Raw genomic sequence first — 72,089 nt, 5'->3', positions numbered from 1 at the left:
TATTGCGACCTTTAAACACGGAGCGGTCACGTGCACTTGGAAGCGGAGCGGGCGATGCTCTCTCGGCCAGTGTGCCGCTTCAATGCCGGCACCAGTGAGAGGTCATGTCCACTCTGGCCGGGCATGAATGCGGCACTGATCGTTTCGGGCGAGAAGCACGCGCGGGTGATGAAGAGGGTTCGGGTTGGTCAGGAGCGGGCGCGGCAGCGGTCTGGATGCCCGCAAACAAGAGATGTTGTACGTTAATATTGTTGCTTATATAATTAACAACGTAAATAATGTGCCAGTTGGACAAATATGATTGGAGATGGAGATGGAGATGGAATTTTACGTAAACACGGATATGCATGTCTGTGTCTTTTTGTTTCTTTTTTTGTGGGAACAAACTTGTATTACTCACGTAGCCAGGCTACACTCAGAATTACAAAGTTCGACAATGCCATCAGGGCCTGAACCTAGCCAAACAGCGATACGACCACTAGTCCTACCATAATGAGCTAAAGTATGACTCACAATGTTGTTGTTTCGTCGAACATGAGCAATACAAGTATTTCGGAGTGCCATGAGCGATCTAATCTCACGCACCAAAAAACCAAACCAAGATCTATCAAGATCTTCATTCCTAATCCTCACCATATTTGTAGCTTCAAGGCAGTCGGTCTCGATATTGATATTTGGAGCTTAGACTCCCCATGTACTTTATTATATTAATATAATTTACCGTAGAAATACGGTGTGTGGGTAAAAAAAAGATTACTCCACAGCAATGCAAGCGACAAACCCTCTTTGATGGCCAACAATTCTGCTTCCAGTGCGTTCGCGCAATAACACAAGCTTCTACATGAAGAGAAAATTATAGCACCCCCATGATCCCTTAGTATCATGCATGTACCAGCAGTTCCGTTCTCTGGCAAGAAAGAACCATCCATATTCAGTTTTACCCAGCCATCCTCAGATGCATGTCTATGTCTATGTGTGTGTGTGTGTGACGACTCTCGTGACGTGGAAGCAGGGGGCGTGTTTTTGATTGAGTTTTCTTTCTTGGTACGTTAAAAAGTTGTCCGCCAATTTTCGTTTCTTTTTTCCAGGAACGCACGTATTCTATTTAAACCCACTGCTATGGAGAGATTTTTTTACTCCATTGTATATATAGCCTCTTGTTTGACAGGGTTTCTCGCGTCTCACTCTCTCACCCTCTCTGTATCAAAACAAGATGACAGTGTCTACTCTATCTCCCTCCTTACCGGTGGTCACAGATCCGGCCGAATCCCGTCCATTGCGGGAGGTGAGGAGGTGCAGCGTTGACGTTGTCGCTGTCGGCGATGGAGGAAGCCGATGTGCACCGTCCTCTCGGAGTCGGCACTCGCACGGACGAAGGTCCTCCGCGCCCTTGTTTGCTGCCGTCGTGTGGGCAGATCCCGCCCACCCACCTAAGAGACATCTCGCCCACCTGAGGTATAACTTATTGTACTAGTCCAGCGCCCCAGGTCGCTGCATGTGGGTTTTCTTCTATGCGACTACTCCCCAGCTCCCCATGTATAGTTGTTAGGGTTCGTCGGCTGGTCCAACATCACCTACTATTATAGAGGAAATGCCACTCGAAAAGTTGTCTTGATTTATGCCTCGGTGGAGGTATACATGTTGTTTCAACAAAAAGTACATGGTGGTTGTGCGGTCATTGTCCATATGCTCCTATTGCTGCTGCTAATCTAATACTATCACTGGTTAAATGAAGAAATGTTTTTTTCTCGGGTATCCTGGTTTAGTTCCCATCAAGATAATCATGATGCTTCTGTTTGTTGGTGTACTTTTCATTAATTCTTATTGACAATTGAGATGGCATTGTTAATTTTGTACCACTGCCAAAACAAAGTAACAACACTATATCCTTTTTTATATTTTTGCAAACAGTGATGCGTATCTCCATATCCGGGCATGTCTTCCTCAATTTTAGTGAAACTGCACAAAATTGGATGGCCATTGTTGTTCTGCCTCACAGTCCTCTGCCATGTGGTTCTTCCTTCCTCGAGCTTGATTAATGAGAAGAAACAGACCACAGTGAGGATTTGTCGAACTTCATAGGTTCCTCACCCAAACTTGATGCCAAATGGATGATGCATCACCACGATGACCTATCGATGCTCATGGTTGCGCCTCATGGTTGCGTCGGCTGGTGAAGCTGATCGATTTTCCACGAAAAAAAGGTGTCTTCCATCAGTGCTCTTTGCTTGTTACCCACAAAGATGATATCCTTCATCAGTTAACCTTGGTTGCGTTGGAGACGCAGTCGTGTTTCACGTTGGTGCAATTTTATCACACAATTGGCTATGAACCAAATGTTTCCACGAAGAAGGATCAACATTGGTACTATGAGAATAAGTTTTGTATTGATTTCTAAGCCTTCTCACAACTTTGTCTTTAGCTCCCCTGTAATTTTATTTGCCCAGTTATTAACTTTGATTAAAAATGGTGTGGACTAAAAACCCGGATGGACGTAGTAGCCCTCCATTTTTATTTACTCTGCATATTAGATTTGACTGAAGTCAAACTTTGTAAAGCTTGAACAAGTTTAGGCCGAACACAACAAGCCATAATCATTGAGAGAGGGAAAACTGTACATACTCTCAAACCTTTCCGATAATTGAAATTAAAATTCTTTATTTGTACACACTCTCACACGTTTCCAATAATTTTGCACATGTGTGGTTGTTCACTTAAGGGGGTAGTGTACCGCACGTGAAGGACAAAAAGTGCGACCAGGACGCGTGGACCGTTAGTTCATCGGAAGTAGTAGTTTTCTTCACTGGTATGTTAAGGGGATGTTTGATTTGTGACTATGGTTATCACATGTTGCCACACCTAAGGTTAGGCAACTTTGACCAACTTAGGAGGGTGTTTGGTTCAAGCCTTACCTTAGGAAATATACTTTTTGACACACTAGGGCCCCACATGACATACACTCAAAAAGTGTGGCAAGATTCCCTTAGGCTTGCCAACTTGTGTCTCTCATTTTGAAGAACTAACCTTAGGCAAGTGTGGCAAAATTTGTGTGGCAAAATGTGGCATTCCTAGGCCTAGAGCCAAACAGCCCCTAAATAAAGAGTTTCGTTTTGTACTTACACAATTTAAAATGATTGTTATGGAGAGAATAAGAAAACCACTCTGCTATGTATTAGTAGTATACACGAGTACTATATGGACGCAACTTCATTGACTTAGTGCACCTGCCTTTGGGTGTATGACAGGTGGGCCCAAAATGTGGCTGGCCCACCTGTCATACAGCCAAAGGCAGGTGCAGTTAAGGCATCGGAGCTCAGTCCGTAATATAGTATATATGTAGTACACTATATAGGCCCAGTTCTTTTGCCAGAATCTGGGGATTCTCCCAGAATCCGACCCCCTACCAGCCTTCTCCCAGAATATTTGAGCCCCATTTGTTTTACAATCCTATCTAATTAGACCGTAACTAGATAGGATTATAAAACAAATGAGGCTCAAAGATTCTCGGAGAAGCTGGGTAGGGGTCGGATTCTGGGAGAATCCCCAGATTCTGGCAAAAGAACTGGGCCATAAGCTGGAGCATCAGCGCTTGTTCGCTAGGGTTTGCACTCTCCACACTCTCGCCGCACTACATATATATACACGCTGGAGGCTCAGCGTTCCTTTGCTAGGGTTTGCTATATTCACAGTCTCTCACCCTCTTCACCAGATCTAAGCAAGACTATGTTGTGTCCTCTGTCTCTCTCATCCCCCCCTCACAGCTGGCGAATGAGGCATCCATATCTCATCGCACCGGGAAGGGGAGGAGGTGCAGTGTTCACTCTATCGCCTTCGGCGAGGGAGGCAATCCACTGCTGGCTGTGCTTTTCTCTTTCACCCAGCGCCTGTGCGGGAGGGCCACCTACCCCTTCTTCCTCGCTATCGTACATAGTATGGGAAGATCCAGCCTCTCGCCGCACGCCTTGCCACATCCCGACGACCCTAAGGTATAAGTTTCTTTGAAACCGTCATTGCTCTAGCTTCATGCAAATCTTTTTTGATTCTATATTCGAATCTAGGTATTGGTTCAAAGAGGAAAGAAGGGTGCGGTGGGGTGGAGCATGAATCTAGGACGTGGTTCAATGAGGAAAGGAGAGAGGGAAAGTAGTTAGACTATTTATCCAGCCGCTTTGTTGGTCGAAAAGGGAAAAAGGGGGGTAACCCAGTACACCCATCTGTAAGGAACCGATCACTTTGTTGAAAAGGGAAAGAAACTGGGGGGGTCGGGTAGTTTGTGCAGGACTAGATTTGATGCCCTCGCATAGGAAAAAGTTTCAAAGAGAACAAATATGGGACCAACGTAGATATGTTGCTTGGCTACATACTCTGCATCACCCATTTATACGTGTAGACGCACATGGTGCCAACATGTCCCATGTCCCATGTCATGTCCCATACAACTACTTTGCTGTTGTTAATCTAAGAATGCTGCTAGAAAATTGAAGCAATGCCACTGTTAAAAGTAAATTACATTCTTAAAGAATGTTGTTTTAAGAGAATGTCTCTGTTAATATGAATCAATGCAACCATTTTAGAAATGCTACTATGCTACTTTGTTTTCCATCAAGATAAGTTAGATGCATCTTTTTGTCGTTGTTTGTTTCATCCTCCTTTATTGGCCAGTAATTGTTTCCTTTTTTGCCTCTGTTAAAACAGGGATATCTATTCAACGTGTTGCCTAGCAAACTTAAACGTCACACCGACAACTTTGCTTGATTTTAGTGCAACTGCACAAAATGAGATTGGATTTCCTATTCGGGTTGGCAGATTCGTAGGTGATCTTGTGTGCGTCATGACAGGTTGGTACTTGCCTTCATCCACATGATCGTGCAGTGTGTTTTGAGATGTTGTGCTACTTGTATTGGTACTATTTTAAATAAATGTTGAATTGAAGCTATTGTATTGCTCTCTTTTACCATTAAGTAGTGAAAAAAAATGGTACCAACCCAGACATGATGCGTGTTGCTTTGTTATAACAAATGATCGGTCACTCCTCGTCAACCTTGTTCTTAATGGTATTGCTAGGTTTTTAAAAACAACCTTGAATAAGACCAACATTATGGACTACTACTCGCTGAAGTACTTCGCTTTCAAGTAGACAGACAGAGAGCACTTTTTTCATTGAGAATAAGTCCTTCCCTTTTGTGTGAATTCCCCAGTGGCGAATTAACAACTTGTGGGGCTCAAGTCGCTTCCTAAGATGCATTTCACACCTGACTCAACTCCCACGCCTAAAATGTCTCCAGGTAAACGTTTTTCTGCTTGTCTAGTAATTTGGTGAATCTACGGCCACTAATGCCATTCAGAGACTCTTGGCCATTTCGGCTTTCGCACCATATGATCCCTGCTCATCTGCCCACAACAAAACGGATTTTTTTATTTTCAATTGCGTGGGCGATAATAGCTCCTCCGCATCCCAAGCGCGCTGCCCACTCTGCATCACCCCCTTTATAAGTAGATGGAAGCACATGGTGTTGTTGCGCCCACTCTCCCCTGAAACTGTTTATGCTTTTTCTTAATCTAATGCTGATGGTAAAATTGAGCAATGCCACTCTCTGAATTAACTACTAAACTGTTTTAAGAGAATTTCTCTGTTAATATGAATCAATGCAACCATTTAGAAATGCTACTATCATATATTGTGTTTTCCATCAAAATAAGGTAGATGCTTCTTTTTGTGGCCGTGCTACCTCTTGAGCATGCGTTGGTTTTTCCCTTGAAGAGGAAAGGGTGATGCAGCAAAGTAGCGTAAGTATTTCCCTCAGTTTTGAGAACCAAGGTATCAATCTAGTAGGAGGCTCCTCAAAAGTCCGACGCACCTACACAAACAAACAAGAACCTCGCAACCAACGCGATAAAGGGGTTGTCAATCCCTTCACGGTAACTTGCTAAAGTGAGATCTGATAGAGATAATATGATAAGATAAATATTTTTGGTATTTTTATGATATAGATTGGAAAGTAAAAGATGCAAATAAAAGTAGATGTAAAACTTATATGATAAAATATAGGCCCAGGGGCCATAGGTTTCACTAGTGGCTTCTCTCAAGATAGCATAATTATTACGGTGGGTGAACAAATTACTGTCAAGCAATTGATAGAAAAGTGCATAGTTATGAGAATATCTAGGCATGATCATGTATATAGGCATCACGTCCGCAACAAGTAGATCGACTCCTGCCTGCATCTACTACTATTACTCCACACATCGACCGACTCCTGCCTGCATCTAGAGTATTAAGTTCATAAGAACAGAGTAACACATTACGCAAGATGACATGATGTAGAGGGATAAACTCATGCAATTGATATAAACCCCATCTTTTTATCCTCGATGGAAACAATACAATACGTGTTGTTTCCCCTACTATCACTGGGATCGAGCACCGCAAGATTGAACCCAAAGCTAAGCACTTCTCCCATGGCAAGAAAGATCAATCTAGTAGGCCAAACCAAACTGATAATTCTAAGAGACTTGCAAAGATAAACAATCATACATAAAAGAATTCAGAGGAGATTCAAATATTTCTCATAGATAAACTTGATCATAAACCCACAATTCATCGGATCTCGACAAACACACCGCAAAAAGAGTTACATCAAATAGATCTCCAAGAAGAGAAGGAGAACTTTGTATTGAGATTCAAAGAGAGAGAAGAAGCCATCTAGCTAATAACTATGGACCCGAAGGTCTGTGGTAAACTACTCACAACTCATCGGAGAGGCCTTGGTGGTGATAGAGAGGCCCTCCGTGGTCGATTCCCCCTCTGGCGGAGCGCCGACAAAGGCTCCAAGATGGGATCTCGCGGATACAGAAGGTTGTGGCGGTGGAAATAATTTCTCGTGGTGCTCTTGGATATTTTCGGGGTACGTAGATATATATATGCGAAGGAAGTCGGTTAGGGGAGCCATGAGGGGCCCACGAGGTAGGGTGGCGCGCCCACCCTTACTGGGTGCGCTGGCCACTCTCGTGGCCGCCTCGGCTGCTTCTTGACGTCCACTCCAAGTCTCCTGGATTGCGTTTGTTCCAAAAAGATCGCTCCCGAAGGTTTCCTTCCATTTGGACTCCATTTGATATTCCTTTCCTTTGATATACTGAAATAGGCAAAAAAACAGCAATTCGGTCTGGGCCTCCGGTTAGTATGTTAGTCCCAAAAATGATATAAAAGTGTAAAGTAAAGCCCATAAATATCCAAAATAGGTAATATAATAGCATGGAACAATCAAAAATTATAGATACGTTGGAGACGTATCAGCATCCCCAAGCTTAATTCCTGCACGTCCTCGAGTAGGTAAATGATAAAAACAGAATTTTTGATGTGGAATGCTACCTAGCATAATTCTCAATGTAATTCTCTTTATTGTGGCATGATTGTTCAGATCCAAATGATTCAAGATAAAAGCTTATAAAACATAAAAATAGTAATACTTCAAAGCATACTAGCAAATAATCATGTCCTATCAAAATAGCATAGCCAAAGAAATCTCATCCCTACAAAATCATATAGTTAGGCCATGCTTCATCTCTATTACACAAAATACTCCCCTTATGCATAACCCCGATGACGATACGAGCAATTGGTTCATACTTTTTAACGTGCTTTAGCCTTTTCAATTCTTACGCAATACATGAGTGCAAGCCATGGACATAGCAATATGTGTGGTATATGGTGGTGGTTATGAAGACAAAGAGGGAGAAGATAGTCTCACATCAACTAGGCGTATCAACAGGCTATGGAGATGCCCATTAATAGATACCAATGTGAGTGAGTAGGGATTGCCATGCAACAGATGCACTAGAGCTATAAATATATGAAATCTCAACAAAAGAAACTAAGTGGGTGTGCATCCAACTTGCTTGCTCACGAAGACCTAGGGCATTTTGAGGAAGCCCATCATTGGAATATACAAGCCAAGTTCTATAATGAAAAATTCCCACTAGTATATGAAAGCGACAACATAAGAGACTCTCTATCATGAAGATCATGGTGCTACTTTGAAGAACAAGTGTGGTAAAAGAGATAGTAGCATTGTCCCTTCTCTCTTTTTCTCTCATTTTTTTTTATTTTGGTGGGCTTCTTTGGCCTATTTTTTTCATGGGCTTCTTTGGCCTCTTTTATTTTTATAAAATCCGAAGTCTCATCCCGACTTGTGGGGGAATCATAGTCTTCATCATCCTTTCCTCACTTGGGACAATGCTCTAATAATGAAGATCATCACACTTTTATTGCTTTAGAACTCAAGAATTACAACTCAATACTTAGAACAAAATATGACTCTATGTGGATGCCTCTAGCGGTGTATCGGGATATGCAATGAATCAAGAGTGACATGTATGGAAGAATTATGAAGGTAGCCTATGAAAATGACAACATAGGAGACTCTCTATCATGAAGATCATGGTGCTATTTTGAAGAACAAGTGTGGAAAAAGAGATAGTAGCATTGTTCCTTCTCTCTTTTTCTCTCATTTTATTTTTATTTATTTTTTTTCTTTTTTTTCTTTTTTTCTTCTCTTTGGCCTCTTTTTTTTTCTTTTTGGCCTTTCTCAATTTTTTCTTTTCTCATTTTTTTTCTTTTTGTAAATTCCGAAGTCTCATACCGACTTGTGGGGGAATCATAGCCTTCATCATCCTTTCCTCACTAGGACAATGCTCTAATAATGAATATCATCATAGTTTTATGGATTTACAACTCAAGAATTACAACTCAAAGCTAGAACAAGATATGACTCTATGTGAATGCCTCCGGCGGTGTACCGGGATATGCAATGAATCAAGAGCGACATGTATGAAAATTATGAAGGTGGCCTTTGCCACAAATACGATGTCAACTACATGATCATGCAAAGAGCAATATGACAATGATGGAGCGTGTCATAATAAACGGAATGGTGGAAAGTTGCATGGCAATATATCTCGGAATGGCTATGGAAATGCCATAATAGGTAGGTATGGTGGCTGTTTTGAGGAAGGTAAATAATGGGTTCATAATACCAGCGAAAGTTGCGCGGCATAATAGAGGCTAGCAAAGTGGAAGGGTAAGTGTGCGTATATCCATGGACTCACATTAGTCATAAAGAACTCATATACTTATTGCAAAAATTTATTAGCCCTCAAAGCAAAGTACTACTATGCATGCCCCGAGAGGGATAGATTGGTAGGAGAAGAACATCGCTCGTCCCCAACTGCCACTCATAAGGAAAGCACTCAAAGAGCACCCCATGGAACAAATTTGTCACACAACTTTTACCATACATGCATGCTACGGGACTTGCCAACTTCAACACAAGTATTTCTCAATTTCATAATTACCCGACTAGCATGACTCTAACATTATTACCTTTATATCTCAAAAAATTATCAAGCATCAAATTGATCATAGTTTTTAATGCACTTTCTATGATAGTTTTTATTATACCCAACTTGGATGCTCATCATTCTAGGACCAAATTTATAACCATAGCAAATACCATGCTGTTCTAAAAGACTCTCAAAATAATATAAGTGAAGCATGAGAGATCAACAATTTCTTCAAAATAAAGCCACCGCCATGCTCTAAAAAATATAAGTGAAGCACAAAGAGCAAAACTATCTAGCTCAAAAGATATAAGTGAAGCACATAGAGTATTCTAGTAAATTCTAGATCATGTGGGTTACTCCCAAGAGGTGTGTACAGCAAGGATGATTGTGGTAAACTAAAAAGCAAAGACTCATATCATACAATACGCTCCAAGCAAAACACATATCATGTGGTAAATAAAAATATAGCTCCAAGTAAAGTTACCGATAAACGAAGACGAAAGAGGGGATGCCTTCCGGGGCATCCCCAAGCTTAGGCTTTTGGTTGTCCTTGAATATCTTGGGGTTCCATGGGCATCCCCAAGCTTAGGCTTTTGCCACTCCTTATTCCATAGTCCATCAAATCTTTACCCAAAACTTGAAAACTTCACAACACAAAACTCAACAGGAAATCTTATAAGCTCCGTTAGTGCAAGAAAGAAAAACCACCACATAAGGTACTGTAATGAACTCATTCTTTATTTATATTGGTGTTAAACCTACTGTATTCCAACTTCTCTATGGTTCATACCCCCTGATACTAGCCATAGATGCATCAAAATAAGCAAACAACACACGAAAAACAGAATCTGTCAAAAACAGAACAGTCTGTAGAAATCTGTAACTTTCGAATACTTATGAAACTCAAAAGCTCCTACAAAAATAGGACGTCCTAGGTAATTTGTCTATTGATCTACAGCAAAAAGAATCAACACAAAATCACGTTTCTGTGATTTACTGAATTGTTTCTCGTGCACGCAAAGTTTCTGTTTTTCAGCAGAATGAAATTAACTTTCACCCAAGGTTATCCTATAGGTTCTACTTAGCACAAACACTAATTAAAACATGAAAACACATTTAACCAGAGACTAAATAAATTATTTATTACTAAACAGAACAAAAATCAAGGAACAAAAATAAAATTGGGTTGCCTCCCAACAAGCACTATCGTTTAACGCCCCTAGCTAGGCATAAAAGCGAGAATAGATCTAAGTGTTGCCATATTTGGCATTCAATTTATAAGTGGCTCGCATAATAGATTCATAAGGTAATTTAACTTTCTTTCTAGGGAAGTGTTCCATGCCTTTCCTCAACAGAAATTGGAATCTAATATTCCCTTCCTTCATATCAATAATTGCACCAATCATTCTAAGAAAAGGCCTACCAAGAATAATAGGACACAATAGATTGCAATCAATATCAAGAACGATAAAATCTACGGGCACATAATTCCTATTTGCAACAATAAGAACATCATTAATCCTTCCCATAGGTTTCTTAATGGTGGAATCCGCAAGGTGCAAATTTAAAGAGCAATCATCAAATTCATGGAAGCCTAGCACATCACATAAAGTTTTCGGAATCGTGGAAACACTAGCACCAAAATCACAAAGCATAGCATTCATGATCTTTTATTTTAATTTTTATTGTAGGTTCCCACTCATCATAAAGTTTTCTAGGTATAGAAACTTCCAAATTAAGTTTTTCCTCATAAGATTGCATCAAGGCATCAACGATATGTTTAGTAAAAGCTTTATTTTGGCTATATGCATGTGGAGAATCCAACACAGATTGCAACAAGGAAATACAATCTATTAAAGAGCAATTATCATAATTAAATTCCTTGAAATCCAAAGTGGTGGGTTCATTACTATGTAAAGTTTTAATTTCTCCAATCCCACTTTTACCAATTTTAGCATCAAGATCAAAATACTCCAAATCATCAAAATGCTTCTTAACTAAAGTTGATTTACTTCCAATCCCATCATTTTCAAGATTCATACTGCAAAACAAGGATTTTATAGGGGACACATCAATAACTTTTAGATCTTCATCATTATTTTCTCCTAACCCTTCTGGTTTGGCAGCCATCTTATTAACTAAGGTGGCTTGCTTATCAGAAATTTGGGCTAAGGATTTTTCGATATGGGCAATTTGAGCATTTAAACCATGAAATTACATAGATAAATCATCAAGCTCTTTATTCATGAAACCCGGAAAATTCTTTTGCTCTTTAAGCTCATTTCTAAAGAAATTATTATGCTCAAATTGTAAAGTCATAAAGCTTCTAATATTTGATTCAATCTCCTCTAACCTTTTAAGGTGAAGATCAAGGTTCCTAGGCAAAGCCATAAGGGCAAACGAACAAACAATAGACAAGAGAAATGGGAAAGAGAGGGCGAATAAAATGGCAAAGGTGAAGTGGGGGAGAGGAAAACGAGAGGCAAATGGCAAATAATGTAATGCGAGAGAGATGAGTTTGTGATGGGTACTTGGTATGTCTTGACTTGAGCGAAGACCTCCCCGGCAACAGCGCTAGAAATCCTTCTTGCTACCTCTTGAGCATGCGTTGGTTTTTCCCTTGAAGAGGAAAGGGTGATGCAGCAAAGTAGCGTAAGTATTTCCCTCAGTTTTGAGAACCAAGGTATCAATCCAGTAGGAGGCTCCTCAAAAGTCCCACGCACCTACACAAACAAACAAGAACCTCGCAACCAACGCGATAAAGGGGTTGCCAATCCCTTCACGGTAACTTGCGGAAGTGAGATCTGATAGAGATAATATAATAAGATAAATATTTTTGGTATTTTTATGATATAGATTGGAAAGTAAAAGATGCAAATAAAAGTAGATTGAAAACTTATAAGATAAAAGATAGACCCGGGGGCCATAGGTTTCACTAGTGGCTTCTCTCAAGATAGCATAATTATTACGGTGGGTGAACAAATTACTGTCGAGCAATTGATAGAAAAGTGCATAGTTGTGAGATTATCTAGGCATGATCATGTATATAGGCATCACATCTGCAACAAGTAGACGGACTCATGCCTGCATCTACTACTATTACTCCACACATCGACTGACTCCTGCTTGCATCTAGAGTATTAAGTTCATAAGAACAGAGTAACGCATTAAGCAAGATGACATGATGTAGAGGGATAAACTCATGCAATATGATATAAACCCCATCTTTTTATCCTCGATGGCAACAATACAATATGTGTCGTTTCCCCTACTGTCACTGGGATCGAGCACCGCAAGATTGAACCCAAAGCTAAGCACTTCTCCCATGGCAAGAAAGATCAATCTAGTAGGCCAAACCAAACTAATAATTCGAAGAGACTTGCAAAGATAACCAATCATACATAAACGAATTCAGAGGAGATTCAAATATTTCTCATAGATAAACTTGATCATAAGCCCACAATTCATCGGATCTCAACAAACACACCGCAAAAAGAGTTACATCGAATAGATCTCCAAGAAGAGGAAGGAGAACTTTGTATTGAGATTCAAAGAGAGAGAAGAAGCCATCTAGCTAATAACTATGGACCCGAAGGTCTGTGGTAAACTACTCACAACTCATCGGAGAGGCCTTGGTTGTGATGGAGAGCCCCTCCATGGTCGATTCCCCCTCCGGTGGAGCGCCGGCGAAAGCTCCGAGATGGGATCTCACGGATACAGAAGGTTGCGGCGGTGGAAATAATTTCTCGTGGTGCTCCTGGATGTTTTTGGGGTACGTAGATATATATAAGCGAAGGAAGTCGGTCAGGGGAGCCATGAGGGGCCCACGAGGTAGGGGGCACGCCCACCCTTACTAGTCGTGCGGGCCACCCTCGTGGCCGCCTCGGCTACTTCTTGACGTCCACTCCAAGTCTACTGGATTGCGTTTGTTCCAAAAAGATCGCTCCCGAAGGTTTCCTTCCATTTGGACTCCGTTTGATATTCCTTTCCTTCGATATACTGAAATAGGCAAAAAAACAACAATTCGGGCTAGGCCTCCAGTTAGTAGGTTGGTCCCAAAAATGATATAAAAGTGTAAAGTAAAGCCCATAAACATCCAAAACAGGTAATATAATAGCATGGAACAATAAAAAATTATAGATACGTTGGAGACGTATCAGGCTGCATGTTTCATCCTCCTTTATTGGCAGTAATTGTTTCCTTTTTTCCCTCTGTTAAGTCAGGGATATCTATTCAACTTGTTGCTATAGCAAACTTCAGTGTCACACCGGCGACTTTGCTTGATTTTAGTGCAACTGCACAAAACGAGATTGGATTTCCTATTCGTGTTGGCAGATTCAGATGTGCTCTTGTGTGCGTCATGAGAGGTTGGTACTTGCTTTCATCCACATGATCGTGCAGTGTGTTTTGAGATGTTGTGCTACTTGTATTGGTACTGTTTTAAATAAATGTTGAATTGAAGCTATTGTATTGCTGTCTTTTTCCATTAAGTAGTGAACAAAAATGGGACCAACCAAGACATGATGTGTGTTGCTTTGTTACAACAAACTCTGCATCACCCCCTTTATAAGTAGATGGAAGCACATGTTGTTGTTGCGCCCACTCTCCCCTGGAACTGTTTATGCTTTATGTTAATCTAATGCCGCTGGTAAAATTAAGCAATGCCACTCTTAGAATTAACTGCTGAATCTTAGTTCAAAACTGCAACACTTGTTAGGGATTGGCGGGATTACCATTTTTGTGGCCGCATGTATCATCCTCCTTTTTTAGCCAGTAATTGATTCCTTTTTTGCCTCTGTTAAAACAGGGATATCTATTCAACTTTTCTATTACGACATTTTGCTTCGCTACGCGGAACACTTATGTTTTAGGAGTGTTTTGTGCAGTTCAACTTGAATGTCACACTAGCGACTTTGCTTAATTTTGGTGGAACTGCACAAAAGGAGATCATATATTTTCATATGTCTTGGGATTTCTTTTAGCTCCTCCTCGCAAGTTGTTTTAAATCTTGGTCAAGAAAGGTCAGTATTGACTTTCATCCACATGATGATGCAGTGTGCTTTGAGATGTTGTGCTACTTGTATTGGTTCTATTTTCGAGAAATGCTAAATTGAAGCTATTGAACTGCTGTCTTTTAGAATTAAGTGGGCAAAAATTGTTCCAACCCAGACATGATGCTTGTTTATTTGTTACAACAAAACTCTGCATCACCCCCTTTATAAGTAGATGGAAGCACATGTTGTTGTTACGCCCACTCCCCCCTCGAACTGTTTATGCTTTTTCTTAATCTAATGTCGTTGATAAAATTAAGCAATGCCATAAGATATAGAAAAGTATCATTTGTTAATCTAATGTATTAGTTAATATGAATGAATCCCACTGATTGACAATTGCTACTCTCCTGCTTTGTTTCCCATTAAGATAAGGTAGATCAGTAGATGTTTTTCTTCTGGGAGTACAAGTCATCAACCGTTATTTCTCAGTAATTGTTTCCCTTATACCTATTGTTGCCTACAGGGATATCAAAATTAAAGCCCAATTTTATTCCGACTTTGATTTTAGTTGAACTGCCCAAAAGGAGCCAATGAGTCTAAGGCAAAATGCTGCATTAGTGGCTCCAGTTGGTCTTACCACTTTGCAGAAAGAAGCAATCACTGTTTGCGCTACATTACACAAGGAATGATCGAGAAGCTTTACAGAGTATTAGTAGACGTTGGTGACATGACTAGTCTGCAGAGAGCATAGGAAACTCTACAACACATGGAGTGCACTGGGCAAAAAGTGCCCAAACAAGTACAAGAAGCCAGGATAGGACTCCAAATCTGTCAATGTCATTCTAAGCAACAATGATGGCGCATCTGCGTATGGTAATCTATTTACCGTACTTTTAGTTTATTAGTCCACCGATTGATGGGTTGAGAATGGGGCCAATATTCATGTGTGTGCTGATGTGTCTTTGTTTTCTGGCAGCATATAAATATAAAATCCATAGGGATGCTCAGCTTGATTTTAGTGGAACTGCACAAAATGTTCAGATGGTTCGTGTCCTCCATAATACTTCATCATGCACAATACATCTAATGGTTCTCTAATCATTCGTCGTCACCTTGAGCCACCGGACTATCAGATGACAAACTGATGAAAAACCCTGCCCGTTCCACAATCATAGGCATTACATATTTTGAATGGGAAAAGCTTGTCAAAGTTTAATCATTGATGTTAGCAAGAAGACATTAGTTTAATATGTTGGAATTGGAAAACCTTCTCAATTTTTGCTCTTTGATGTTAGCCAGAAGACATCCATTTGATATTTTTGAGTGGGACGCCCTTTGCTGTGAGCAAGATCGATCGTTTTTTCCTATTCTTGTCTTCAGTTCGGAAGTAAATATTTACTCTGCTGAGATGCATAGTCACATGAATGTTAACTTATGTAAGGTATTTTAAGAGTTTGTTCTGAATGTTTTCTATGTAATTCCAGGCCTTGTGAGTTTGATTGCAAAGTTGAGCTTGGAATGTTGTGGCATGCGGCATCACGAGCTGTTCACCGTTTCTCCTGATAATAATGCTTCATATTGTTTTGCATGTTGATCTAATGCTCGTGATTTTCATGTTAAGAAGATCATCATCTTCTGTTGTTTCTATGCTTAAGAAGTTCATTATCTTATGTTTCATTCATAGCCTATACGACAACTCGGGTAGGTTAGAGGTGAAACCATATGATCTTTTAACAAACTCATCATCTTAGGCCGTGATTGGATCGTCGTTTTCCAACCAAAACCGCTTGTAAAACTGACGCTTGTAAATAAAAGCAGATGGTCTCGGGCGAAGCGCATGGTTGGTCGATTTTGACTAGTAGAATATACACTGGTCTCTCAAATTACACGCGTAACCCGCCGGTTTTACTTACAGACCTCGGGCCCTCGGTTTCATTATGCCTGTATTTTATGCGTTGTTTCTGATGACGAGTAAATTGCACTTGTATCTTAATACAATTGTGAAATAAACCAGAGCTCCCAAGCGCGTGTTGGCACAGGCCCGACCAGCAACAGTAACTTTGGCAAGTCTAGATTCTCCAATAAGTAACTTTGGTGATTGCAACAGTAGCTTTGGTGTATTGGCGTGATTCTCGGAAAGCAGTCGAAGGATCATGTCGAACACAGGCAGGGAGATCATGACGGCGGCAGCGGGAGCACCGATGTCGATGGTGGGGGTGTCGCAATTCCTTTGTCTGGATCGAGAGGACTACGCACTATGGGTGATGAACATGGAGGTCGCGATGGAGGGAGCTGAGTACTGGGAAGCTGTCGACCCCGGCGGTGCCGAGTACGCAAAGGGCGCGGCAAAGTACCGGAAGGATCGTCAGGCATTAACGGCGATCTACTCCGCCATGCCGAAGGATGTGCTACAACACCTCGTCGGAAAGAACTCGGCGAAGGAGGCATGGGAGACCATCAATATCCTGCACCAGGGTCATGACCGTGTCAAGGAAGCACACCTCCAGTCCCTGATGAGAAGCTACGAGTGCCTGAAGATGGAGGAAAGTGAGACGGTTGATCAGTTTGCCTCCCGTCTCAAGACCCTCATCAACGGCATACGCATCTATGGTTCAACCCTAGAAGAAGTTGCGATCGTCCGACGATTTTTGCGTGACGCGCCGGCACGCTACATCTAGATCGTCACGTCGATTGAGCAATGTCTCGACCTGAAAACCCTCACGGTTGAGGATCTCGTCGAAAGGTTCAAGGCCCATGACGAGAGAATTCGTCTCAGTTTCGGCGACACGGAGGCGAGTGAGCACCTGATGCTGACAATGGCGCAATGGATCGCCCTGTCGAAAGAAAAGCAAGGAGGATCCACGAGCAGTGGCAAGAAGAAGGGGAAGCAGCGCTTGGCGAGAAAGAACTTCGCCGACTCGGACGACGAGGATGCGCCTGCACCACCGAGGAGTAAGTTTGACATCAGAAAAGTGAAGTGTCATAAGTGTGGCCTCCTCGGTCACTTCAAGGCTAACTGCGAGAAAGCACCGAAGAAACAGGCGCTCATGGCCGAGGAAGGAGACGATGGGGATATGATGCTGATGTGCGAGCTAGTGGACGAAGAAGATCCAGATGATCTTGGTCAGCTGGACACATGTCCGGTGAGTGCATCCGCGCCAGTAAACCCGGGCGATGTCGTGGCGCCAGAAGACCAGGACACAAGGCGTGATGGTGTGGTCGCGCTAGAAGCGGGCGAAGACGTGACACCAGAAGATCATGGCACAAGGCATGATGGTGTGGTCACGCCAGTAAATACAGGCGAGCTTGTGGAGCTAGAAGACCACGACACATGGCATGATTATGTGCTCGTGCTAGAAGACGGTGAAGAGGTGTCGCTAGAAGAACACAACGCGAGTCATGATGAAGTGGTCATCGCAGAAGAATGCAACATGCGGCAAGCTACACTCGGGCCAGACAAGCATGACACATACACGGTGTCAAGTGGTGCAATGAACAGCATGAATGCCGCATGCGGCAAGTGCGTGCCAGGAGTGCCAGGAGACCAAGACACGAGTGGTGATGCATCAGCTTCAGCCAGTCCATGTGTAAAGAAAGTCGTGGGTGCCGCATACAAGAAGGTGGCCGACGAGGGGCTATGCATGTACGTAGGCAGCAGGGGTGACGGGGCCGCTTTACGGCCTTGTGCTGCTACACATTGTCCAGAAGGAGCTGGGCAGTACATGCTGCATGCAGCAGCTCCACCGTGGAACTCACCACTACGTGGAGGCCTAGTGGAAGTTCTAGATGATGGGAACAATGCAGAAAAAGGTGACGGACAGCGGCGATGCAGTCCAGCAAACAGCAGGCTTGGAAGCCTAGTAGAAGAAGCAAAATTGCCAGCAACAGTAACTTTGGCAAGTCTAGATTCTCCAATAGCACACGAACGACGCGTGTTTGATCTCTCTCCAGAAGAAGCACCTCAAATAAATTCAGTGAAGATGAAAAATAAAGGGTAACGATGTTTCCACATCGAGGAACCGGAAAATTTTGAAGATGCAAAGACAGAAGAGTGTTGGCGCCGTGCTATGGATGAAGAGTTGGGGTCGATCTGAGACAACAAAGTATGGGAGCTCGTGGATCTTCCCAACGGACATAGTGCCATAGAGCTCAAGTGGGTGTACAAAGTCAAGAAGGATGCCAAAGGGAACTTGGTGAAGCATAAAGCAAGGCTCGTGGCTAAACCAAACGTGCAAGAGCAAGATGTGGACTTTGAAAAAGTGTTCGCTCCAGTTGCAAGGATGGACACAGTGAGGCTACTTATAGCTCTCGCAGCTCAAGAATCTTGAAGGATACATCATATGGATGTGAAGTCCGCGTTCTTGGCCGGTGAGTTAGAAGAAGAAGTATACGCGAAGCAACCACCTGGGTACATTAAAGAAGGAGAGAAACACAAAGTATTGAAGCTACAGAACGTGTTGTACGGGCTACGACAAGCTCCTAGGGCATGGGACATCAAGCTTGACCGTACATTGATTTCTCTCAGGTTTGAGAAAGCCCCACTAAAGCATGCTATGTACAAGCGAGGTGAAGGCAAGGATCATCTCTTAGTGGGTATCTATGTGGATGATATGCTGATAACTGGAGCAGACGAAGAGGTGATTGCAAACTTCAAGCTACAAATGAAGGAGCTATTCAAGATGACTGATCTAGGGCTCTTGAGTTACTACCTTGGGATCGAGGTACAACAAAAGCCGGAAGGGATCACAATATGCCAGGAGGCATATGCAAAGAAGGTACTTGAAAGCTGTGGCATGAAGGATTGCACTCCAAGCCATGTTCCGATGAAGCCCCATCTTATGCTAAGCAAGAAAAGTGAAGCACCCGCGGTTAATGCAACGAAGTATAGAAGTGTGGTCCGAAAGCTGAGGTATCTCGCGAATACAAGACCGGACTTGGCCTATTCCGTTGGCATAGTGAGTCGCTTCATGGAAACACCCATGATGGAGCATTGGGCAGCTGTGGAAAATATACTCAGGTACATCAAAGGGACAACAAACTTCGGTTGTGTATCTTTGAGAGAGAAGAAGGAGATGGTGGAGCTACTTGGCTATAGTGATAGCGACATGGCAGGAAATGTGGATGGCCGTAAAAGTACCTCGGGCATGGCATATTTCCTGGGAGGTAGCATAGTGAGTTGGCTATCACAAAAGCAGAAGGTGGTCGCATAATCATCTCGTGAAGCGGAGTATATTGCAGCTGCAACCGCGGTGTGTCAAGGTGTGTGCCTTGGAAGGCTACTCGATGACCTCACAGATAAGGAACCCGAACGAGTGGTGCTCAACGTTGACGACAAGTATACAATCTCTCTGTGGAAGAATCCAGTGTGTCATCATGGAAGATGGAAGCACATCGATACGAGGTATCGGTACCTAAGGGAGTGCGTGGGAGAAAGCAAGATTGACGTCAACTACGTTTGCACCAATGACCAGCTTGCAGATATCCTAACCAGGTCTTTGGGACGGCAGAAGTTCGTGAAGATGCGGCGAAGGATCGGCGTCCAAGCTGTGATGTGAGGACATCCTGTTTAGGGGGTGATTGTTGGAATTAACCACGATCGGTGGCCTTGTCCGGCTCGGACAGGTGCAACATATATATATATATATATATATATATATATATATATATATATATACACACACACACACATATATATAGGGTGGGTCTATTATGATAACACCCCTTAAGATCTTATTATGCACACCGCTTTCTTATTCTGCTAACACCCCACCTAACCGACACCGACCTGACGTCACATCTGAACCGCACAGAAAAAAAAACCACCCCACCGGTCCACCTCCCCCACTCCTCCCCCGATCCCCTCCACCTTCCTCCTTCCATGCCCCAGCCCCGATCCACCAACCCACCACCGCGCCCCCCGCCCCGATCCAACTCACGGCCAGCGCCGCCCCGCCTACTCCTCCTCCAGGCCGGCGCTGCCCCGCCTCCTCCTCCTCACGGCCCGCGCCGCGCCGCCCCATCCTCCTCCAGGACGGTGCCACCCCGCCTCCTCCTCCTCCAGGCCGGCGCTGCCCCACCTCCTCCTCCAGCCCGTCGCGGCCCCGCCTCCTCCTCCTCCTCCCGCTCGGATCCCACAGTGATCCGGCCGCCACAAGCCCCGAACGCGGCCATCCCCACCAGATCCGGCGGCCACCGGCCTGGGCACGGCCAATAGCATCGGACGGTGGCCACCGGCCTGGGCACGGCCAATAGCACCGGATCCGGCGCCGCCACCGAAGCCACACAGGCCATCTACGCGCGAGCATCTCCGGCGTTGGGGCGTGCTGGGAACCGCCACGCCTTGCTCCTCCAACATGCCAGAGACGCGAAGGAGAGGATCCCCTGACCCCCCTGCCAACCGTCACAGCATGCGACCTCCTCTTCCTTCGAGCTCGTCGGCCCCCTCATCTCCTACAACCATGAAGTCCGACGACCACCGCCGTGCAGCTCGGACAAGTGGGCAAACGCAATGAAGTTCCTTGCTCGTGCGTGTGTTGTTCGATGGATACAAGTGCACTGCAGCTCCTCCGAGGTGGGGAGGCGGCAATGACTCTCATTTTTTAGCCCCCGACGAGCTGCCCCTCCTCCATTTGTAGCCCAACCGCCCCGGCCTTGCAGTGCACCGGCGCGTGCAATGCTGTTTCACGTGTTGCAGAGCAGTTGCCCCTCATCCGTGCATTTTCTCTGTTCTTCTGAAGATAAATAAATGTGCAAATGCAGTCCACTATTCTTTTGCGCTTGAGGTTCATTTTACTCTCTTTTTGCAGAAAAAGATAGGCGGTGCAGTCCGCCAGCCTCCTCCCACATGCCCGCGAGTGCACTGCTATTGGGCGCCCGTGAATCAGCGGCGGATGTCGTGCAGTACGCATTAACGATAGGCGTAGCAACCATTCCAGAATTTTGGTTGTTGTTGATGTAGTGCAATGCACCTCTTCATGTAGTTTGGCTCTATTTTTTGCAGCCCACTTTTGCTAGTCTATTTTGCAACCCACTTTTGCTCGTCCCGACCAGTCGACGGGGCTCCTGTCCGACCACTTAAGATACTTTTGAAGTTCTGTAATCATGGTCGTGCAGTCTATCACTTTGATTCAGTATGTAAAAATGGGGAAAGAGAAACCAAGTAGTTCCTTACTCTCGACAACGGAACCTAGATTCGAGTTGTGTGCAAATTTGGAACATGAGAAAAATGTAGTCCCCTTGTTGCCAAAAAAACAGCAAAAACGTTGAATTTTTTTCATACAATTCACTCTGTTGTTGTACTGCTGGAAAAAAACATGAAGGAAATGACACTTGGGTAAAAAAAGAAGTCCACTACGAAGGACTCTTCAGTACAGTTCATTTCAAACAAAAATGCATTTAAAAAACTTTGTGGTTCCCTTACTGCAGTGCACACGAAAGTAAAATTGCATTGGGAGTTGCAGTGCACTTAGTTGTTGCGTACACACGATGATTTTAACTGTTTGATGCAGTGCGGTTTCGGTCTGAAGCAGTGCACTGATCTATCTGATGCAGCGCACTTCGTTTGTCGCGTACACACGATGATTTTCACTCCATTTTGATGCGGTGCGGTTTCGGTCTAAAGCAGTGCACTCATCTGTTTGAAGTAGTGCACTTTGTTCATCGCGTACGCATGACAATTTTCAGTCTATCAGATGCAGTGTGGTTTTCAGTCTGAAGCAGTGCACTATTTATCTCATGCAGTGCACACGATGATTTGGGTGTCGCAAAAAACAGAGTATCCGCATTTTTGTAAAATTGAAACTGCTCTTAAACCATAAAGAATTAGCAGAAGTGTTCTACATAAAAAAGTTGTGCCTCGTCAATATCTTTCCAACGGAGTATAATTTGAATCATTTCGACCAGCGGTTTGTGAAAATTTCGCCAAAAACGGCCGCTGCCACTCGTCGTCCGCTGCACGATTTTCAAAATTAACTTAAAAGCGTAAGGAATTTCAAAAATATTTCAACATATGAAAGTTGCGCCTCGTTCGTAGCTTTCCTGCCGCGTATCACACGCCTCGTTCCGACAAATGGTCCAAAAACTGGAGCGAAAACAGTACCAAAAATTTTAAAAAACTTGAAAAACAGAATTCCGCGATTTAGTAAATTTGAAACTGCTCTTAAACCGTAACGAATTAGAGAAAGATTTATATATGAAAAAGATGCGCCTCGACGATATCTATCCAACGGCATATCATTTGCTTCATTCTGACAAGCGGTTTAGAAAAAAACGTGAAAAACGCGAAAAAACGCTCGCTGCCACTCGTCATCCGCCGCACTATTTTCAAAACTGCTCTTAAACCGTGTGGAATCTCGGAAAGTATTCAACATGTCGAAGTTGCGCCTAATCCATAGCTTTCCAATGGTATATTACATGCCTCATTCCGATAAACGGTTAAAAAATTAGAGCGAAAACAGTACCGAAAAAACACCGCGTGCAATTTTTTTCGATACGAAGTTCACTAGTCTCTATTGCAGTGCTCATCGTCAAAATGATACAGTGCGATTCTGTTGAGCGTGCAGTGCCGAAGTAGTGTGCAGAATAGTTATTCTACTAATATTAGCAGAATAGACCGTCTGCATATATATATATATATGTATGTGTATATATATATATATATATATATATATATATATATATATATATATATATGCTCCTGTAAGATTCTGAATCAGAAGAAAGTAATACAAGACATAGGACCGACAAGGCCCTATTGCCATCTATCTCGTGTGTTCTCGCGTGCGCGTCTTGCCGAGAGTAGCTACATCGATCGACTCGGCAGCTGGTTATTACCTACGTGCATGTGCTAATTGTACGTTAGGATTAATCCACAGCGTGTCTACTTGCTTGTTGGGTACTAGTGTGCTACGACTCGATCGGCTGGAAAGTAATCGGCCGCACTTAGCTCGTACGTGCGTCTACCGGAAAGTACTCAACGGATTGCAACGTCGAGGTCGGGCCTGTGCTAACAGCGCGGCCTTACCGTTTCATGTCGTCTCAGTCTCTCGAAGGTGCTTATAGGTGTCCGATGATCCTGGCTTCCTGAAAGAGCAGCAGACGCTGTATCAGACCATCCGTAGGGCCCGCGAGGCCCTCTCCTTCGTCCTTCGAGTTGTTGCGCTCGTCGTGGTGCCGAGCATTGTCAACATGGTCAACGGACATGAGGATTCAGGAGATGACTTTATTTTGACTGGACGACACTAGGGACCCACTAGGGCCATAGCCATACGTACGCAAGTGCCTCTTTTTTTTTGCTTCCTCCTGGTTTCCTGACATCACGGTCCCACACCATTTGTCAACCTATGTAGTCAATAAACGAGAGAATTGCACAAGGAAAGGCCGACAGCTGGGACCAAGCAGGTCGAGTAGTATTTTTATTTTTGAGGTGTGAGCATTGCAGAGTTTTTCTTGAGCGATGTTTTCGTTGTTGTTCAGAGAAGAGCAGGGTATTAACTGGGCGGGCTATGGTCCGTCTAGTCCAGGCCAGATATCCAGCCCAGATATTAATTTTTTTCAAGCTGAAAATGGCTAGCACAGCTATACTTTTTTTAGGAATACCCAGGCAAGGTCAACTTGTTATTCTCCGCCCCGCTGGGCAGCAAATCTTTCCTAGGAGGGATGCATTAGGCTTAACTGGAAAATGGGCTTTAATAAATATTAAATGGGATGTAATTATAAAAACTGGGCAATAACTATAAAAAAATGTACCAAACACGTAATTAGTTTATAAAATATTATTTTTGGAATTTGAAAATTTTAATTTCATTAATTGTTGCACGCGCAATGTTTTGTTGGATTTTTACGTAATCCAAATTTATATTGAAATTGAATTTAATCTGACTAGAAATTTTCGGATAAAATTTTTTGTATCCCATCAAAATGTGGGAATTTTTTTTAGTTCTATTTTGAACGGTTGGTTGAAATTATTAATCGTTGTCCTTGCTAGAAAATGGGATGTACTTTTAACAAACTGTAAATGGGTTGTAGTAAATTCCATTAGAATTCAAAAATGGGATGTATATTCTTACAAATCGCAAATGGGATATAAGTTCTCTGCCACACACTTGTGGGCCTACTAAGTTGACGCGTCCCGTAAAAAAATAAGTTGACGCGTATGCAAGGCTTTGTCAACTTATAGTCAACACACGGTTCTAACAGTAGTAGCCGTTGGATGTCCATCCAATGGATGTCGTGCTTCTTCTTCAGTCTCGGATATTCTAGCTTCAGCTGCCCAAAAAATGATTGCTACCCCTGACATCTGGGGCGCGCCATTTTGGAGGCTGGCCTGTGGGCCTACTAAGTTGATGCGTACCAAGGGCTTTGTCAACTTAGTCATTATAAACGATTCTAGCTGAAGTGACCGTACGATGTCCATCCAACGGCCGTCGTGCTTCTTCAACCTTTGGTCTTCTTGCTCCGGCCACCCAAAGCAGCACCGGTCGTGCCGCCTGCTCCTGCCTCCCGTGGCTGGTTGTGGTGCCGCAGAGGCCTCACCGCCCCCTACTACTCCCACCGCTGGCCAGGTCATCCCTCTACTCACCCACACCCCCTATTATTCTGTGGCGATGGCAGCCTCATACCGCAGTCGAACCAGTGAACCCTCGTACTCCTCTCCATGTGGGCATCCAATTCCGCGTCTTCCCCGGCTCTGCGTCGTCCCCTTCCTAGGCCTCGCCGTCATCCACCGCCCTGGTGCTCTCGGTGCGGCGTGCTCAATGTGGTCAACGAACGACTTCCATCGGAAGAGTACTGTACATGGAGAGGCTGACAGCTGGGTCCACGGCTGCAGCAAGGAAATGCCTCCTTATTACGCGCAAAATAATGATTTCTCCACCTGACGCAGGGACCCACCATACGGGCTACCATATTTTGCAAAAAAAACTTTTCCCCCTGACTGCTGGGACCCAGCAGCTACATCTTCACACGCAAGGAAGTGCCTCCATATTACGGGAAAAAATGATTCGCCCCCCTGACTGTGGGACCCACCAGCTACATCTTCGCACGCAAGGAAGTGCATGACAATCGGGACCCACCCGGTCAAAGCATACGTAGCGTTGTCATTCTGGTCGCGAACGTGTACGTACATACTGGTCGATTGATCTGTCTGCAGGCTGTAGTGATGAACCGTGGACATGTAAGGAAGGTCACATGTGGTAGTAGAGGCACGCACGTGTGGTAGTAGAGGCGCGCACGTAGCATGTACACGTATGTACATCGGCCAGGGTGCAAGAAAGTAAATACGGCCACGTACGTACATATGGGCGGGGTCTCAAATGCCTACTCATGCATATGTATGGCTAGGGATCGTGTACATGGTTGTGGCTGGGTCGAAACGGATAAACTATGCCGTCCTTGTGTTCATGGGGAGGCAACGGAATGTGTCGTGTTCATCAGGAGGCAACAAAACGCGTGTTGTTCATTGGGAGCCAACCAGCTTGGACGAAACAGGCGATGGAAACGAGGCATGGCGTACCGCAGGACGGAGGAAACGGCCTTGTGTTCAACGACCGGCCACGATGGAAACGGGATCCTGTTCATCGGGAGGGGTCTGGCGTACCACAAAACGGAGGAAACGGACCTCCTATGGTCGAAACGGGGTCCTGTTGGTCGGGAGGGGTGTGGCATACCGCAAAACGGAGGAAACGGACTTGTGTTGGAGCTCTACAGTCGAAACGGGGGTCCTGTTCATCGGGAGGGGTGTGGCATACCGCAAAACGGGACTCCACGGGCTACTGTTCATCCACCGTCGATCTTGTCCAGCCTCCACGGGCTACTGTTCATCCACCGTCGACCTCCTCCAGCCTCCACATGTGACTGTTCATTCACGGGCTCCTGTTCATCCGGCCTCCACCGCTCCTCCACCGGCTACTATTCAGGTAGCCCTCTCCACGGGGTCCTGTTCAACCACCCCTCCACAGGCTACTGTTCATCCAACCCTCCACCGGCTACTATTCAACCAGCTCTCCACCAGCTACTGTTCAACTAGTCCTCCACGGGGTCTTGTTCATCCAGCCCTCCACGGGATCCTGTTCATCTAGCCCTCCACGGGGTCCTGTTCATCCACCGGCTCGATCAACCGGGGTACTGTTAATCCAATGGCAATGGCCTCTACTATCACGGGTTCCTGTTCATCTAACCCCCACCGTGAACTGTTCATCCAAACCCCCCAACAACGCTCACTGTTCATCCAGAGGCAGCATCTATCGGCTTCAGTTAGCAGCAGTAGCGAAGGAAGCACTCGATCGGGTTCAGTTAACAGCCACCGATCGATCGCTCGGGTTCAGTAACACGTAGCCTGTAGTGCAATCGCTCGGGTTCAGTTAGAGCCCAACGGCTCGCTCGGGTTCAATTAGAGCCCAACACCTCACACACACACGCGTACGTACGAGAGAAACACGCATCGCTCGGCCCCCGACCAGCCACCGTAACTGGGAACTCCTCGATATTTTCCTCGCCCTCCACTACTAGGGAAAACCCTAGTAGTAGCGCGGGATGCAGTGCTACTAGTAAGGCACTACAGCTAAAGGTTAGCAGTAGCGTGGGTTGGACCACCCTACTGCTATATCGACTTAGTAGTAGCACTTTGTAGTATGAGCTCTACTGGTAATTAGTAGTAGTGCTTCTCCTAGCACGCGCTACTACTATTATTCCGTATTTCTTTTTTATTTCATGTTGTGTTCATACACCTTTATACAAGTTTTCATGCCGCAGCAATTTAGAGAATGATTTTACATCATAATGAGTTATTACATCACTGGGAGAAAGAACCATGGACCAGTTTCAAGTGGATGAACATCCACTTGAAACTAATCCGCGGTTCTTTCACCCAATGATATAATATATCATCATCATCATCATATCATTAACAACTTATCATCATAATACATCGTTGTCATATAACACCTCCTCATGATTATCGTTTTCATCAATGAGACATCACATACAAGTTTTTCACTAGACATAATCACAACTACTCATAATCATCAACTCTCATAAACATATTGTACCTCATAGGACTCACTACATTCTCTTAGGACCTACTATATTATCTTAGGTAAAATCGCATAAAACAAGATAGCCCCTGACTCTCCATTATGGAGAATGCAGATTATCCTGTCTCCAATTCTTGCCTTTCGCACAATGTTGCTTCCAAGAACCTCCTTACGACTGTCCATACATTTTTTCCATTCTTTGATTATCATGTGTTCATCGATTTTAGAAATCCGGTATGGACAGGTGAGATTCGTAGGGCGACCTGGCTCTATGTTCAAAACATCAAGGCGACCATTCTGATTCATCAAATGAGGCACACAATCCATCGGGATTTTCTGTTGAAAAACATAGTAATAACTTCGTAGTTAGCAATGTAGTTCCGTTTTAGAAGTATGCAAAAGATGCACGGATGTTATAATGGTAAAAGATCTTACTAGGATATCTCCATGGAAGTTATCGTGGTTCAACACGTGCACTAGTGGCACGTATTGACCATAATTTGGAGGAGTTCGATAAAAGGCATTGTAATTCTCAAGATCAGTACAATATACGACCAGATGACTTTTCTCCTGATAAGTTAACTCAGAGCCATCGGTGTAGTTGGTTCTGTCTACCATCTTCCGCACATTCTTTGAAGAATGAAAGTAAGCTATCAATGGAAATAAGATGTCACTATTTTGAAATAAACAATATAAATTACTTAATAACTATGTTTGAGGAACTCACATAGCGGTAGAATTGGAAGTGTATCAATGAGGACCCAAATGTCCAAATTGTCTTGGTCGATGTCAGGATCACCAAGATCCATGGTGACAAACATACCCTCTTGAAAACCATACATCTTGCAAAGTGCTTCCCAACCTGGGCAACCAAAATGGGATACGCTCTCAGAATTGTATAGATTTACCTCAAAATCCATACCATGATGGGTCCTTAGGTTAATTTTCTTTGTTTCATTCCTCTCATGATCTTCAAAACCATCCTCTCCAAGACATAGCGTCTTGCATGGCATGGGATAAGGTAGTCGAATTGTAAAAGACGAAAATTACACGTTGAAGTAGTAGAAGTCGAGCTTAATTACGAAAAAAAACACTTTGCATCGTAGCTTACCGTATCACAATCGAAGGCCTCCTCGAGCTTAATGACGAAGCACCGACCTTCGTCTAGGTGAGGCCTGTCGCAGAAACCCCGGTTGTCGCCGCACCAGGAGCACTCCCCGGGACCTTCTTCGTCCGACGGCATTACCTATGTTCATAATTCAAAGATTAAACTTGTACAATTAAAACACTCAGCTTGTTCATTATTCATCATGGGTTGACTATCGGTTTGTCGAGTCTTCTCTTGAAAACTCTCATATATGGTGGAGACTCTCCCTCACTGATTCCTCTCTAACATTTGCGACCGTCGGTGATGGTCGTTAGTCCTCCTTCCCCTAGTGCATAACAAAGTTCTAGCACCCGGAGAAGAAGGAGAAACGACCCCCACAACAACAGTCGGGATTCTTTGGCCTCGACAGACTTAAAGTCAACCCGAAATATTGTTTAATTATCTTTCTAGAAAATCCAGGCCACTCGATATTTCCTACATATTCTAGCACAAGTCATGTCAAAATTCACGGAAAATTTCGGCATGACCTTTGCTAAAACAGGACATATCGAGCGCCTGAAATTTGCCGGAACGGAAATTAATCAACACTCTGGCAAAACACAGGCCACTCGGAGGTGTAACCTGAACATGACCGGCCACTTGGCCAACCACATATCCTATTTGAGCAACACAAGATATACCTATTTTTATCTACATCATATCTTATAGGACTCATATTGACATGGAGATTTGGCTGGTCTCACCTCGAGGTCGGAGGGGATCGGTGACGGGGACGACATTGGGGATGATGGAGGGGCTCCTTGATTTCTGCAAAAGCAAAAACCCTATAAGTTATCACTAATACGGGAATAATTACTTAAACTAAAAAAAATAACAACAAATGTGACATGTTCAACTAGTTCTATTAATTCAACTAGTTCTTACTAAATATAAACTTACTATAAATAGAAATAAACTAGTTCTTTCTAAAAATAAACTAGTTCAACTAGTTATATTAATTTTCTTACTAAAAATACATTAGTTCTATTAATTCAACTAGTTCTTACTAAAACTAAACTAGTTCAACTATTTTATTAATTTACTTACTAATTATTTTAAACACTTACTAAAAACAGTAAAAACTACAATGAAAAACAGAAGAAAAAAAAGATGGGGGGAGGATGGGAAGGGGGAGGAAGGAGAGAGTAGGAGGGGAGGAGGCCGATGGGATCGGAGGAGGAAGGGGGCGGGGGGAGGAGGAGGGGGCGGCCGGAGGAGGAAGAGGGAGGGGCGGGGGGTGGAGGGGGAGGGGGCAGCCGGAGGAGGAGGAGGAAGGGGCGGCCGAAGGAGGAGGAGGGAGAGGGCCGGTGGGAGGAGGGCGGCTGGAGGAGGGGGAGGGAGGGGGCGGCCGGAGGAGGATGATGGAGAGGGGCGGTGGGAGGAGGGCGATCGGAGGAGGAGGGGGAGGAGGAGGGGGAGGAGGGAGGGAAGGAGGGAGTACATCAGCGAGGACCAGCGCGGCAGCGGCGGACGACGTACGGGTTCGGCGCGGGTGAGAGCGAGTGAGAGGGAGTGAGTGTGAGAAGGTGAACCGCTCCAGGATAATGTAAGTAAGTAGTAGCGCATTTCACAGAAACGCGCTACTGCTACGTGTCGTAGCAGTAGCGCCGGTCAGTGGTACGCGCTACTGCTAAGTGGGGCTAGCCATCTGCACCCAATACGCAGCAGTGCGGTTTCGCAGAATGCGCTACTGCTAAAGTAGTAGTAGTAGCTCGGTCTATTTAAAAACGCTACTACTAAGTAGCAGTAGTGCCCTGTTTTGTCCGGTGCTACTGGTAAGATTCTATGTATAAGGTTTTCCCTAGTAGTGCTTGCTTCTACCACGGTTTTCTCCGTCATAGACGGCCCAAAGAATGTCATGCAGCTGTGTCTCCGGCCCGCCCAGGACGAAAAGCCCATTTTCTGTCATGATTTCCTGTCATAGAAGTAGGACCCCACTACATTTATGATGATACCGGGCTTTGTCACCATTATCGTCATAGAAGTTTCATAAGTATGACAGAAAAAAAAATTGTTCGGCCCAAAATGTCACGGATGTGTCTTTTTTTGTAGTGCATCTTAACACATTCGTAGAATTATGCGATATGCAAAAGCAAAAACATGTGGACAATGATATTGTGAAGTTGAAATTATTTCCTTCTTTGCGAGATCATGCAAAAATTTGGTTTTCCTCTTTGCCTCGCAATAGTATTGATTCTTGGGATAAGTGCAAAGATGCTTTTATTACTAAGTATTTTGCGCCCGCTAAAATTATTTCCCTTAGGACTCAAATCATGAATTTTAAGCAACTTGAGCATGAACATGTTGCACAATCTTGGGAAAGAATGAAATTGATGCTAAGGAATTGTCCTACTCATGGTTTAAATCTTTGGATGATCATACAAAAATTCTATGCGGGATTGAACTTTGTTTCTAGAAATCTTTTAGATTCTGCCGCGGGTGGTACTTTTATGGAAATTACTTTGGGCGAAGATACTAAATTTCTAGATAATATTATGGCTAATTATTCACAATGGCATACCGAAAGAGCACCTACTAGTAAAAAAGTTAATTCGATTGAAGAAATTTCTACTTCAAGTGAAAATGTTGATGCTCTTATGAAATTGGTAGCTAATAAAAGTGCTCCTATTGATCTTAATGATATGCCTTTGTCTACTTTGATTGAGAAAAATAGTGATCATGTAGATGTGAATTTTGTCTCGCGAAACAATTTTAATAACAATGCTTATAGAGGTGATTTTAATCCTAGGCCTTTTCCTGGAAATTCCTCTAGTAATTATGGTAATTCTTCTTACAATAATAGTAGGAACACCTCTGATCTTGAGAATAATGTTAAAGAATTTATCAATTCTCAAAAAGTTTTTAATACTAAGATAGAAGAAAAGTTGAATAAGATTGATGATATGTCTAGAAGCATTGATAGAATTTCTCACGACGTAGAAAATCTCAAGTTGAAAATTTTTGTACCAAAAGTTGAGGAATCAATTAGAGCTTTATATTTTTCTATGGTTGAAAGTAAGAAAATAACCGCTATGCTTAGAGCTAAAAGATAATTTTTAGAAAGAGCGTTTTCTAGTGATTGCTTTCAAAAATATGGTGAAGACCTTAAAATGATTGGTGTTTCTTCTATTGATTCCTTGTTTAGTAAAATTAAAATTGATGATAAAGGGACTGAAGAAGAGTCAACTTTAGCTAGAAGGCGTCCCAATAATTCAGAGGGTAAAAATCTTGTTGAAAAAATTGATAAAGATGGGTTTGGAGAGGTCAAAACTTTAACTAGTGATGTGCCCACTCTTTTGGATTACAAACACTTTTAATTATGATAATTGTTCTTTGATTGATTGTATTTCTTTGTTGCAATCCATGATAAATTCACCTCATGCCTATGAACAAAATAAAGCTTTTACTAAACATATCGCAGATGCCATGATGAAAGCATTAGAAGAAAAGTTGGAATTAGAGATTTCAATTCATAGAGAATTACATGATGAACGGGAACCTACTAGCAAAGTCAAGATTAAAAATTATGAGTGTTTTGCTTTATGTGATTTGGGTGCTAGTGTTTCCATAATTCCGAAATCTTTATGTGATGTGCTTGGTCTTACCAATATTGAAGAATGTTCTCTTAATTTGCACTTGGCGGATTCTACTATTAAAAAGCCTATGGGAAGACTTAATGATGTTCTTATTCTTGCAAATAGGAATTATGTGCCCATAGATTTTATGGTTCTTGATATTGATTGCAATCCGCATGTCCAATTATACTTCGTAGACTGTTTTTACGCACTATAGGTGTCGTGATTGATACGAAAGAAGGCAATATTAAATTTCAATTTTCACTAAGGAAGGGTATGGATCACTTCTACAATAATTAGGCCACCATATGAATCAATCATGGGGCATCTTATGGATCTAGAACTAAAGATGACAACACTTGAATCCATGCATTATGCCTAGCTAGGGGTATAAAACGGTAGCGCTTGTTGGGAGGCAACCCAATGAATAAATTTTATTTTATTACCAATTTATTTCTATTCTTGAGTGTTTGCACAATTATGATATTGTTATGATTGTGTTTTTTATGTTTTAATTAGTGTTCGTGCCAAGTAAAGCCTTTGGGATCATGTTGGGTGATAGTTGATTTGATCTTATTGAAAAATAGAAACTTTTTGCGCAAGTAACAGAATTGTTTAGAATTACAGAAGCGTGATAAAATTCTGAATTTTTTACACAAGATTGATATACAAATTGCCTACGTTGTCCTAATGTTTCAGAATTTATGGAGTTACAGAAGTATACAAAGTTTCAGATTACTACAGACTGTTCTGCTGTTAACAAATTCTGTTTATTTGCATTGTGTGCTTATTTTGATGAATCTATGGACTGCATTGGAGGGTATAAGCCATGGAAAAGTTAAAATACAGTAGATATAATGGAAAAATAAAATATGAATGGGTTTGCAATAGTACTTAGAGTGGTGATTTTCTTTCTTATACTAACGGAAAGGTTTTGTTTAGTTTTGTGTGATTGAAGTTTTCATGTTTTGGGTGAGATCACGATGGATGAAGGAATAAGGAGTAAGAAGAGCCTAATCTTGGGGATGCCCCATTGCACCCAAGTAATATCCAAAGACAAACAAGCAACTAAGCTTGGGGATGCCCCGGAAGGCATCCCCTCTTTCAACGACCATTGGTATTTTACTTGGAGCTATATTTTTATTCGTCACATATCATGAGTTTTTCTTGGAGCGTCTTGTATTATATGAGTATTTGCTTGTTTTTATTTTTAGTTTGTGTCATCTATCCTTGCTGGACACACCTATTTGAGAGAGCCAAAATTATGCTATGATTTGTTAGAATTGCTCTCTATGCTTCACTTAAGTTTTTTGAGCGATGGAATTGCTCTAGTGCTTCACTTATATCTTTTTGAGCACGGTGTGCTTTAATATTTTTGAAGAAATTCTCTCATGCTTCACTTATATTATTTTGAGAGACGAAAAAATTTATGCTCAAGTTCTTCACTTAGATTTGTTTGAGCTTATCAAAAGCAACATATGAAATTAGTCCAAAAGTGATAGATATTCAAGAGGGATATAATTAAACTTTCATGAAGATCATTGGACAAAATAAACTTGATTCTTTGTAATAGTTTTGCGGTATGATGATAGTGATATGTGAGTCATGTTGGTGAGTAATTATGCTTTAGTAAGAATATTGGTGTTAAGGTTTGTGATTCCCTATGCAAGCACGAAAGTCAATAGTTATGCAATGAAATTACATCCTACTTATGGTGCATTATTTGGTGTTAGTTATGCTTAATGCTCGCTTATGTGATTTTTCGTTTCTTGGTTGGATGCTTCTCAATCTATTTGCTAGCCTTCACTTGTACTAAGTAGAATTACTACTTTTGCATTCAAAATCCTTAAACCCAATTTTGCCATATGAGTCCACCATATCTGCCTATATGCGGTATTCCCATGCCGTTCTAAGCAAATTTGTATGTGCCATCTCTAATTTTCAAAATAAATTTCCTTTTGTGTGCTCGTACCGCTCATGAAGCGGCAGGGGTGGCCAATATTTTCCATGCTAGATGTGTTATTATCAAGATGAGTGTTTATTCACTTGTCATTGCACGAGAGTACGATGGTGATAGGGATGCCCAGTCCAGAAATGAAAAAAGAAATTTACTTTATGTTGTCAAATAATAAATTCCTTGGTAAGTGTTGGTATGGAAGGCACCCGTGGATACGGCCGGCCATGGATTGTGAAAGAATGGTGGAAAAGGAATAAACTTTATTTTCTGTTTCGGAACCGCCTATGATATATCTAGCATGGAAAGTGTTGGGAATTACTCGGTCGTTTTCATTGACGGGAAAAATATGCCTCTCAAAAAATTTATCTCTCAATTTTAGCTTTGAGCTCTGGCACCTCTACAAATCCCTACTTCCATCTGCGAAGGCCTATCTATTTACTTTATGCAATTTTTTATTTTTATTTGAGTCTCCATCTTCTCTTATAAAGCACCAACTTAGGGGCACTATGATCGTACTTGAGCATTGGATGTAGCTAATATGCGAGTGTGTTTCATGAATGGATCAATGGTTGAGCATGATGGGCAAGGGATAACTTTCTTTAGTGTTGATATTTTGAAAGACATGGTTGCTTGTTGATATGCTTGAGTATTGAAATCTTCATGTCAAAACTAGACTATTGCTTTGAACCATATAAAAGTCCAAATGTCCATGCTACAAAAGAAAAGAATATGTGATGAACATGTTAGGCAGCATTCCACATCAAAAGTTTGCTTTTTATAATTTACCTACTCGAGGACGAGTAGGAATTAAGCTTGGGGATGCTGATACATCTCCAACGTATCTATAATTTTTGCTTGTTCCATGTTGTTATATTATCATTCTTGGATGTTTCACAATCATTTTATAGCAACTTTATATCATTTTTTGGGACTAACCTATTGACATAGTAACCAGTGCTAGTTTATGTTTTTTGCTTATTTTTTACTTTGCAGAATATCACTACCAAATGGAGTCCAAACATAGCAAAACTTTTTGGAGAATTTTTATGGACCAGAAGAATTATTTTCGTGAGCGCAAAAGTTTTTGTTTTTCAGCAAGATCAAATCAACTATCACCCAACATGATCCCAAAGGCTTTACTTGGCACTTTATTGAAATAAAAGCAATAAAACATGATCAATACAGTAGCATAATCATGTGAACGCACAAAAACAGTAGGTAAAAGTTTTGGGTTGTCTCCCAACAAGCGCTTTTATTTAATGCCTTTTAAGCTAGGCATGATGATTCAATGATGCTCACATAAACGATAAGAATTGAAACACAAAGAGAACATCATGCATCATAAGTTCCTCTCTTATAATAATTTTCTGTAGCATCATGAATAAATTCATCAATATAACCATTACATAAAGCATTCTCTTCATGATCCATAAGCATAGAAAATGTATTACTCTCCACATAAGTAATTTTATTCTCATTCACAATAGTGGAAGTATCATATGAGACTTGAATACTAAAAATTGTTCCCACATTAAGAGAGTAATGTTCAGTAAAAGGATATTCAAAATTATGACAAGAATTATCACTACTTTTTATAACATAAGTATCATCACAATAATCATCATAAGTAGCAAATTTGTTCTCATCATAGATAGGAGGCATGCAACCATCATAGCAAGTTTGATCATTCAAAGTAGGGGGACTAAAAAGATCATCTTCATTAAATATAGCCTCCCCAAGCTTGGGACAAACATTAATTGCAGCAAATAAATCCTCAAACATGTCATTCTCATCAAACATAGCATCCCCAAGCTTGTGGCTTGGCATATCATAAGCATAATCACTCTCATCATTAATAGTATGAATAGCACCAACAGTATAACAATTGCTATCATCATAATTTCCCAAGTTGGTGCCAAAAAGATTTCCAAGATAATAAGAAGTCTCATTATCCTCCCAATCATAATCATCGCAACAAGCAATAGGCATAACAAAATCATCATCAAGTGCATCATATTCCACAATTATTTTTGATTCATTTTCATGAGGAACAACAATAATAGGAGCAACACTATTTGGGAGAGATACCTTTTTACCTCTATTATTTCTTCTTTTCTTCTTCTTCACCACATCATGTGTGGGTTTAATTAATCTTTTCAAGCTTCTTATTGATGAGATTAGTTGGATAGGAAGCTCCTCCAATTTACCTGATTCATCATAATAAACACTAGGAGGGTTTTGGGAAATATTTTCCCTCTCATTAGTACTCTCTTCATATTCTATTTGTTCTCTTGACTTTAGATAGTTGGCAATGTAAGGATTCTCAATGCAACTTACCGCACAAAACATATAAATTTCCTCTAGATCAAAATCAAGAAATCTCTCGAGATTAAGTTTTGGAATACCCTTAGTTATACGTTTCATTTCTTCATATCCCAAAAGAAGACTGAGCTCTTTATGATGCTCAAGGGTAATCAAGTTATCATAATTTTTTGACACGATTTGATCATGAAAGAATTTGCGTTGGAGATTTAAATGGCCATGTTCATTGCAAAGTTCACAAGGGTGGCAAAAAAATTAAATCTTTCAGCACAATCATCTAGCCTCTCTTGCAACTTTTTTCGTTTCTAAATATTTATGCTTCTTACAAAATCTATCTTCCCTTTTTGGTGTGCAATTGCACTCCCAATTCACTCCGCAAAAAGTGACATGCTTATAAGAAACATTTTTGTCATGACTTGTGCAATCATCATTAGCATTTTGGATATTCAAAGAATTCACACTAACAACATTGCAAGCATGCTCTTCATTCCAATATTTTGTGCCAAACATTTTATTGACTTCATCTTCTCACAACTGAGCACAATTTTCCGAACTATCATTTTCAAGAAAGATATTATAAAGATGATCAATAATATGATGCAACCTCAATTCCAATTTTTTTTGTAGTTTTCTGTTATAAACCAAACTAGTGATAAACAAGAAATTAAAAGATTCAATTGCAAGATCTAAAGATATACCTTCAAGCACTCACCTCCCCGACAACGGCGCCAGAAAAGAGCTTGATGTCTACTACACAACTTTATTCTTGTAGACACGTGTTGGGCTTCCAAGCGCAAAGTTTTGTAGGACAATAGCAATTTTCCCTCAAGTGGATAACCTAAGGTTTATCAATCCGTGAGAGGTGTAGGATGAATATGGTCTCTCTCAAATGACCCTGCAACCAAATACAAGAAATATCTTGTGTCCCCAACACACACAATACAATGGAAAATTGTATATGTGCACTAGTTCGGCGAAGAGATGGTGATAAAAGTGTAATATGGATGGTAGAAATATATTTTTATAATCTGAATAGATAAAAACAGCAAGGTAGCAAATAGTAACGGGCACAAAAACGGTATTGCAATGTTTGAAAACAAGGCCTAGGGTCCGTACTTTTGCTAGTGCAATCTCTCAACAGTGCTAATATAATTGGATCATATAACCACCCCTCAAAGTGCGATTAAGAATCACTCCAATGTTCCTATCTAGCGGAGAACATAATAATAAATTGTTTGTAGGGTACGAAACTACGTCAAAGTTATTCTTTCCGTTCGATCTATTCAAGAGTTCGTACTAAAATAACACCAAAGCAAATTCATATTCATAATACTCAATCCAACACAAAGAACTTCAAAGAGTGCCCCAAGATTTCTACCGGAGAAACAAAGACAAGAACGTGCATCAACCCCTATGCATAGATTACCCCAATGTCACCTCGGGAATCCGCGAGTTGAGTGCTAAGATATATATCAAGTGAATCAATACGATACCCCATTATCACCACGAGTATTCAATTGCAAGACATATATCAAGTGTTCTCAAATCCATAAAAGTATTCAATCCGATAACATCAAAATCTCAAAGGGAAAAACTCAATTCGTCACAGCAAGATAGAGAGGGGAAAACACCATATGATCCGACTATATTAACAAAGCCCGCAATACATCAAGATCGTGACATCTCAAGAACACGAGAGAGAGAGAGAGAGAGAGAGAGAGAGAGAGAGATTTAATACATAGCTACTGGTACAAACCCTTGGCCCCGAGGGTGGACTACTCCCTCCTCATCGTGGTGGCCGTCGGGATGATGAAGATGGGCACTGGAGATGATTCTGCCTCTGGCAAGGTGCCGAAAAGGGTCTAGATTGGTTTTCGGTGGCTACAGAGGCCTGCGGCGGCGCTGATCTAGGTTAATATCTGATGGTTTCTCTATTTATAGGATTTTTGGGCGTTGGTTTCACGGTAAGATGGGCCTTGAGGTGAGCACAACCCACCGGGGCACGGACAGCCCACCAGGCGCGCCCTGGTGGGTTGTGCCCTCCTCATGGCTCTTCTGGCCCTCCCACAAAGCTTCGGGGGTCTCTTTTGTTCCAAAAAAATCATCAAAAAGTTTCGTCCAATTCTGAGAACTTTTATTTCTGCATAAAAAACAACACCACGGTAGTTCTGTTGAAAACAACGTCAGTTCGGGTTAGTTCCATGCAAATCATACCAAAACCATATAAAATTATTGTAAACATGGCATGATTACTTCATAAATTATAGATACGTTGGAGACGTATTAGGGCACAACCCACCTGGGCACGCCTGGGGGCCCAGGCGCGCCCTGGTGGGTTGTGCCCACCTCGGTGACCTCCCGCACCGCCTCTTCACCCTATAAATACCAAAATATTTCATAAACCCTAGGGGAGGCAAAAAAACACAATTCCAGTCGCTGCAAGTTCTAGAACCACGAGATCCAATCTAGACACCATCACGAAGGGGTTCATCATCCTCATTGGCGCCTCTCTTATGATGCATGAGTAGTTCATCATAGACCTACGGATCCGTAGGCAGTAGCTAGATGGCTTCCCCTCTGTCTCTCTTTTGATTCGCAATACAATGGTCTCTTGGAGATCTATTTGATGTAACTTTTTTGTGGTGTGTTTGTTGGGATCCGATGAACTTTGAGTTTATGATCAGATCTATATATCGGTGAAAGTTATTTGAGTTTTTGATCTCCTATGTGCATGATTATTTATAGCCTCGTATTTCTTCTTTGAATCTTTGGTTTAGTTAGGCCAACTAGATCAATTTTTCTTGCCATGCGAAGAGGTGCTTTGTGATGGGTTCGATCGTGCGGTGTTCTTTCCCAGTGACAGAAGGGGCAACAAGACATGTATGTATCGTTGTTATTAAGGATAACAAGATAGGGGCTATTCCTACATGAATAGATCTCGTCTACATCATGTCATCATTCTTATAGCATTACTCCGTTTCTCCATGAACTTAATACACTAGATGCATGCTGGATAGCGGTTGATGTGTGGAGTAATAGTAGTATATGCAGGCAGGAGTCGGTCTACTAATCTTGGACGTGATGCCTATATATTGATCATTGCCTGGATATCGTCATAATTATTTGAGGTTTTATCAATTGCCCAACAGTAATTTGTTTGCCCACCGTGTGCTATTTCTTGAGACAAGTCACTAGTGAAATCTACGGCCCCCGGGTCTATTCTTCATCATATTTGCTTTCTGATCTATTATTTGCCACTTTTATTTTCAGATCTATTATTTGCCACTTTTATTTTCAGATCTATTATTCCAAAAACCCAAAAATACCTTGCTGCATTTTTTGTTACTTATTTTATTTCGCGTTTTATCAAGATCTATTTATCCAATCTATCACAATTTTTATCGCGCCAACTTGACAATTTCTGGCGTCGTTACCCGGAAAAAGGGATTGACAACCCCTTATATGTGTCGGGTTGCAAGTATTCGTTCTTTGTGTGCAGGTGCCATTTATATAGTGTTGCTTGGTTCTCCTACTGGATTGATACCTAGGGTTTCATAACTAAGGGAAATACCTACCGTAGTTGTGCTGCATCATCCCGTCATCTTTGGGGAAATACTGACATAGTTCAAGCGACATCAGAAGTGACTATGGTACTCTCATGGTCTAAGGAACGAAAACACATGCTAACACTCCATGTTATAACCAATGATTTCAGATGATATTATCTCAAAGTATAAAAAACAAGATTTGGGTCGATTCAATATGATCATTCTTCTAACATCATACTCTCAATGTTGTTAGGATTGTTGCTACACTTAATGATATTCTAAGATCCATAAAATGTGATCACCAAAAATACCTAAGCTAGTCTTAGAGGAACGATCGGGAATCTATATTTTACCATTTATGATTCCACATGTGCATATGAGTTTTTCACTGAATCGCATATTCTAGAATCATAACAGTTATAGCATGAAATATAAATTCTTGATTATGAAAATGGAAATATAATAATACAATATTATTGCCTCTAGGGCATATTTCCAACACTAAATGCTTATAGAGATATGAGATCCTCTGTTGAATGTTTGATTTAATAGCATCTTGTGAATGTTATGAAGGGGGGCACTCAGCATTTCCACCGTGTATGGCCATGGAGCATATTACTGTCGTTGTAAAGATTGGGATATAGGGTTAAAGAGGTGAAAGTAATATTCTCTCTTGCCCACTTTTGCAATTGATAAAAGGAGAACCCTTAGTGCGGCCATGTGCATGGGAAACCCGTTAATCACCATAGTGAGAATCGGAGTGGAGAAACTACGGTGGTGGCGTATGTGATACAGAGACTACACAAGTAGCTCGTATACTGTACTCGGCTCTACCCAATTTCAAACATGAAGAGTGGCTCAATTATCCAACCTATAACTGTGCAATCACATATGTTACGTTAGACACATACTAGTGGGGAATCTGGACTCCCTGAGAATGCCTTAATCATGTTGTCAGTTTCATCGCTTTATTTACTCTGTGATGTTCTTTTACTTCTTTTTGCACAATTACTTTTGATCGAACTTCACTCAAAACATTGCAAAATTTCCACCTCCAATTTTATTTTCGTCTACAACTAACTTTTAGGCACAATTCCGTTAGTCTTTACAAGAGACAAAGTCAAATTCTTGTGCTCCCTGTGGGATCGACACTCTTACATCGGAAAGACTATAACTAAACCTTGTGCACTTGCAGACCATCATTGTCTATGAGATACAAATTTATTCTCCAACATATAATATATGATCTTCAAAGAGGATTATAACAAGATGTGTGCAACCCCCTCCCCCCATCCTCCCAACCCTAAGCCCTAAAAGCACAAACCCTACTTTTACAACTTGCTACCAAAAAATGAGTATAGATTTCTAGCCCGACTCCAAGGTGGAACCCGTTGTACCCTTGTTAGGGATAGTTATATTGTCATAAATGTAGGGTGTGCGCAAGCAAGTTCTTCTTGATTCGATAAAGATCTCACATTTTGTTGAAAAAATAATGCTTGTTTTGAGGTGAACAGTAAGAATCCAATGTATCCTAGGTACACCTAAATATCATCATAAATGTAGCGGTTGTGCTACATTGGTGGTAAGTTAGGACCTCCTTGGTTCAATGATGATTTCACGTTTTGTCGAAAGAATATAACACGTTTTATATGTCCACTTCTTTCCGATTGTTCACAGTTAATTTTTATTAAAAAACTTTCAGGCTACCTTGATGCTATGGTTTCTTCAGCAAGATGGGTGAAAGAGAATGTTGCAAATTGGAATAGTGTCGCTTCTAAGAATTGACATTATCATCCAAGTTTATATGTAGATCTATCTTGGAATGGGATTGTATCAAGATGTGTCACTCACAAATACTCAAAGGCTTGTGTCCATTGATAAGCCAATTTTAGTTAATTTTGTGATTATTTATTTATATAATTTGGAACGAAGGGAGTAATTAATTGTTGAACAACATTTCGAGTGTCTTTGAGGGCTTAGGTACAAGTTGTTGGTTGTGTGTAGAGTCTGATTCAATTTGGGAAAAGTTCTACCTTCTCATGGACTCGGTTTAGAAAGACCCTCCAAGGTAATTTAAGTTTGTAATCCAAGGCGAATCGTAAGGAGCCAGTGTATCCTTTCCGGACCCGAACCCCTATTTTTTGGTAGAAATTGAATTATTTCATATGATTTTTACTTTCCTATAAAAAATTGAATCTGCGAACTTTTTGTTAGGGACTCGGCCAAGAAGGACCCTTAGAGGTGTTTTGAGCTTGTCATTCAAGGTGAACCATAAGAAACCACTGTATCGTTGGCAATGGCGGCGCCAGAGGTCTTCCTGGGATTTCCATGGAATACCAAAGAATTATTGATCTTTTGGTATACTGTTGCTACCTTGTTTTATATTTGCTATCATATTGCTATTGTATCATACACATGAATACCAATGAATAACTAGGAGGAAATTCCTGGCTCCGCCACTGTCGTTGGTACTGCTAGTTGTATCGCCATGTTGTGCTATGTGGTAAGTAAATCCTACTTGATTTTTTTAAACATAAGTCTTACTTGATTTGATAAAGGTCTCGCATTTCATCTAAAAGATATAATGTGAATTATTAAATAAGAGGAACATCCTTTTCATCCTTTGTGCAGATGCGCTTCTTTTTATTATTCCCCCTTCATGGTTGTTACACGGATTTCGGTCTATGCTTACCGCTATGGGTTGTTCAGCAACTTGGGACAAAGAGAGCTTTGCAAATTACAACAATTTCACTTGTAAGATAATTTGTTATCCTTCAATATTATATCCACATCTATCTTTCAAAGAGCATTGTATCATTATGCATGTCCCAAAAAATAATTTAGTTACATGTCTCCGTTGCAAAAGGTGATTCTGATTATTATTTTTGTTATTTATTTTAGCATTATATAACAAAGAGAGTAGGTCATTAGCGATTTTTGCTAGGTGCAATGTTTTTATCACTGTGTCTGTAATGCGTAAATTTCATACGAAATAGTTCAACTTTTCTAAAAAGTTCGAAGGGTTCAGAATAGTTCAAACTAAAACCACGACACTTATTTTGGAACAGATGGAGTGCATGTTTGCAAGGAGCAGGAGGATCCGAAAAAGGTGTTTTAAGCTTGTAATCCAAGTCTAACCGAAAGAAACCACCATATCCTTGAAAGCGATATCACTATGGATGTAGGGACGGTGCGATGTTACAAGCAATGCTACTCGATTCAGTGAAGATTCTTCTCTAATGTATAAACACAATAAAGATATCACATTAATGGCAATTAAAATAATTGCAGGACCGCTGCATCTCCATGCCATCGTTTTCCCTTGCTACATTGTTGCGTCATGTGTCCCCTGATTGTTCAACGGCATTTCGCTGCGCCCGACGGCGTGAGTTGTTTAACGACCTAGACCAAAGGGAGCAGCAAAAGTTGTCAACAGCTAATCTCGTACGTATAAGATACAATAATATCCTCCAAAAGTATATGTTACATGTAGCTTCCACCAGGACGATGAAATTAAGATATGTCCGTATGATAATCTTAACAACTTGTTTTTACCTCGTAAGTTTAACGAGTTTTTGCGGGAATTTCATAGGATACAAATATGTTTGGGATAATCCAGCAGGTTCTCAGGTGTTCCAAATGGGGTATCTTAACTCTGAAGGAACGGTGCACAACCGCTACTGTCCTTCCCTTTTCCTGATATGATATTCTGTAATCATTTTTTTCCACTTTGTCTTATTATTTTATCACATCATCTATTTATTATTTATTATGCGTTCCATCTGCCCACACCACCATACCAACTGTATTCAGTGTCACTTCCTTTCTAGGGTGACATATAGGCACTAGCCACTCTTGCCAGAAAAGGGAAAGGTGAGATATGTTGGTTGAAAGGCAAGACATCAAGATTCAGAAGTGCACAGGCATCTCATATAATTGGGCCATATCCTTTCAGATGTGCATGTATATACATGTTATTATTTTAGAAACCTTTTGCACACCTCTGATTCAGTTCCAGGTCATAGTTATAGATTATTATCATGTGCAGCAACATTTCCATAAGAAAACACTCCAATTCCTGCAGAAATGAGGGGAAATTCCAGCACGTCGAAGCGGCCCTCATTTATTTGGCGGTTCCACGGATTAGGATGCCAAGCATCCCTCCCTACACTTAGAAGCAAAGCAATATCATACATATATATGTATGTGGTCTAGAAACTGCACTGATTACTTGCCTGAACAGAAATGGTTCATCAGCTAACTTCCCATCCAGCTGTGAGTGGGAGCAGTTAGGAACAACCATCATATATATCCCTGTGAGTGCAGTGTGTGTACCATACATAAACTAGTTGGGATTGGGACAGCTAATAAAATCCAGTATCCAACTGGATAGATTAGATTGGACATTGGAGCTCTTGTTTCCTTCCCTCTCCTGTCCTGCCACATCAGCAGGGGAGCCCACCACTCATATATGCCCAATCAGTTTGTGCAAACAAGCATAACATATGGTTCGTCCAAGCTTAACTGAGATCTCAATTGACCTAAGTTGTGCCACAGATTGAACTGGGATTTCATGGAACATTAGCGAATACGGTACAGTTTGAAGCCGGGGTAAATTTCTCACCCCTGTCAAAAATTTATTTCACGGCTCTTGTTGACCTTTTCTGGTCCAACAAAAGGCGCATCAAACAGTTGGCAATACCTTGCCTGGTAGACTAAACCAAAGGTTAAGCGCTCTCCCAAGTTCTGAGTACAGGGTTGTCCGGTTACTTGAACTTGTGGATTCTTTTAGCTGAATCCAGTGTGTTCGACAGAAGCATCGCAATTGTCATTGGCCCGACACCGCCGGGAACTGGTGTGATGGCTCCTGCAACCTTGGAGGCCTCCTCAAAGCAGACATCTCCAACTAGCCGGTAACCTCGAGGGCTTGCTGGATCCTGATGCATTCCAAATCAGCAGTGAGTATACCACGCAGGAAAAGTAATACACATGCTGCAAGGGGCACGCCGGCAGCAAAAGAGAAAATATACACTGGAAGACATGAGTCAAGTAGAACCTTCCAGGTACTACTAATAGAGTTCTGAATTAATTGACCACTGCGCTGCCCAAACTTAAAATAAGAAGTCTACAAATTCACCAGAATTTTCCAAACGTGGTGTTCATAAAAACTTAAGAAGCTACGCTAGTTGCAACTTCCATAAATATCTGCCCAATGGTGGGAGCACGGGGCTTCATAGAGTTTGATCCCGGGGAGGGACCTGAAGAGAAACACGTACTCCCCAGAAAAACCATGCAGAACTCCCCATATACTTAGATTGTCAAAGTTTTGCATTATCTGAACCAAAACATGATACAAAATGTGCAGCATTATAACTGTTTTAACAGACATTATCAAGCTTTTCCATTGAGAAACAGGCTATGTTAAAAGTAAACAGATCACCCTAGCACTAAAAAGAAAAGAACGGGAAAAGAAGATGGAAAAGGTTCTAGCTAAAAGAGAGTAGGTGCCTTACATCAACCGGATTGATGCCAACATCAATAATAGCAGCTCCAGGCTTTATCCAACTCCCTCTGACCAGGTTAGCAACTCCAACAGCCGCGATTATAATATCTGCTTGTCTTGTTATTTCCTCGGGGTTCTTGGTTTTTGAATGTACAATACTCACTGTTGCATTTGCTTTCTAATAATCATTTGAAAACATATTAAACACTGAAATAAAGTTGATCAAACTATGTTAAATGAAAAACTAGTTCATACTTGTAAGAGTAAAGCAGCAGGCGTCCCCACAATATTGCTCCTTCCAATTACAACAGCTCTCTTCCCTTTTATTTCAACTCCAGATCTGTGTAGCAGCTCCATGCATCCTTTAGGGGTGCATGGAACAAAGAATGGATCCCGACCTTGCATTGCAAGTCGTCCAATGTTCACTGGATGAAAGCCATCAACGTCCTTTTCAATACTAACAGCATTCAATATGTTCTCGTCGTTCATATGCTGCAAATTAATTAGAACACATAGGTGAAAAAAGAAGCTCAAGAATCAGTATAGATAGTCATTTTTAATAGAACGCTGACAAGAAACACAAAACCACAATTGGCATATGACCATTAGCCAAAATAAAATAAAATGTGTTCACCTTATTATCCATGAGCTCTAAAGAATGTAACCAGATGGCTTCTGTAACAATTATACAACATCTATGCAGTTACTTGAATTAATAAATGGGAATGTTTGGTGTAGGGTTGAGGGAATCTGCCATTATCGATGCCTTAACAGATTTATTATGCCTGGTACATATTTCAGTGGCACGCTACATAATATCTACTCCCTCTGTACCACAATACGTGTCGCTGGGGGAACTTGTACTGGTTTTCCCCAACGACAAGTATTTCGGTATAGAGGGAGTAGGCTAGACAACAAAAAACTAAGTAAGATGAAATATGACAGTCCCTTCAGGCAATGGGTTCAACAATTATACTAGCCATTGAGTAGCGGCTATTGAGAACTCACGCGAGGTAAGGGCAGCTGAACCAAGATGCCATGCACCGACGGATCATCGTTGAAGGTTGCTATGTGCTTGATGACCTCGTACTCGGAAGCGTCCTCTGGCAAATTAACCTCATACGACTTGATACCGACCGCATCGCACGCCTTCTTCTTGTTCCGCACGTATGTCTGGGAATCCTTCCTCGAGCCGACTAGGATGACCGCCAGCCCAGGCACCACTCCGATCGTGTCCTTCATCCTGGCGATCTCAACGCCGACCTCCTCCCTTATTTGCTTTGCCACCAGCTTGCCGTCGATGATCTTGGCAGATGCATCAGCCAAAACAGTGGCTGCACAAGAAAACCCATCCATCAACACAATTATAACACCGGAACAACATGATGTAGAACAGGATTTACAGCTACGCGTATGTAACAACTAACAAGCCTCTCTGGGTAATTCATCCGTTGCTACACTAGGATTAACTCGAAAAAAAAATAGGACTATCTAAGGTTGTGCTTTTGCTCAGGGAGCTCACTGAAGGGGACAGCAGTACACAATAGAATACTTAAAACTGTACTATACTAGTGAGGCGAGGAGAAGAAGAAATGGGTGCGCACACCTGAGTCGGCGGAAGAGGCGGCGGCGAGCGCGGCCATGCGGCGCGCGCGGGGGAGGAGCGGGAGCGAGGCGGCGGCGGCGAGGAGAGGCCTCCTCGGCAACGGCGCCGGGGCGGGGGAGGGGCGGAAGCGGGGCGGCGGCGGGTGGAGGGCGCGGCGGAGGGGGAGGAGGCGGGAGGTGGCGCAGGAGGAGCAGTCGGAGAGTATGGAGGAGGCCATCGCCGCTCGGATTCTAGGGGTCCGGAGCTGCGGCGGAGACGGCGGCGGGAGTGGGGGCGAGGTTTTCGCGGATGCGGCGGTGGCGGCGGCGCAAAAGGAGCGGTCGGGCGAGAAAGTCGTGGGCACGGGTCTATGGAGCAGCGACCTAAACCCCAACTTGGCCCAGGTTTTGCAAGTGTAACATTTTTGGGGTAATTAATAGTTTTTTTTTGGGCGAATGGTAATTGCCTGTAGGATTTTTTTTGCGAATTGTAGTTTAATAAGAACTAACAGTGTATGTTTAAAATGCTAAAATTTATATATTATTCATGGGTATAAAACAAAATTTGGACCGATGAAAATTCACAAACCGCAGGAAAGAGTAGGGGATCGTGAAATAGTACTTGTCTACTTTTTAAAAAGAATGCAAAAAACATGAATTCCCGGAATCTTGTTCCTTGTAGAATCTAGATGACCCATTAGGGTTCCTTTCAAATGTGAGTCATATCGGGGTTTTTTCAAGTGAATCAAGTTTTTTTTTCTAATACAATACAAACGCGAACGCTCATATAAATGCACATACACTCACCCCTGTGAATGAAGGCATGCACACCCTACCCTTACCGGTCTAGAACTTGAACCTTGATAGGCTGTTCCCACCAAGAAACCAAACTAGAGCTACGCTCAGTTCGCGATTGAATCTAGCTCTGGTTTATATGAATCCTCTCTTTTTTTGCGGGTGGTTTATATGAATCCTCTCAACCATGCTACCAACGCTGACTAAAACAATCCATCACAAAAAAAGAAAAAAGGCTGCCCAAAACAAATGGTGTTTTTCATGCAATAACAGTAATTCTCTTGTTATGGCTAAAACTACAATAATAGGATCTTGATTGGCCAAGCGAAAGTAGTACCAATAAATTAGTTATAAAAATATTACAAATTTTATTTTCAAATGCTTACACTAGCGTATTCATATATGAAGCAAATGTCTAAATGTTATTATGTAGTCCCTCCATTCTAAATAAGTGTGTGGTGTTAGTTCAAATGAACTAAATTTGTAACGGAGTAAGTATTTCAGTTCGAAGATGCATTTTTCAGGTACATCAAGAACTCGAGAGGCATTTTCTATTTTATTTCTCAAAGGTGAAAGAATTCTTTTCTTTTGGTAGACTATAAAATAGAATCATTGGTTTTACGAATAAAAGAACATGGCGTAGAAAATATCTATGTAGTACATCATCAAATATTGGCAGTTGAAGCATCAACTTGTACTATGATACAGGGAAAAAACACTTTATTAAGCGCCAAACTATTCGTACATCTTACTAGACGTGTCCTAAGTGTTCCCAGCAACGGAAGAAATAGGCAACACAACCTACAAAAAGTACAGCAAGATGGAGCACATACCCTCAAAATTCATTACATGCATAAATCGAAAAAAAAAGTAACAAGCCATCACTCAGTCACATTATATGATTGTTCTGGATTCCCTACAAAAATTTACGAAGCCGCGGGAACGGCAGATTCAACAGGGGACTCTTGTTGTTTCTGCAGTGACTCCCAGTCCACCTCTTTCAGGATCTTGAACCTTTCGTCGAGACTCACGAAACCAGACTGAGGGGCCACCGCACCAGAGGTGCCTGCTTTGTGCACGAGGATTACGGTACTGTCCATGGCAGGTCCGTGAAGCTTCCCGGTCAACAGTACTCGGAGTGGCATAAATAGTGACTTTCCCTGATCACAGGTTAATACAAAAATACAATGTGCATTAGTTGTTTCTTTCAGTTGTATATGGCCAGGAAAAGCATTACCATTCACGGAGCTGAATGAAGAACTTGATATCAGCCAGGATTGTCAAGGTTTGTATTGAACTAATTATTTGTTAGCTGTATTTTCAACATCTCTCTCTAGTTATCATGGTTTAGGTGGGAGATAGGTTGCTTCCAGAAGTTATAGATTCAGTTCAGGCTGAAAAATATGGTAATAAATCTTGCATGTATCTGTTGAGGCAGTCCAAAATTAAAATTAATTTAGATGCTCCAACGGTTTGGCCAGACCATTGAAACAGCCCAGGAACAACCCTAGATTCCGTTGGCAACAAAATCAAACCACAACCGCCCTCAATAACACTGACCTTCCTTTTGTGAGTCTTGCCAAAAGATTTCACCCACTTCTTCCAACCATCATGGCCTTCAGCTAGTGCTTGACCAAGCTCACCACTATCATAAGCAGCAATGAGACCCGATGCAACCTCAGAAAGTTTGTCTTCCACCACAGATTTAGCTTCATCACTGGAGATTAAAAACACGCAAATAAAAAAACAGTAATTGATCAGAATAGGCCTACCAAACTCAGTCAAAGCAATTTGCAAGACTACATATTTGGCAACAATTTCGCAGTTAGTTCAGGAAAAGGGTAAATAAAGAATTAATGAGACATTAAAGTGTTTTGCAGACCTGCTTAAAGTGTCATGAAGGGGATACGACAATAATTTGCAAAGGGCAGCATCCGCATCTGTTATCAAATCAATGCCCTCCTTCAAAAGCTCAGCAGCTTCCTGCGCAAAATAGTGCATATTATTATTAAAGCTTCCCAGGATAGCAACTGGTCCTAAACCTCCTGATATTGCAACATTTGAAAGAAAAATGATTTGTTGATGATTAAGAAGCGTTTTGTGCATCGCTTTCTTTTGGTGGTTGTGAGAAAGAAACAGGAACTCTTAGAACCAAATACTGTGTCAAATAAATCCACGTATCCCTTTAGCATGTAGTTCCAAAGTAAAGAACCCCTGGTGTGTACAGAAAAATAGAAAATTGAATTCCAGTCTTACTTTAGCAAAACCACTTTCAGACTCCAGAAGAATGCCTGTGCTCCTCCATCGATCTTCGAAGTCCTTGATGAGTAATTCAGAAGGAAGTGACCGTAGATGCTGTCCATTCATCCATCTATAAACAAACCAGATTATTGTGAAAATAGATCAGTGAAGCACGTATACAACTTCACATGTTCAAGTGAGGAGAAAGGTCCTGGCAATATGAAAATTGTTAGAATTTTGCTTTACTTCAATTTTGTTGCGTCAAAGACTGCTCCACTTTTATTGACGCGATTGATAGTGAACTTCTCAACTGCAAGTGATGGAACACCAAAGTGAGAATTGATAAAACAAAAGGTCCTTATGTTCTTCAAAACCACCCAGAGTAAGAGTTGACAAACTAACCTAAGTCATCAATGGTGAAGAACTCATTTTCAGTACCATCACCCCAGCCCAAGAGTGCCAAATAATTGACCATTGCCTGAGGCAGATAGCCCATCTCTTTATACTGTTCAGAGAAAGAAAACAAATGAGTGTTTCACTTTTACGCCTTTCAAAAGTAAAATATGTCCAGAGAAGATGTGAAAATTATCAGTAATTAAGTTGAACAAATACAGACAATTGGAGAGAAGTATATCAAGAATGCAGTTTGACAGTCACATAATTGATGCAGGTAAACACCATGTATTTCCAACAATCAGCTAGTTACCTGCCCCACGGAAGTAGCCCCATGACGTTTAGACAGTTTACTTTTATCAGGAGCCAGAATGAGTGAGACATGAGCAAATAAAGGCATTGCAAATCCAAGAGCCTGCACAGGGTCATAACATTGCATTTGATGAGACAGACATTTTGAAGGTCAGGACTATAATCACACATTTCGAAGGTCAAGACAACAATCACGACACAGGTGCAGGAAATTACTTTATAAATGAGAGCTTGCCGTAATGTGTTTGGTAGGTGCTCCTCAGCTCTGGAAAAAACAAGAAAATGCATGAATTATGCGCCAGATGATCAGAAGTAAAGACCAAGAGTAATAAATTTCTGTTACCTGATAACATGGGAGATGCGCATGGTAGCATCATCAACAGTGACACAAAAGTTATACACTGGCTGGCCATTGCTTCTCATGATCACAAAATCGCCAAGTGTGTTTAGATTCCAACTGACCTTTATAAAACTATTCGATGGTCAGTATATGTATATCACTGTGCTACTTGCACAATTCACAAATTTTGGATTACTAACGTAGAAAGCATAAGAGCAGTTCACAGTGTGGACCTGAAAACATAGGCTCAAACGCTTTATGTCATTACCTCACCACGAATAAGGTCGTTGATTTTCAGTGAACCTTCCTTTGGCACTCGGAAACGGTAAGTATAAGGTGTGCCTTTCTCTAACTCTTGTTGAACTTCTGCATCTGAAGCAGTAGCCCACTTCCCCATGTATACAGGAGGAATCTTCATCCGATTAGCAGTTTCTTTCATTTTCTCGAGTTCCTGAAGCATCAATAGCACTTGTTAGACGAGCTACTATTTGATTAGCGAATATTACAGACAGGCCAGCCCATGAGTTTACTCGAAATAACGCCCCTCAAATTGTTCACCGTGTTTTAAATGATTCATGCATAGTGGTCATGGTAGGATGTCACATTTAATTCTTCATGAGAAGCACAAAATCCCAAGTATTTTACTCAAAGCAACCAAAATAATTCATTTGGAGAACTTTAATCAGCTCCCATGTTGAGCCAACAAAAACAGCCTATGCTAGTACATATACGTGGAACTTGGAACCAGGAAACTTAAGTTTCACTAAGCAGGGAAACATGCAGGTCAGGAGAGGGGAGAAAGATACATCATTAGAGCAGAAGCAGCGATAAACAGCACCAGACTCCATTAGCTTGTGGGCATGCTCTTTGTACAGAGCATTGCGCTCCGACTGGCGGTAAGGGCCGAAATCGCCACCGATGTCCGGACCTAAACAGGTACACAGATGAGTACAGCAATTTGCAGGTAACAGATTCTACTCTAGTTGATTAACTACCCCAATACAGCTTAATAAGCAACTACACCATCGCAAATTTCTTATACAAAAACAACCATCGCAAACACAATCCAGAGTAGGAATTCGCTCTTGAACTCTAGTCATCAGATATCCCTCGGTCACCTCAGAAGAACCCTAACAGGCCGAAATGTAGGTGACAGTAAATACCTTCGTCCCAGTCGAGGCCGAGCCAGGACAGGTCGCTGAGGACGGCCTCCTCGGACTTCTTGGTGGAGCGCTCGAGGTCGGTGTCCTCGACGCGGAGGACGAACTTGCCGCCCCTGGAGCGCGCGAAGAGGTAGTTGAAGAGCGCGGTGCGGGCGCCCCCGACGTGGAGGTTGCCGGTCGGCGACGGCGCGAAGCGGACGCGGACCGGGCCGCCGCCGCCGCTGTCCGCAGAGGCGCGGGCGGCGAGCGCGCGGCGGCCGAGGTGCGGGGTCACGGACGGGAGGAGCCCGACGCGGAGCCGCGACGACGACCCCATGAAGTTGCTCGCCGCCATCTCGTCGCCTTCTTCGCCGGGTGGTGGATTGGATTGCGACGAGGTGAGGAAGATTTGACGAGGATAGGCTGGGTTCGGGGGCCCAAGCCCTAGGCACCGTGCTGCTATAGCCCACGAAGCCCTGATCACCACCTGAAGCGAGGCCTGGTTGGTGTCTAGCTGACGTGTGGGACCTACTCCCTCCACAAATGTGGGGAAGACTTGTATATAAGATCTATTCTTAGGTGAGATCAATGTGATCAAATTTTTTGAAGATACAAAATATGTTCAAAAATTCTGAAAAAAATTGGAGACACACATTCATGTGTGATGTACAAGCTCAAAAAGTTTCAGCTCCTAATTCGAACTACACTTATTGGACCAAAAAAGACAAATCAGATGTGAATAGTGTCAAATAATATTCGCCCAAAAGCTCACACTATTCATAGTCAAATTTGTCTTTTTAGAATCTCTAACTGTAGATCGAGTTTTGAGCTGAATTCATTTTGTAGTTATAGACACACCCCGCAGGTATGTTGTACAATTTTTTCAGATTTTTTTGGATTGTCTAAATATGAAATGTTTGGGTTGATCCTATACTAGTCTCCCCCCCCCCACCCCCACTCCCACAAATGTAATGCACCAACGCTTTTGGAGATTTATTTTTTACCATAAATTTAAGGCGACTGCAGCGGGAGGATGACAGATACCTTTGAATTCGTATTCGAAAGAAGTTTTCAAAAGTATAATTTTTTAGGAAAATTATTTATGTATTATTGGTCTGATTTATGGTCAAAGTTGAATCTCGAAAAGTATAGGCGCACTACATTATGAAATGGGGGAGTAGTAGTTCTGCTCAAAAGAAAAACTTACTATGGTTTAGGCTGGGTTTTGGGGTCCAAGCCCTAGCCATCGTATTTGCTATAGCCCACAGAGACTTGAAGCACCGCTAAAAAAACGAAGACCTGAAGCGAGGCATGGTTGGTGTTCGACTGACGTGTGGGCCCTACTTAGGGTATCTCCTTTGTCTAAAAACAAAAACTTAGGGCATCTCCAACGCACTGTCATCAAATCGAACACTGTAATGTGTCCGCGGACATGGATAGGGAAGCTTGCAATCCAACGCTAGTCACCAAAAAGTTGCTATTTGTTCCGTTTCATGAATCACTTCCTCCTGTGCATCGGAGCTCGGACACACATGCACAACCCGAAGACGGATAGAGAGGTAGGGTGATCTACTCGGGTGCCAAGTGCAGCGCTCTCACATTCCTCCACTTCCTACGCACGCACACGATGGCTGCCTTGACCATGTTCTCCACCGCCTCGTGGCATCATCGTGCGCCTTACCTGTACCGCACCGCACATGTCGACCTCCACACACTTCAAACTTATCGGGATCTTGAGACGATTGTCGATCAGGACCATGTCACGTCGTGCGACAGCGCAAGGGAGCGTGGTGGTCGAGCTATGTTCCACTTGGAGCTAGGTCTGGACGCATCGAGGATGTCGACGAGGTACAAGATGGTGAGCTTCCACGCGATGCTACGAGGCTCTTTCGGGTTGTCACGTGCGGTGATAGATCCCAACAGCAACGAGTGAGACATTCGATGTTAGTCGCGACTCCTGATCATCTCTTGCGCGATACATTACACAACCCGACGCGAGACTTTGACAGTATCCTTGTGATCAACTCCTTGACCACTATACCTATTTATCCTTGCTACTGGTTTGTACTCTTTTCTCATTTTCGTATCCCTGTGACTCCTTAGTCACAATACCTGGCTAGGCGATGTTGGACGCCTTAATACCAAGTGTTCCCATAGTGTGATCGGTCTTAACGTATCTAGAACCACTGCCTACTTTCTGGTGTACCCAATAGTCTTCTTTATAATCACCTAGTTGCGAAGTAAACCCGGGCATGGGCAGCCCGGCCCGAGCCCGGCCCGAAAAACCCGGGCCGGGCCGGGTCGGGCTTGATGTTCGGGCCGGGCTCGGGCCTAGTTTTGCAGCCCGGAAGATAGTTCGGGCCGGGCTCGGGCTTCATTTTTTATGTATTTCGGGCCGGGCTTTCGGGCTTCGGGCCGGGCTTGCATGTGCGTACACTAAAAAACAGCGTTCGGGCCGGGCTTTCGGGCTTCGGGCTTGACTTCGGGCCGGGCTCGGGCTTGAAAACAGGGAGTATTTCGGGCTTCGGGTCGGGCTCGGGCTTGGGAAATGAAAGTCGGGCTTTTATAAGCCCGGCCCGAAACCCGGCCCGGCCCGACGTTTGCCCGGGTTTATTGCGAAGTAACATTTAATAACCTAAAAGTAACTATTTGGTGCTTAGGTTTACGATATTCTCATGGTCTAAGAACATAAGTAAACATTAACAAACATCATTGTTACCCTAAAAATGTCCTCTCATTATTGTGGAAATCCTTATCAACAATACATGATCTAGTCCAGAGGTCTGACTAGGGATCTGTTTGGTGTTTATCATTCCACATATGCAATTAGGTTTCATCGAAATCTCTCGTTCAAAAACCAATGCAATTCTAGCATAGAAATATAAACTTAATATGAACATGAAAAATAGAATAATAATAAATTTATTATTGCCTCTAGGGCATATTTATAGTAGGCACAAAAACACAACAAATACTCACCATATTCTCCTTGATACATCACCACCAAGGCGATTCTTGATAATTACCGGTAGACCTTAAGGCGATCTCCAAACCTTCGCAAAAACACAGGGAGACTCACAAATCAATTTCTCAATGGGGACTTCTACCGCATAGGAGTCTCCAATCTCCAAGAGTACCAAGATCCACCAAGGAAAACAAGGGGGGATCAACTTTTCCTTTAGTGGAAACGTAGATTGGGCACTTCTCTTTAACTCCACAAAAGATCAAAAAGTTTGAGTGGAAGCGGAGGGAGTTCTCCAAGAAATCGGAGCTAGAAAAATGGAGAGTGAGAATGGAAGCATCGCCTCTTTTATGGGGAAGAAGGGGCCTATTTATACCCCCCCCCCAAATCCAACCATTATGACACGTCTGTTTCATGGCTCGAAAGTTTCAGGCAACCCTACAAGTTTCAGGACAAGTTCCGGACAGGTCTTGGGGATTACAAAAGGTTTGCAATAGGGTTGCACACCTTATGGATACTCCGGAAGTTGTTTGGACCTAACTGAAAGTACCGACCCCTAGAATTTTTGGGCCAAGTTTCAAGAAGGCTATGAGATTTATAGAAGGTTTGTGAAATATCACAAACTCTTTGAACGCCTCTGAAGGTGGTCAAACCTTGCCCTAGAAGAGCCAAACCCCGGAAGTCTAGGCTAAGCAAAACATGAAACTTCAGTGTAGGGCATTTGATGAGGATATAGACCTAGGGTAGGGTCACATGCCTGACCTATACACCCTACCTAAAGTCACTACCCTAGAAGCAAAGGCACCCCAGAGACAGCAGAGAATACCAATTGAAGACGTCGAGTGCAATCCACTCAACCAGTCATATCACTCGGGTACCCCTCCTTCCCGATATCACTCGACCATACAAGAAACCACTCAACCTATGAAGACCAGGAGTCGCACAGGACAACAATGATCAAGCATTCACTCCATAGTCTTCAAAGGCATTAATAGCACTTTATAGTTGGCATTATCAGTAACGCCCTCTCTTTATGTACATTGAGCTCTCTGTAACGGAGGATGGCTGGGGTCCTGGCACACTCTATATAAGCCACCCCCTCCTCTGGGACAAGGGTTCGCACCCCCTGTAACACACACGCGTATTATAATCCAGTCGACCGCCCCCGGGCACCGAGACGTAGAGCTTTTACCTCCTCCGAGAGGGGCCTGAACTCGTAAACACTTGCGTACAACCTCATTGTAGCTAGGACCTTGTCTCCTCATACGTACCCCCTACTCTTACTGTCAGTCTTAGTACCACGACAGTTGGCGCCCACCGTGGGGCAAAGCGTCTTAGCGACTTCTAGCGAGGTTGCATTTTTTCAGTCTTCATTAACATGGTTTCCGGCGGTGGTTTGATCATGGCCGCGAGTTCCGACTCGGCGCGGTCACTTTCGTCGCCGGCGACTCGGCCTGGCTCCAGGAGGCCCCCCTCGATGTCGAGGCACTGCCGATCTGAGGTTCGTCGCACTTCCGCGCGAGTGCCCGTGGCGTCCTCCTTCGGCATCCGTCGACCCCGTACCAGTCGACGCCCGTTGAGGGAGTCCTGGATAAGGGGGTATCTGGACAGCCGGACTATGTACTTTGGCCAGACTATTGGACTATGAAGATACAAGATAGAAGACTTCGTCCCGTGTCCGGATGGGACTCTCCTTGGCGTGGAAGGCAAGCTTGGCGATTCGGATGTAGATCTCCTCCTCTATAAACCGACCCTGTGTAACCCTAGCCCCCTCCGGTGTCTATATAAATCAGAGGGTTTAGTCCGTAGGACACAACAACAACAACAACAACAATCATGCCATAGGCTAGCTTCTAGGGTTTAGCCTCTCTGATCTCGTGGTAGATCAACTCTTGTAATACTCATATCATCAAGATCAATCAAGCAGGAAGTAGGGTATTACCTCCATCGAGAGGGCCCGAACCTGGGTAAACATCGTGTCCCCAGCCTCCTGTTACCATTAGCCTTAGACGCACAGTTCAGGACCCCCTACCCGAGATCCGCCGGTTTTGACACCGACATTGGTGCTTTCATTGAGAGTTCCTCTGTGTCGTTGCTATAAGGCTCGATGGCTTCTCCAACCTTCAACAAACGCCGTCCTGGGTGAGACTTTTCTTCCCGGACATATCTTCGTGTTCGGCGGCTTTGCACTGCGGGCCAACTCACTTGGCCATCTGGAGCAGATCAATAGCTACGCCCCTGGCCATCAGGTCAGGTTTGGAAACCTAAACTACACTGCCGACATCTGTGGAGACTTGATCTTCGATGGATTCAGGCCCATGTTAGGAGCATCGAACAATCACGACATGCATGACCTAGATCTGCAGTCGGACAGTATTCGGAACATCGCACCTGCTACAGCTCCAGACTTCGTTCCAGAGCAGGTCGTGCCTTCCGAGGACGGGTGGATGGACCCCGCCCCGAAGGCCGCACACTCATCGGCATTGGAGCCGAACACAGACTCCTCTCCTCAGGAAATCTGTACATCCGGACCCCCGGACTCATCTCCGGTAGTGTGTTCCGGACTGCGCGCACTCGTGCCCATCGAATCTAACTGGGCTCTAGTCATGGAGTTCGCCGTCGCGGATATCTTTCAGCACTCACCCTTCGGAGAAGTGCTGAATTCATTAAGGTCTCTCTCTTTGTCAGGAGACTACTGGCCGAACTATGTCCGGCTCGAGTGGGAAGCTGGCGACGAAGAAATTCGTTACCCACCCACCACCCACTTAATAAGCATGGTCGATGACTTGACCGACGTGCTTAACTTCGACTCCGAAGACATCGACGGTATAGACGACGATGCGGGAGAAGAACAGGAATCACCGCCCATAGGGGCACTGGACTGCCACCTCTTCATATGATATATATATGGTGGATACTCCCAAAGAAACCAATGGCGATGAGGCAACGGGAGATAACCCCTCGGGGAAGAAATCAAAACATGGGCGTCATCGGCGCCGCTCCAAGCCTCGCCACAACAATACCGGCACCGGAGAAGAAAATCCAGATGGTGCCAAAGAGGAATACGATCCTGATCAACCCACCTTCGAGCAAGCCGAACAGAAACACGGGCAGGCTAGCCCAGACAAACAGGCGATGGACGGATACTTGGAGGACGATAACCATATGCCTCCCTCCGAAGATGAGGTGAGCCTCGGTGACGACAAATTCGGCGTACCAGAGGATCCCATAAAGTAGGAGCGCTTCAAGCGCCGGCTTATAGCCACTGCAAGAAGCCTGGGAAAGAAACATCAGCAGTCTCAAGCTGATAAGAATATGCCCACAGAAAGACGGACTAAGGCCCGGGTAGCCAAAGAATATGGACCCGAGCGCCGAACAAAATACTACCCAAAGCCCAGGCTACTCCCTCAATTTGAGGAGGCGGCAGTAAAAATCAAAACGCAGGCCCACACCCCACCGACAGCACACTGCGACAAGGGGTTGCACACAAGACCAACATTACATACCAAACAACAACATAGCAAGCACCCCGGACGCATCAGCGGACAAAAACAGAGTCCACAAACCTTGGCGCAACAAATACAAGCGTCCCAAGGCAAAAAATGGCGCCCAGGAAACGACGATCAACATAGGAGCCCGTAATCCTCAACCCGTTGGGCGGGAGAAGAGACTTCAACATCTTAATTTGGGCCCCTCCAGCTTGAAACGCATACTTGACCGCCCATGTCAAATCCATGGTACCCCAGGAGCGCCAGCCAATCATACCAATAGAGAATGCTGGGTCTTTAAACAAATTGGCAGGCCGGCACTGGAAGGAGCATGAAGAAGTCCCAGGGCAAGAAGCTTAAATTATCAAGTCTAGGGACCGATCACTCGAGGATCATACCCACCAAAAAACTCATTCTAGAGTGTCACAAATAGGCGTGAAGGCCACCTAGGCCCCGCCACCCCAGAGATGGTCTCGGGATAGCCAAAAATGCCATACCAACTTTCGGTCTTACACCTCTAGGCAGTAGCTATTCAGCACCGCCAGGATACACTGCGACTCGACGCATTATCACCCAAGACCCACGTGATGAAGTCACAATTGTGGTCAAGACCGAGCTTCGCCTCGGGGCCGAAGAGTATTCGGCTACTTTATTCACTGAAGCAGCGCGTCACGGTTCTTTCAATCAAACTTAGATTCGACAGCCGAACTTGCGGACACCGACAATGGAGTCCGAACTACTTCATGATACCCCAACCTAATCATAGCTCATACAGATCCTTCAGCATAAGCCAGACGGATCACATCCACAGCCCACACATGCCTCTTAAGCATTATTTGCAGGTTCGCCCTCGCGCATAACTGGACCAGCGACTTGGAATCAGCTCGGACACACACAGGGGAAATCTCCACCCCACCTGAATACAATCCGAATATTCCTCCAGACTCGCGCACAGCCAACCACCGCCCGGCCCCAACAGGTTCTGCCGTCATGCCTCTCTTTTATAACATGCACCGTACTCATACGCATAGACGTATTACTTAAATACAGCATGTAGAGTCATTCAACTCTTATCTGTTATTATTTCTCAACGAAATTTTGTCATAACGGTATCCGAACATTGTGTTATGCCTTTAAACGTCAGGGGCTTCCTTGCACCCGTATTACGGTGACTAAAGTCCGAACACCTTCTCGGTCGTTCGGCACCCCGAACTTATAGCATTATATGCATCAGCTCCGAATCATATCTTGGGTCATTGGTTGGGTTTGCCCGACTCCCATGTTTTGGTACCTTATGTTCCGCAATATCGGCTAAGGTAGCACTGGGAGAACTACTGCAATTGTGTCCCGATTCTGCCGGACGAACACCTCAGTAGAGAAAGCCGAAAACCGACTGTCATGATAAGGCGAGAGCTGGTCAGCTGTTCGAGAGGTTTTAAAATCTTTAAGGATTTATTCCGCATAGTGCCATAATAAAATGCAGCGTGTGAAGGATCGGTCCACCGATTAGGCTTACGGTCTTCCGAACACCATCATAGTGACCGATCCTTCGCACGCCCTTTCAGCCATGAGGCGGGCCCCTTTCAGGACACCATCATAGTATAATTCGGGCTTACGGTGCTCCTTCCCCTCCGGCGGCCCCTCGGTCATCAGCTTCTCAGCATCAAGCTTCCCCCAGTGCACTTTTGCATGGGCAAATGCCATTTGTGCCCCTTCTATGCAAACCGACTGCTTAATGACGTCCAGCCGAGGGCAGACCCTCACAATCCGCTTCATGAGCCCAAAGAAACTGCTCGGTATGGGCTCAGCGGGCCACAACCGGATAACCAAATCCTTCATGGCTAGTTCGGCCGCCTGATGCAGTTCGATCAGCTGTTTGAGCTGGTCGACAAATGGCACTGGATAATTCGGCGCCAAATACTGCGACTAGAAGAGCTTCTCTGCAGTTTCCTTCTTCTCAGCTCGGCAGAACTAGGCAGCATCAGATATGCTGCGCGACAAATCCGCAAATGCCCCTGAAAAAATTAGGATTCAATGGGTCACCATGAATCTTCCCTACGAAAGCGTAAGGCGCTTTGGAAAAAAAGGGGAGCCCTTACCAACCGCAATCTTCCGCGCCTCCTGAATATCCTTCAGCGCAGCCTGGGCTTCCTCCCGAGCCTCATTCGCGGTCCGGAGAGCTTGGGCAAGTTCAGATTCTTTCAATTATAGACTCTGCTCCAAGCTCTCGCTTCTCCCTACGGCCTCCTGAAGCTCTCGTTCAGCTTCCACGACCCTCGCCTCATGTTTCTCACAGAGAGCCTGCTCCGCGGCCGCTTTCTTTTCGGCCAAGGCAACAGCCTTCTTGAGCGCCTCAATTTCGGCATTTGCCCCTGGAGTGCGTGATATATATATACTTTAAGATAGTCACAACTACTTACTTGTGCTAAAACTTACTAAAAGTTTCAAAACATACCTTGTTTATCCTCCAGCTGCTTCTTCACTCAGCCGAGTTCTTCTTCGGCCCGCACCAGACTCTGCTTGAGTCCGGACACTTCCGCAATATGAGAGGAGGCAGTCACTGCAGCCATCTGATTCATAAAATATATATGTCATTAGCTAAGTCTCCTGCGGACGGGAAGTTGATCCCCTGTCCGGTTCCTATCCTCTCTGAACAGTGTATCAGGGGCTACTATTTATACTATGACAATTTTCTACACATACCTCCAAGCCTTTTATAAGGCTGACACAGGATTCATTCAGTCCGCTCTCGGCCGCCTGAATCTTTTCCATCACCACGTGCATAAGGGCGCGGTGTTCATCAATTATGGACGCACTCTCCAGTGCTTTCAATAGGCCGCCTGACACCTTTGGTTGGACGGAGGTCACAGGCGGAGTAGGATCGCCCCCTCCAGTCAAGAGGGGCTGCCTGCCTGATCCTGGAACCTTAAGGGTCTCCGGGATTGTGCCCGGCTGCGGGCCGGATCCACGATCACCCCCGCCGTCAACATTCATGGGAACCGCCACTCCTGCGTGTCCAGCCCCTGAGGTACGCCGCCCCTGGATCAGGTCCTCTTTGGACGACACCTCGGTGTCACAGCCAGGCTTTGGGGAAGGGGCCCTGGGAGGTGTCTCACTCTCCAAGGCATCGGAACTCAACGAGTCCTCTGATGAGGCCTGTTGGGCCGGAGACCTCGCCGGACTGTAAAAAGTATGGTGCGAATCAAAATACTACATTCTAGTAAATTCTGGATGCATGAATATGTTCGGATTTCATGCACTTACGATTTTACTAGGGGCTGGGCCCTGGGATCCCACTCTGGGCTGCTGTCGATAGCCGTGGTGGACGCCTCGGGGATGGATGTCCTTCCCCTCTTAGGTGAATCTGCCTCTAAGGATGAGGAGGCTGTCCTTTTCTTCCTCTCCCTCGTAGGGGAATCGGGCTCTTCTTCCTCATCCTCTTCCTTCTCCTTGTTCTCTCCGGAGGAGGGAGGGTCTAGAGTCTTCGGACTTCGTGTCCGAAGCACCGTGACGACGGAGACCGCTCCTGGTCTCCTTGGCCTTTTTGTTGGCCTCTTTCTTCAGTGCCTTGTAAGGCGCTGGGACCAGCATCTTCGTCAGAAGAGGTCCTGTCGGTTCTTCCGGCAGCGGGGTCGGACAGTGAATCCGCTCTGCCACCTTCATCCATCCCTGAGGCAATCGTGGAAAGACACGTTAAAAAACATCTCCTTCGGGACATATCAATGAAATATGCGAATAGCCAAGATATGATGACGACTTAACGGACTGGCGGGGTGGGACAATTGGTACCCGCGGTCTGAGGCAGAGTCCGACCATGGTTTGCCGGACTTAAAGAGCACCTTCCAGATGTCCTTGTGCGAGGATCCGAAAAGCTCCCGTAGGGTCTGGTGCTCTGCCGGGTCATACTCCCACAAATCGCAGCCTCTGTGCGGGCAAGGAAGGATCAGGCGGACCAGCATCACCTGGACCACGTCAGCAAGCCTGATGGCCTTGTCCTCCATACCTTTGACGCGCGCCTGGATCATTGACAGTTCGTCGGACGACGACCAGTTCAAGCCCTTCTTGGGCCAGGACGTGAGCCGCAAAGGGGCTCTAGATCGAAACTCAGGAGCAGTGGCCCACTTTTTGCCGTGCGGCTCAGTGATATAGAACCACTGTTGCTGCCACTCCTTGACGGAGTCATTGAAAGTACCCATCGGCCATGTGATCTTGGGCATCCTGCTCACCATGGCGCCTCGCACTCGGCATGTTCGCCATTCACCACTTTGGGCTTCATGTTGAAGATCTTGAGCCATAGCCTGAAGTGCGGTGAGATACAGAGAAAGGCCTCGCACACGACAATAAACGTCGAGATGTTGAGGAAAGAATTGGGGTGATAGATCGTGAAAATCAATCCCGTAGTAATACATGATGCCGTGAACAAAAGGGTGGAGGGGGAACCTGAGCCCGCGGACGAAATGGGGGAGGAAGATGACTCTCTCATGGGGCTCCGGAGTAGGGACAATCTGTCCCGCCTTTGGAAGACGGTGGCCGATTTTCTTGGCCAGATATCCGGTCGCCCGCAGCTTTTTAATATCCTTCTCCTGGACGGAGGAGGCCATCCACTTGCCTCCTGCTCCGGATCCGGACATTTTCGGAGGACCTTTGTTGGTGGGGAGGATGAATGCTTGGGTGCTAGGGCTCGGGCGAAAGAAAAGGGGCAAGCAGAAGCAGAAGAAGGCGTGGGTAGAAAGGAGGAGGCTTTTCCCCTTTATAAAGGCAATGAAACTTTATGCCTCCCCGCTTGCCTAACGGAGCCTGCTCGTTCCCCACTTACCGTAATTGATGGTACAGTTGGGTTACCCATGACCCGTATTGAAGGGGATCCCGCGTTAAGGGGACATGATCTCTACTTTGACAAGACGTGCCGAAGAAACCGCCTCGCGATATGCGCGGAAGCAGGTTGTAAAAGACGGTTCGAATAAAAAACGGACCGTGGCGTGATGTCACTTTTTGAAGAGTTGTCAGCAGATTAGATTCATGGGTTATTATTCTCTCTAGGATGGTATATGGAATTTTATCTTGCAGAGTTAGACACGGTCCTTATGTTCGGAATTTATCTTGAAGTATTCGGAGACAAGGTAGTCAGAGTCGGGATTTAGAGTCGGATTGATTCTCCTTAGATAGGATCAAGTCGTAGTATCGAGTCGTGGAATCGAGGATTCTACTAGATTTACTCAAATAAGATATTTGTATCCATGCCAGAAATTTATATTGGTTATGTAGAGTTTGAACAACAAATATAGAGAAAAAAACATACACGTCAATTCTAGTTGTATTCCACTTCTTTTCATCGCTAACCTATTATCTACTATCTAGACTGCATGTATGGAACATGTATGAGAGCAGGGGCGGATCCATATAGGGTCATGGATGTACATCTCTATAAGAAAAATCATATATATAGCGCATCTGGGTGGAGCTGTATAGCTAGTATTTTCTAGTCCAAACCAAGCTCCAACCTCAAACTTGTAAAAGCGCATCTGGGTGGTCATCACCCTGCAACCCAAGTAGGGCACTAGTCAGCACTAGTACACATATATCACTTGATGCTAGAGAGGGGAGAACAATACGGTAGCCAATTTCTCAATTCAAAAATTCATTTATATTTGTGATATCCCTAAATTTGTAGATTCTATCAAGAGATATTGTTGCTATAGCTCGCCTTTGATTTGGGGTGTGCCACGTACGTGGTTTTGCCCAGTTTTTCATGGCGCGCGTCCACTTCCGTCCACGACGGCTGTCGGGCACTTTTTCCCGTGTCCACGTACAGCCCGTTCACAGCTCCGTGTAACGTCCGTGTACGCGGGATGTGCCACGTACGTGGTTTTGCCCAGTTTTCCATGGCGCGCGTCCACTTTCGTCCACGACGGCCGTCGGGCACTTTTTTCCCGTGTCCACGGACAGCCCTTTCACGGGTCCGTGTAAGGGTCCGTGTACGCGGCGTGTGCCACGTACGTGGTTTTGCCCAGTTTTCCATGGCGCGCGTCCACTTCCGTCCACGACGGCCGTCGGGCACTTTTTCCCGTGTCCACGTACAGCCCGTTCACGGCTCCGTGTAACGTCCGTGTACGCGGGATGTGCCACGTACGTGGTTTTGCCCAGTTTTCCATGGCGCGCGTCCACTTCCGTCCACGACGGCCGTCGGGCACTTTTTTCCCGTGTCCACGGACAGCCCTTTCACGGGTCCGTGTAAGGGTCCGTGTACGCGGCGTGTGCCACGTACGTGGTTTTGCCCAGTTTTCCATGGCGCGCGTCCACTTCCGTCCACGACGGCCGTCGGGCACTTTTTTCCCGTGTCCACGTACAACACGTTCACGGCTTCGTGTAACGGTCCGTGTACGCGGCGTGTGCCACGTGCATGGTTTTGCCCAGTTTTCCATGGCGCGCGTCCACTTTCGTTCACGACGGCAGTTGGCCGGTTTTTTTTCCGTGTCCAAGTACAGCCCATTCACGGCTCCGTGTAACGGTCCGTGTACGTGGGGTGTGCCACGTACGTGGTTTTGCCCAGTTTTCCATGGCGCGCGACCACTTCCGTCCACGACGGCCGTCGGCCAGTTTTTTCCCGTGTCCACGTACAACCCGTTCACGGGTCCGTGTAAGCGTCCGTCCGTGTACGTGGGGTGTGCCACGTACGTAGTTTTGCCCAGTTTTCCATGGCGCGCGTCCACTTCCGTCCACGACGGCCGTCGGCCACTTTTTTCCCCTGTCCACGTACAACACGTTCACGGCTCCGTGTAAGGGTCCGTGTACGTGGCGTGTGCGTTGTACGTGGTTTTGCCCAGTTTTCCATGGCGCGCGTCCACTTCCGTTCACGACGACCGTTGGCCGGTTTTTTCCCGTGTCCACGTATAGCCCGTTCACGGGTCCGTGTAAGCGTCCGTGTAATCATCATCTTCGGACCCCGAATCATCATCCCACCTTTTACGCTTCCGCGAAGAAGACGAGATTATTAGCCTGGAGTTCGCCACCAGCAGTCTCCTTTAGGTAGGCGAAATACATCCGTTAGGATGAAGAAAAAATGGCTTTCTTGTTAGGGTGAAAAAAAATTGAACACCCAAAGTTGATTTTCTAGATCCGCCACTGTATGAGAGGGAAATATATAGAACATTTAAATATTCGATGCAATTGTTTTACTTAGGAGGATTTTTTAGGGTACGTGAATAGATGACCACTTTTACTGCTGACCTGTAGTGCTGAACCTTCAAGGGTCTTGCTCTCCTTCTCCGATCAATCTTGACGCATCCTCCTTCTCATGCCAGTTCCATTCATCGACAAGCCCGATCCTCAGTTTTGATCTAGGGTTTCTGAGAGCTAGATCAAAGGTGTCAGCGCCTGAGCGTCGGGCCATGGGAGGGGAATAAAGGTCCATTAGGCATGTGAGAAGGGTTTGGATGATGGCATACTATTCTGCTACAACTAAACAAATGACTTAGATAAATTAGTAGAATCTGACGTAGTCCATAGCATAGTCGGGATTCTAAAGTTTTGTATAGGATTCTATGATTTGGATCGTGACTCAACATGGATTCTACCATATTTGGATTCATAGTGGGACTTGGATCGACATGCTTTCATAGGGTCGTGAAGTCGTAGGATTCTAGGAGTTGAATCGGGATTCTGACTACCTTGTTCGGAGATGGAACCCGCCTCGCAATGCCGAAGACAATCTACGCGCCGGACTCATTGTCATTGAAGCCTGGTTCAGGGGCTACTGAGGGAGTCCTGGATAAGGGGGTATCCGGACAGCCGGACTATGTACTTTGGCCGGACTGTTGGACTATGAAGATACAAGATAGAAGACTTCGTCCCGTGTCCGGATGTGACTCTCCTTGGCGTGGAAGGCAAGCTTGGCGATTCGGATGTAGATCTCCTCCTCTATAAACCGACCCTGTCTAACCCTAGCCCCCTCCGGTGTCTATATAAACCGGAGTGTTTAGTCCGTAGGACACAACAACAACAACAACAACAATAACAACAACAACAATCATACCATAGGCTAGCTTCTAGGGTTTAGCCTCTCTGATCTCGTGGTAGATCAACTCTTGTAATACTCATATCATCAAGATCAATCAAGCAGGAAGTAGGGTATTGCCTCCATCGAGAGGGCCTGAACCTGGGTAAACATTGTGTCGCCAGCCTCCTGTTACCATTAGCCTTAGACGCATAGTTCGGGACCCCCTACCCGAGATCCACCGGTTTTGACACCGACACCCGTGTCGACCTCTCGCTCTGCTTGACGCCGCCGCAAGCGGTCGGGCCGGTCACGGCTCTAGCGGTGGGTGAAGCACGCGGTGGCTCGGCAAACATTCACCCCCAGGTCGTGGCGATCGAGCCCGACGTATATCACTGCGGTCCAGTTGACCCGTCGACTGACTTAGCAGACACACTTTCCGAGAGCGGGAGTTGTGACCCCGCGGCGGAGGTCCTCATGGTCGACTCTCATCGCGGTCCGCCCGGAGCGGCGAGAACATGGATGACGATGGTACATCGCTCGGCCATGAGGAGTACCAGCCCAACCTCTCAGTTCACAGCAGAGGGAGGAGCTGCATCGACGCAACAAGGAGGCTCTCCATACCCCCATCATAGGGGAAACTGCCGAGGCTCGGGCTTTGGAGGGCGTGCGCCTGGCCACGCTGGCTGAGCGCACTCGTTTGGAGAATCTCTAATATTCTCTCGACGAGCGTGCCCGTCGATTGATCCCCGGATCTAGTCCACGACAACTGTTTCCACCGGAAACTCAGGTATTCCGTACGCCAAATTAAGAATCTTGCAGCTGCTGCGCGTATTGCAGAGTCCATTCAGCCATCTCGCTCAGAGGCGGGAAGGGGCTTGGAACAGATCAGAGCGCTGTTCCAGGCAGCAGGAGATCAGAACTCCGCCGTGTCCCAGTCGCAGACCATGATTCACAGTCGATCGGTAATGGCAGATACCGTTCAGTCGGCACACAGTCCTAGGTCACCATTGAGGCAAAGGGATCGTGAGCATCGTTAGGATCGGCACTTAGGAAGAGTTCATGGAGATGACGATCGAGAGTTCACCCGTGAAAACTACCATCGAGTGCCTTCGCCCCCTTCGAGGGGCGGGTCATACGCGCCCCGGTGGTACGATGATAGGCATCCATACGGTAATGACCGTAGAGTTCCAGTCGACCCAAGAGATCCTGGGTTCGATGCAAGGTCAGTCCTTGTTCAGGGTTTGGTAGACTGGAACAGAGCATACAGAGAAGGGCTAGACAGAGACAGGCCCGGTGGAAGCAGGGTCCACGTATCTGGCCCCGAGTGTTTCGGAAGGGCCATCAGGGCCGCTGAGATCCCCCATAACTTTATATTGGCAACTCGTGTCAGCAAGTTCACGGGAGAGTCGAAGCCCGACACTTGGCTTGAAGATTACCGAGTGGCTGTGCACATCAGCGGCAACAGCGATGAGGTGGCCAGGAAGCACCTCCCTCTGATGCTTGAAGGTTCTGCCAGAGCTTGGCTGAATCAGCTGGCCCCTGGGAGCATTTTGAGTTGGGATGAGTTAGCCCGAGTGTTTACCAGAACATTCGAGGGCACCTGCAAGAGACCTGCCGGTCAACCAGAGTTGCAGCATTGTGTGCAAAAACCGAATGAAACCTTGAGAGACTATATCCAGAGATGGATCACTCTGCACCACACAGTGGAGAATGTGTCAGATCACCAAGCAGTCTGTGCCTTCAAGGAAGGCGTTCGCTACAGAGAACTCAATCTGAAGTTCGGTCTGGCAGGAGATATGACTCTGACTCGGATGATGGAGATTGCCACCAAGTACGCTAACGGCAAAGAGGAAGACCGACTCCAGAGTGGTAAGCATAAAACAGTCGCCCAGGACACTAGAGGAGGAAATTCCAGCCGGAAGCAGAAGCTAAAGGCTGAGGCAGCAGGACCTGCCGAGGCAGCAGTGTTGAATCAAGGAAAGTTCAAAGGAAAGCCCAAAGGGCCCTGGAATCCCAAGAAAGTAAAAGATCAAGATGGAAATGATGTGATGGATTTGCCGTGTCATATTCACACTAAGAAAGATGAAGAGGGGAATCTGATCCTTCCCAAGCACACCACTCGACAGTGTCGACTCCTGATCTAGAGCTTCCAGAAAAAGGGTCAACCCAGCGAGAAGGATAAAGATTCTGAGAAGGAGGAAGACAAAGAAGAAGAGGAAGAAGGATATCCCCATGTTAATGCCACCCTGGTGATTTTTGCTGATGTCGAGAGCAGAAGTCGACTGAAAGTCATTAACAGAGAGGTGAACATGGTTGCTCCGGCAACACCGAAATATCTAAAGTGGTCAAAAACTCCTATCACATTCGACCAGTCAGACCACCCGCCACGAGTAGCTACCCCTGGGCGGCAGGCGCTAGTGGTCGACCCAGTCGTCGGGGGCACTTGATTGACCAAAGTTCTGATGGATGGTGGCAGTGGCCTCAATATCCTGTACACCGAAGCTCTTAAGGGAATGGGCATTCCGATGTCCAAACTCAGCGAGAGCAACATGAGGTTCCATGGAGTCATCCCAGGAAAGAAAGTCGATACACTCGGCCAGATTACTCTTGATGTGGTTTTCGATGATGAGAAGAATTACCACAAAGAAAAGTTGACGTTTGAGGTTGTGGATTTCCAGAGTGCTTATCATGCCATTCTGGGCAGACCTGCCTATGCTAGCTTCATGGCTCGACCATGTTATGTGTACCTCAAGATGAAGATGCCTGGCCCTAAAGGCATGGTCTCTGGTAACCAAAAAAAAACAGAAGATTGTCTTCAGGACGGTGCAAAGATAGCAGATGAGTAGATGGCAGCTATGGAATTCCAAGAGTATCAGAAGACAGCAGATCCAAGTGATTTGTTGCGCGCTAAGAGGCCTGCCTCGGAGTCTGCATTCCAGTCGGCTGGGGAGACCAAGCCGGTTCACATCCACCCGACCGATCCCAATGCCGCTCCGACCTACATCTCAAGAACACTTGATAGCAAATTGGAAGATGCGCTCACCTAGTTCCTCCGTGAGAACTGGGACATCTTCGCATGGAAGCCATCTAACATGCCGGGTGTACCCAGAGAACTGGCCGAGCACCGTTTGCGAGTCGACCCAAAAGCAAAACCTGTCAAAGAGCATCTTCGTTGATCTGCCACGGAGAAGAGGAAGGCAATTAGCAAGGAGGTGGCTCGGCTTCTGGCCACTGAGTTCATCCACGAGATATACCACTCCGAGTGGCTCGCCAATGTCGTTGTGGTTCCCAAGAAAGACAAATCACTTCATATGTGTATTGACTTCAAGCACATCAATCGGGCCTGCTCGAAAGATCATTTTTCTTTGCTCCACATCGACCAGATAGTCGACTCAACTGCGGGGTGCGAGCGACTGTCCTTCCTGGACGTCTATTCCGGGTACCATCAGATCCGACTGTTTGGACCTGACGAGATCAAGACCACTTTCATCACCCCGTTCGGTTGTTTTTGTTACGTCACCATGCCCTTCGGCCTCAAGAATGCTGGTGCCACATTCATGCGCATGATTCAGAAGTGCCTGCTCACTTAGATTAGTCGGAATGTGGGAGCATACATGTATGACATAGTGGTTAAGTCACACAAAGGTTCCGACCTACTAACTGATCTCGCTGAAACCTTTGCCAACCTAAGAAGGTATGATATGAAGCTCAATCCATCAAAATGTACATTCGGAGTCCCAGGCGAAAAACTACTCGGTTTTCTCATTTCCGAACGAGGAATCGACGCAAATCCAGAGAAGATTGGCACAATCCTCCGAATGAAGTGCGTAGTGTGAGTGCATGATGTTCAGAAGCTTACCAGTTGTTTGGCTGCATTGAGTCGATTCATCTCACGCCTCGGTGAAAATGCATTGCCTCTTTACCGGCTGATGAAGAAGTCTGACAAGTTCGAGTGGAATGACGAAGCCGAAGTAGCGTTTGAAGAGCTCAAAGCCCTGTTTTCCACCCAGCCGGTGCTTGTTGCTCCAGTCAATAAAGAACCTCTTTTGCTTTACATCGCAGCCATAGGACAAGTTGTCAGCACAGTGCTCACGGTCGAGCGGGAAGACGAAGGCAAAACCTTCAAAGTTTAGCGCCCAGTCTATTACATTTCAGAGGTCTTGACCCCGTCCAAGGAGAGATACCCTCATTATCAGAAGCTTGTTTATGGTATCTACTTAACCATGAAGAAGGTTGCACATTATTTCTCTGATCATTCAGTCCAGTCATCAGCGACGCTCCATTATCAGAGATCCTGAACAATAGAGATGCAACTAGTCGAGTGGCAAAGTGGGCGATTGAACTTCTTCCATTGGATATCAAGTTTGAGGCAAAGAAGACCATCAAGTCTCAAGCAATTGCAGATTTCCTCGCAGAGTGGACAGAACAACAGCAGCCGACTCAAATCTAGTCGGAACATTGGACCATGTTCTTTGATAGGTCCAAGATGTTGAATGGCTCTGGCGCAGGGGTGGTCTTAATGTCCCCACGAGGAGACAAACTCAGTTATGTCCTCTAGATTCACTTTGATTCTTCTAACAATGAAGCTGAATATGAGGTACTATTGTATGGGTTGCGTATGGCCATTTCACTCGGCGTCTGGTGCTTGATGGTCTACGGCGACTCAGATTTAGTGGTTAATCGGGTAATGAAGGAATGGGATGTCAGGAGTCCTGCAATGGCTGGTTATTGCAACGCAGTGAGAAAGCTAGAGAAGAAGTTTGAGGGGTTAGAGCTCCACCACATACCTCGACTCAAATATCAAGCGGGTGATGATCTGGCGAAGATAGGTTCCACTCGGAAGCCTGTTCCTAGCAATGTGTTCTTGGAGCATCTCCATACCCCATCAGTACAGGAGGATCCCTTCAAGGAAGAGCCCCCGCAACCGATAAGTTCTGCCAACCCGACTGAAATCAAGATTCCAGCTGTGGTCGACCTCATCATGGAGGTCTTGGTAATCACACCCGACTGGACAGTACCGTACATTGCATACATTCTCAGGAAGGAACTCCCAAAGGATGAGGATGAAGCTCGTCAGATAGTCCGTCGATCCAAGGCCTTTAAAGTGATGAAAGGACATCTTTACAGAGAAAGTGTCACAGGAGTGGCTCAACACTGCATCACCCCAGAGGAAGGTCGAATGATCCTAAATGATATCCACTTGGGGACCTGTGGTCACCATGCGTCCTCTCGAACCATCGTGGCCAAAGCATATCGAGCGGGATTCTACTGGCCTCGAGCAAATGAAATGGCTAAAGATATAGTCGACAAGTGTGCAGGCTGCAAGTTCTACTCCAACATGTCCCACAAACCCGCGTCTCCCTTGAAGACTATTCCACTCGTCTGGCCATTTGTAGTCTGGGGGTTGGACATGGTCGGCC

General features: G+C 44.3%; 2 protein-coding genes across 2 annotated transcripts; both read right to left on the bottom strand.

Moving 5' to 3' along the window:
- Positions 1-44,422: 44,422 nt before the first annotated feature.
- LOC123135882 (bifunctional protein FolD 4, chloroplastic) lies at positions 44,423-47,381 on the bottom strand. Its single transcript, XM_044555119.1, has 5 exons — positions 47,023-47,381; positions 46,425-46,750; positions 45,672-45,908; positions 45,427-45,594; positions 44,423-44,850 (listed from the first exon to the last, which is right to left on the bottom strand). Exons 1-5 carry the CDS (start codon positions 47,237-47,239, stop codon positions 44,680-44,682), a joined length of 1,119 nt encoding a protein of 372 aa, XP_044411054.1. The 5' UTR covers positions 47,240-47,381; the 3' UTR covers positions 44,423-44,679.
- Positions 47,382-48,495: 1,114 nt separating this feature from the next.
- LOC123135880 (glutamate--tRNA ligase, chloroplastic/mitochondrial) lies at positions 48,496-52,660 on the bottom strand. Its single transcript, XM_044555118.1, has 12 exons — positions 52,245-52,660; positions 51,888-52,009; positions 51,350-51,532; positions 51,085-51,203; positions 50,958-51,006; positions 50,743-50,844; positions 50,439-50,541; positions 50,283-50,346; positions 50,052-50,166; positions 49,678-49,778; positions 49,356-49,512; positions 48,496-48,955 (listed from the first exon to the last, which is right to left on the bottom strand). Exons 1-12 carry the CDS (start codon positions 52,576-52,578, stop codon positions 48,722-48,724), a joined length of 1,683 nt encoding a protein of 560 aa, XP_044411053.1. The 5' UTR covers positions 52,579-52,660; the 3' UTR covers positions 48,496-48,721.
- Between the last annotated feature and the right edge of the window lie 19,429 nt (positions 52,661-72,089).

The sequence above is a fragment of the Triticum aestivum genome, chromosome 6B (assembly GCF_018294505.1).
Source record: "Triticum aestivum cultivar Chinese Spring chromosome 6B, IWGSC CS RefSeq v2.1, whole genome shotgun sequence".
Taxonomy (NCBI): Eukaryota; Viridiplantae; Streptophyta; class Magnoliopsida; order Poales; family Poaceae; genus Triticum; species Triticum aestivum.
The sequence above is the reverse complement of the archived record's forward strand: the minus strand, read 5'-3'. Positions and strand labels throughout refer to the sequence as shown.

Bases quoted from the DNA above. Each gene is read 5' to 3' on its own strand.
- LOC123135880 (XM_044555118.1), bottom strand. From the start codon at position 52,578: ATGGCGGCGAGCAACTTCATGGGGTCGTCGTCGCGGCTCCGCGTCGGG. The intron at 51,007-51,084 runs GTAACAGAAATT...TGTTTTTTCCAG, and splicing joins CGCATCTCCCATGTTATCAG to AGCTGAGGAGCACCTACCAA. The intron at 50,542-50,742 runs GTAACTAGCTGA...TTCTCTGAACAG, and splicing joins GGGCTACTTCCGTGGGGCAG to TATAAAGAGATGGGCTATCT.
- LOC123135882 (XM_044555119.1), bottom strand. From the start codon at position 47,239: ATGGCCTCCTCCATACTCTCCGACTGCTCCTCCTGCGCCACCTCCCGC. The intron at 46,751-47,022 runs GTGTGCGCACCC...TTTCTTGTGCAG, and splicing joins CGCCTCTTCCGCCGACTCAG to CCACTGTTTTGGCTGATGCA. The intron at 45,909-46,424 runs GTGAGTTCTCAA...ATTAATTTGCAG, and splicing joins TTCAGCTGCCCTTACCTCGC to CATATGAACGACGAGAACAT.